Consider the following 72,089-nt stretch of genomic DNA (forward strand, 5'->3'; position numbering starts at 1 on the left):
CAAAGGAGTTAACACATAATGAAGACAAATTTTGGAGTGCTCTCCCATGTAATAATATTACACTTTTGAAAAGATATATTCTAAAGATGTAAGAGAGAGCAAAGAATTTACATGAATTCAAAAGAATACCATAAACTTCACAAAATAATCTTAAGCTAGTAGAAGCAGAAATATTATGATTCTATGGTCAACAGTAATTATATCCTTAAATACATCAAGGTTAACGATAGGAAAGAAATAGGACTCTTGCTTCAGATATATACAGTGATGATATTGAAAGAGTCTAAAAATGTACAATGTTGTACAGTGATTGAAAAAGCTAAAGCTTTAAGAAAACAAGTTGACAGTGCTGTGATCAAGTATGGAAGTGCTCTCATGGAGAGCAATTAAAATCTTTAGTTTGTGTCAGATAGCAGAAAAGAAACTTATGAATAAAATTATTTGAGATACAATTAAGTTCAAAAGAATGAGTGTCTCGGTACTAGAAATATTCAAATAGAAAATGAGCATCCATTTGTAGCAGTTTCTATAGAATGAATAACTGTAACACAGTTTGGAAGCTAGGCTACATAAACCTTCATATTTAATTTGCCTTTGGAACTCCATGGCTCTCTAAAAATATCCATTCTAAAATTTAAATTATTTTGAAGCTGTTCTTACATGTTTATGATTATTTACATAATCCATGATTTGCTCCAATGTCCAAATTATTGGACAGCATGGAAGCATGAATAGGGACGATCTCCATCCATCATTATCAGGCAAAAGGACACATAAAAGCCAAACTAAAAGGAAACCATTGTCCGCATTTTTAACTTGTTTTTTTGTTTTTTTCTCAATCTAAACTGTTTAATGATTTTTTTTCCAACAGCTATAAAAATTGGGCATCAACCACTCTTTAAGTCAGCAAATTGAAGAATATTCATATTGAACTCATACTATGTTCCAGCTCTTGTTCGAGGCTAATCATATATAAAGAGTCCTTACTTCTCACAGAACTTATATTTAGTGAGATATTCAAAGTGCTCTGATAAAAGAAGTACAATGTTATGGGAATCCACAGAAAGAACATCTAATTCTAATTTTGAAATTGAAAGAGTCTTTGCAAATTTCCTAGAAATTGTGAATTTTCTTCAGGAGGTATAAATGGCCTGAAAAAATGAAGCTGAGGCTGCAAAATTGAACACTAAATATCCTCTATATGTATACAGCCAATAAAATATTATTTATTGCCTTCTGTAAATAATACATTATTACTTCAGGTGATTTTTGTAGACAATTTTTTAAAGGTGCTGGACATGTTTTTATTTTAGCTTAAGATCTAGTTGGATAGAAATACCTAAGCACATAGAATGTGTGAGATGCAGAGGATAGTGACAAAGAGGAGGAGTATGATCATGATGTCAGTTTTTAAAACGATATTGTTCAAGCATAAGTGATTATAAAATGCATTCACAAACATTTAAAACATTTATGTTAGATACTAATATGAACTTAATTTAGCTTTAACTTTAAAATACTTTTAAATTAAAATTTGCATTATATATCAATTTACTTTGTTTCATTCAAAAATCATGCAGAGAAAATATTTTGATTAAAATTTGACAATTGATAGATAACATGACTTGTTCAAGATCATATGACTGGTAGGTTGATGCTTCTACATGTAAACTCAGATCTTCTGACTTAAAGGCTATTTTCATTCACATGAAATGAAAATATAATGGTAAAATTCAGAGAGTACATAAATAACTAGAAGGTTCATGTGTAATAAGATCTAGCAGGTTCATATGGAATAGGTAAATATTAACACTGGTCTTAGAAAAGAGGAAGATACTACCAAGTTAGGGTAGGAAATATTTTATCCATTTTGTATTCATTTACAAGGGTGCTCATAATTAATGTACTTTATGTAAAGGAGCTGCTAGCTCATAAAATATTAGATTAGAAGTAGTCCTTATACATCTTCAAGTACAGTTGTACCCAATTCAGGAATTATTTGCAGCTGCCTGCTTATTCCTAACTCATTTGTAAAGTGAAGACCCCGAAAATCTAAAGTGTCCACTATGAGCCTAAAATGTGTCATTCTATATAATAACAATTTTATTATCTTATTCCGTTATCAAAAAAATTATTAGTTTGATCAATTTTGCTTAAATTGACATTTTCTTTCTTTTACTCTCCTTATGAAAAAAGTTAATTTTCAATGTAATAGTAAATGAACAGAACTTTTCACCAAGAGACACAGTCTAGCCCAAAAGAGTTTTGTGGAATTAAGTGTGTCCATTTAAAGAAAAATTGAAATAAAAATATAACCTTGATTCCAAGGTGTAGCCAAAGGCTAAGAAAAGAAAAGTTCAGTGAATGACTCTTATTAATCTAGCTATAAAATGGATGAATAATATGTTACAACCTCTCTGACATATGGTGAGTTTTGCAGCAAGTTTGGCATAATGGTTTCACTTAATAAACACCTGATTAGCATTGTTTAACAGGTTTGGAGTGCATGAAAACAGTCAAATAGCAACATTCTGTCTAGTTAATTTCTCATTAGCAGACTCACAGTCACTGCATTTGACAGATTGTATAACAGTCTTGACACAAGGTGACCTCTTGCTTGGACCTGTTCATCACCTTCAGTCTGTCATAAATGAAGTCAGTATAAATGTCAGAGTGAATGTGACATCACAAGAGACTTCATCTGATGCCTGGAAGGTTATTATTTTCCCAATATTATTATTATAGACACAGTGAAACTATATATGGCTATACAAACAAAATGAGAGTGATAAACCAGAAGAAATTTCATGTATATGAGAGGTCTTGATTAATATATTATTGTAATAAGGCATGTGACCCATAAATAAATTTCAGCAATGTTATTATTTCAATTTCCTGACAGCAAGTATTCTTTTTCTCAAGAATGTGTAAGCTACAGCCCAAATGGGCCATCTGTATAGGTTCTGAAGGATTAATAGTGAAGCTTAACTAATTTATTAGCAATGTTCTCTTTATTTAATATATCCATATCAATGTCCTTCCTTCATGGTTCATTTTTTTTTAAATGAAAGAAAACCAAATATTAAGATAAAGTTGAAGAATTGAATTGAATTAAAAATTGTAAATATGAGGAAAGCTTTGAGGAACATATTTTGTGAGAAAAATCTTTGATCATTTTACCATTGAACATTTGTAAATTCAATATTTCAAGGAGAAAGATCTCCAAATTCCATGGAAATATTCATTTACCAATTTCATCAGCCTTGATAGATTATCTCTACCAAAGATCCCCTTTTGAATCACAAAATCAATTATACAATTGTGCAACATTTATATTCTTCTCTATGACAAGGGGAAATTGAAACAGTTTCAATTTATCCGAATGAAGCCTTGATTAATGCAGTATGTTATTACAAACAAAACAAAATAGATATAATGTATTGTTGCTTTTTGCCATTCCTTTGTAAATTTTTCACAAAGATCTTTTTAAATATTACTTCTAAAACTTATGACCTAAAACAAATAAACAAATACAATTTTGAAATCAGCATGTATATATTACAAAGGAAAAATAATAATCATTTTAAAAAGACCAACTTTTGTGCATGGAAAGGATTAAAAGAAGACTGTTATCCATTGAATCAGAAGATTTTTTTAGTATCAAGAAAAATAATTAAAAATACATCTTAATTTTATTGTAAGAAATACCTTTAAGGTATGGACATAAATAAGACAAATTTTAAAATATTTTAAAGAGGTTATTTTTAATTACATTTACAGAAAGTACCTTCTCTAGCCTTTCTTATTTAAGTTTTATACTTTTAAATAATATTTTAAATGGTTATAACAGTTGTAATTAATTAACCATAATTAAGATAGATGGTTATTGGACTATCTCTCATGTTCCCCTTTTAATATGTATGCACTGTTTAAACCAATATGTTTTCAGATTTTCCTGCATCTATTAAATAACAAGTGGGATTCTAAACTCAGCTCTATGTTACTCTGAAGGTCATGGGTAAAGCACATCTGGTCATTGACACTATGTGTGTGCAACTCCATGACGCACTGCTTTCACATGTTCTTCATAGCTCATTCTATGTTATACATTTTTTCTCTTTGTTCAATATATTTTTTTCTTTCAATAGTAGTTTTTCTATAATTGCTTCCTTGCTGGGCTTAAACATCTATGATAAATGTAAAGTTATTTTCTTAGTTTTATATGTTTTATCTCATTTATAATTTATAAAGATCTTCCATTGAAGCAACATCTTTCATTGTCATCATTAATTAGGTATAGTCCATTTTCCTTTTGCCCCTAAACTAATTGCAAGTGATTCAATACACTGGTGCACAATTTTCTTAATAATCTATGATATATCACAACAGGGGCAGCCGATCTATAAATGCTTATTTTTTCAAGGACAATATTCCTTTATCTGCCTTTATCAAATGTCATTCTCTAATGTTTTTCATTATTTTCTAATTGTCCAAATGTACTTTATTCATTTTTATTGTCAAATGTTTACCTGACGCAAGGACTTATAAGGATACAAGGCAATTTAGATTCATCAATAATTTTATGCACCAGCTTCATTAATTATTTTTGTGTCATTTTAGTAATTATTTCCTAAAGATGAGAAATGGATGCAGAGAAATTTATAAATAAAAATATTTTTTATTTATTTATAAATAAAAATCCTTTTCAACTAATCTTTTAAATATTTCTCCAAATCCTTGTGAAATTGAATAAAAATAAGCAAATTGTCCTTATGTATTCCTCATAAGAAATGAACATATTAAAAATAAGACTTCATGAATCCTACCTCATTTCTCCAATGGTAGCTAGAAGTTTAAGGGAAAAGGTAGCAAGCAAATTGTCTTACTTGTACTAAACAAATTTTCTTAGCTATAATCTGCTGTTTTCTTATTTTTCAACATCACAGTCATTGCCATTTAGCTTCATTTACTTTGGAACTTGGGTGGGAATATTTAAGAAATAAACACAAACATTTGTGGTAAAATGGCTCTTTACTTTCCCTTATTCTGTAGGACAAACTTGAGAGGCTACAGCCAGACATAGAGAAAACATTTAGTCCTGTTCCCTACCTTTATATATGCTCAAGATTACTATTTTTATTTCACAATTTTAAAGGTATTTACTCCCTGCTCAAGAATGATAATAAAATATCAATCTTGCTTTAGACTATAGGTTTGTTCCTTATTTATTCCACTCATCATTTGACTCTGGTGCACTTGGTGTACCTGATCGATGTCTCTCATGCTGATCAAATCAGGGTAGAATTAATCAAACATCTCAGCACATGCTTAGTCTCCTTCTCCACTCTCTGTCTACCTTCCCTCCCTTATTTTCTCTTTCTCTCACTCCTTCCTCTCTCCTCTCTTCTCTGTCTCCTGCTTTTGTTTTATTTCTTATAAAATCAGGAACCACAATGTGTAATTATTTGATTCTGCTCTTGGCTCAGTGATAGGGTCTGAGTATAAACTAAAATACATAAGGTTACCTTTTTCACTAAACAAAATTCTATTTAAAATGCACACTTTGCAATATTAGCTTATTTTTAGTGGTATTATCTAGCTAAAATAGAGGCATAAGACATTTAAATGTGGTCTGTATCTCCTAAACTGATGGAATAAATACCAATCATTGGATTTCTATTTGCTAAGAATTTGTGTAGGACTTCAGTAGTTGCTTCAGGAAAGTTTTACAAAACATTTGTAAAATTTGGATGAGTCAAGTGTTTTAAAAATGCTAAGTTGTTCAAAACTTTTTGGCAGAGAGATATGTGGAAATATCTTTGAAAAGAGTTGAACCATTTCTGAATCTTATAATTGTCAGTACAGACAGAGCCATTTATGGCAGGATATGTATAATACATCATGAGCATTATGAAATATTACTTATTTCTAATTCATTACAAAAATACTTTCTAAACTTGCACGTGTGATGGATGGCAAGAAACCAGGTATTCACATCTAATTATAAGGGTTTTTCTTTGTGCTAAAATGGACTCTATTTATCTATCAGTGCAATCAATTCATGCATTTTTCTTTGTGTCTGTTGCCGTACTACCTAAGCACTTAGTAAAGATATTAAATTAGCCAAAAAGTGTGGAGTGGGATGTTTTCCTTGTCTTTACTACATTTATCTAAGCCAACGCAAAGCCAAGCAGATTGTGACTAATATTGGAAGCCTTATTCTTATCGCAGACAGAGATGTTTTCATTCTTGTTATTATTAATTGGTTGAATGCCAACAATATATTCAGCACGGGACATATTGCACAATATGTTCTTTCTCCTGCAACCTAGAAAGGCATCAACTGTTTTCAACTACTAACATTGGTGCCAGAGTGATGAATGCCTCTTCATAACCCCCAGTTTCCTCTCCTTCCTCCTTTCCTTTATATACTTCCTTCACCAGCTTTATTTAAAAAAAGAGACCCATTAACCGTTATTTCTTAACTTTAGAAAAGGATTTTAGAAAGAAAAGCATAGCTATTGCCTTATAATTGTCAAATGTTGAGCTATAAAAAGGCAAATATATTTATTTATATTTATTTCTCTGAGAATCATAATGAATATACGCTTACAGTTTCTACTGATAATTATGAAAGACATTAATGTAGACATATATGCTTAACTCATAATATACATAAAATTACATATATTACATATTACAGACATAAATTATGTTTGTGATACCCCTATACATACCATGTGATCCTCAGAGACAGATTTTCATACAGTCCCATTCCTCAGAAAAGTTATTTTCCTTTTGTACATCCTGCCTATCTGACTCTAAATGCATCCTCTTAGAAAAAACAAGGGCTAATTCTATTTATCTTGTTTAGTTTTATGGTTCTTTTCTGAAAAGACTTATGGGTTTTTGTTTGTTTTTAAAACTATTAACTCCTTGAGAACTGAACTTATTACATCTAAAATCAAAGCAATATCAGATTTGTTAGATGCAGGGAAAATAAACATATTAAATTATTTTTTGCTAATTCTTTACATACACAAATATTATTTTAAACAGTTTTGTGTTGTTATAAATGGTCCTCATGCTTAGTAAATTGAAATATATTTCCATTTTGCATATTGCATTTAGCCAAGTGGGAATTTAGATCAGACAGACCACAGGGAGCTGGTGGCTGCCAAACCTAGGAAATGGGAACCATGAGTAGTAACAGACCTGCAAACTTTACATTATATAGAAAACTCAGGCCAAGGTAAGCCATGTTAATAGCTGTGGTGCAACCAATCATTACACAGAACTTATCCTTTGTGATTGTTCTGCAATGGTATTCTCAAAGTTTTAGCTCTAATCATATTGTGGTCTGGTAGAGGGATCTGAAAGAGGCCTCATAAAGGAATAAATGTGTTCATTAGCATATACTATTTTATTGAGCAAAGCAAAATTTCTAATTTTAATATGTTGTAAAGGTTTGAAGATAAAGGATGAACAAAGAGTGAAAACATTCAAAGAGTTTCTGTAATATTAATAAAGAGATCTATACAAATTACTATGATATACAGCAGAAAGTATAAAGTAATATTACAAATTGCCATCAAAGTTCAGGAGGACATAACTAGCTAAGTTGGCATAAACATGGAACTAATCTATTCAAACTGGACTGAGAATAAGAAATGCATTTTAGCAAGCAATAATATTTGTAACTTCCTATAAATGCAATAAAATAGATTCCTAGGTGGAATTTCCATAAAATTGCAAAAGGTACTATACAACAACAAAAAATGAGAAATAAAAAACTAATAGAAAAATTTTTAATTTAAAATTTGAGGAAGAAAATCTACTCAATGTGTTATAGAGGTTAAAAAAAATGAGATTCAAATCTAAAGGAAGTCAAATTGTACATCTTTCCATACATCACATTTCCTATTTATTTCAGCATTTCCCCCAAATTCCGAATGGCAAATTCCGAAAGACAAAAATATTTGGCATTTTTAGACTGCTTCAGTACTTGTAACAGTTTTTCTTTATAGTTTCTTTCTTAATTGAAGTAGAAGGTTAATCATCAGATAAAGGCATTATACTTGAGTCCTATTATTTTTATTTAAAAAATTTATTTTCTATCATATTTTTATAGTATTTTTCAACAGAGAAAAACAAGGAACATGGGTATTAGATTAATGCTGAGTGCTTAAAAATTCTGGTTCATGAGTCTTTATTGTTTATAAACATTAGAAGTTCCTTTTGCTCATGGAACATCCTGGGCAGATATAGATAGAGGTCAGAAGAGAGGCTCTTTTCCACAAAACTATGCAGAAACCCAGGATAAGAGATATTCTTTCATCTCTAACTGTGACTTCTAAAACCTAATGGTGATCTACCAATGGTCAGGCTATAAGACAGAAAAAAAGACTATAGGAGAGTATGCCAGGGATGTTTTATGGGCCAGGCCTCGAAGTGGTACACATCACTTCTGTGCATATTCTTTAAGGTAGAAATCAGTCATATGTCTATACCTAACTGCAGGTGTGGCTGAGGAATAAGTCTAATTGGGTGCCCAAGCTGAAGTGGGGAATGCAGATTTTTGTTCCCTTTTTAGCCATTTCTTCTTGTAATATGTTGAAGAAAGCATAAAGTATAAACAATGCATAGTACCATTCTGGCTCTTTCCAACACATTTCTCTAGAGCCACAGACATGGCAAGCACTTGTCTTTCTTTCAGATTGTTGATAGCATCAATTTTGGCAAATATTTTGCAAGAGTATAGCAAACCACTCAAGCTTTCCAGTCTACTATATCTGTTTCCTTGTTATCTGTTGCCTGACTTTCAAGGCATAACACATGTCAACATTCATAATTTTGGATTGTTTTTATAGCAATATCCTATTTAAGGTGGAACATTCTGTATTAGTAAAGATAGTGCTAGCTATTCTTACAAATAATAGGTCAAATATAAATAGCTCAAACATAATGAGTTTATTCCTTGCTGTTATAATTGTTCTGAATGAGCAGAAAAGATAACAGGGCAGGGAAGTTCTCCTTCATGTCATCAATCAGGAATTTAGGAAGGTAAGTATTATGCCATCTTCAACATTTGTCTTTCACTTTTACCTTGGCCATCTTCATTGCAGCCAACTGAAAAGGGAACAGAGCACAGGTAAGTACATAGGGAAATATTTGGTGGCCCAGCCCAGAAATTGGCATATTTTCTATTAGCTAGATCTCAGCCACATTGTCAGTGAGTCTGCACAGTGTAGTGTAACTGTGTCCCCTGGCAGAATTTGAGATCATTTTCAGAGATAACCACATATTTGGTGAATTAAGTGAAACTAAGTTGCTAATCTAGCTACTAACAAGTTACAATAAATCTGTGAATTATAAAACAAATAAATAAAAGCAAAATATTTACATTCTTGTGACCATATTGAGTACTCTTACACTCAGTAGTTTATAGAACTACACAAAAATAGTGTTATTTCAAAAATATTGTATAAAAGTGGTAGTAAGCTCAGCCACCTCCATCAGCACATTATAAAACACAATAAACAGTGATTCGGTGGTGGTTTGCAGTAACTTCTAAACCTACAGCTTAAGGTTTATTACTCACTGAAATAACTACAATTTGCTGAAATAATGTGTATTGGCTTTCTGTTCAAGTATCATCATCAACTTTTGAACATATCCATATTTTCTTGGGAAGAAATCTCTTCCCCCTTAAACTCCTTAGGTGATGTAAGCTAAAGACATTATTTTTAGCATAATGTCCTTTTCTTACAGTGAGAACATTGTCTACAATTTAAACTTAGTTGAATAGATTGCAATTTCAATTTAGATGTTAGAGGAAAACCTTCATTATAGCAATGAACTCCCGTTCTGTTGGTATAAATGATGTTCCTGACAAATTATACATTTTGCTCCAATAAAAATAATTCTGAAAAATTCTAGTCTGGCAGAAAGGACGATTCAGTTGCAGTTGATCTAAAATGGGTAATTTAAAGTGCCATTTTTCTGCTTAACAAAATCAATAGTCTTTATTATATACAATAAGCATAACCTGGTGCCATTTCCCAGATCAATAAAATCTCCTCTTCCTTTTTGATATTCAAGTGCCTTGGAGACAATGTAACCATTTGAATATAAACTCTGCTGGTGAATCCTAAGTCTATTAACTCTTAAGTCAACCACATATGTCTTAATTTTACACAATTTTACTTTCCGTGGAAGTTATGTAGAAAAAGTGTTACCTTATAAAAGTTAAATATTTACCACATTCACTCTATTCAAACAAAGATTTTTTTTCTCTGAGGCCATCATAGAGGTTCTACCTGTTGGTAATCAGAAGTGGTATACCAACTTACCTGCTTTTGACATGATAATCAACTGCCTCCTCATTTAGACTGACTAAATAAAATGCATCCTGGATACAATAGATTTTCCTCTTAAAGATCATTTCTTAGTTACAACTTATACATCACTGTCACAAAGTAGGGTACACTGTGGACAGTAATACATAAACCCAAGACATTCAGTAATACATAAATTCAAGCTAAATTTAGGCCAGAGAGAAATTCCATCTTTTTGGGGTTTTTTCTTTTTTCTTTTTCTTATTTACTTAGCTCACTAGTTTATTTATATTATCTGGATTTTTGAAAGTAGAAAGTATCTTAAAGGAACTAGTTAAATACATTCTGTTAAAATATTAATATAGAATTCACCACTTACATGCAGTCTCAATTATAGAAAAATTGGTTATTACAGCATTTATATATTCTTGCATTCTCGTATGCTGGAATACTTCTTTATTAATGGTATAGTGAGATTCCATATTATTTATTCACCTATTTTGAAATGTATCAAATGAGTACATATGTAACATTTAAAATTAAGTGTGTCATTTGAGAGGTCTATTGAATTGTATAGAATGAATCTAGTAAATTCAATGTGTAGTTGAAAAAAGTGAGGTCCAGAGAGATTAGGTGAAATATTTAAGATCACACAGTTACTTTAGAAGAGAATGGACTAGAAAACAATTCTTCTACATCTCAAGCAGGTGCTCTTTTTAAGCCATCAGGTCTATTTTTAATGAAAATACATTAATCCTGTAGAAAATAACCCTGCTCTAGAAATGTATTGTTGAGCTTTCCTGCCCAAGTTTGGGCAGGAAACAGTGATAATTTTTGAAGTACTCAGCGTTTCAGGCCAGCGAGAGGAAGTCCTCCATTAGGCTTACCCACTCAGGGGCACAGTTCAAAGGAGGATGCTGCCAGTTCTCTGCCGGGTAGATCTAAAACAAATGGGACAGGCAAGAGTGGAACTGAATGTATCTGCCTGTGCCCTCCAAATTCACCAACCAGGTAACTCATGAATATATATTGACGGCAAGCTGTATTCTGTCTTCTCTGGAGAACTGGGAGTTGACTGTCCATATCTATTTTTTTCTTCAGTTTTCATTCACTTCTTCCTCTTTTACTCTTACTTCCTCTTTCTCTCGCCTTTCTTCTCTCTGTTTATCAGTGATGACAAGAGTTGTTCTTATGAAGACTTGCAAAATAAGTAAGCAACCCTAGATTTCTTAATGTTAATTTCAACTATGACTGACACTGACTGCTTTAGCAAGGACTGCTGTCTAGCTAATCAGTATTTATCAGTGATCTAACTAATAGGTATTTCGGATGCCATAGCATTAGAAAATCAAGATTTAAACTATATCATTAAAAAACATAAAAAGAAATTGACAACACTAGAAGGGAAAGAGAAAACTTTTTGAATATCTTTAAATGGCTTAACATTAACTTTGTTATGTGAAAATAAGGGTCATTTTTAAGTTGTGTAATGCATTTAAGTGGGTCACAAAAATGTCTTAATGGCAAATGTGAGTATCAAATAAATGTTAATTGAATGTAGGTGATCATTGCCATGAAATAAGGGAAAGTGTTGATATCTGCTTAGCAGTAAGATTTGGATAAACTAAATTGTACTAGATTTTGTATTATTGTAATAAGTTAGATTGTGAACAATGGATGTCTCTAGTAAAAATAAATATTCTATACCTGGTATTACAATTCTGTTTATTTATCATTTTAAAAACTCACTAGAGCAAAGGTTGTCAAGCATATGATCAGAAAGTTCCCTTCAATGTTACTCCCTGGGCAGAAGCCACCAGGATTTCACCTAACCATATATTATCACCCTCTTAATCATGTTAAGAAGAGTGAGAGAAATCAACATTGAACTTCCCCATAGCTATTCCATTATCCTCCAATTGTGGAAATCTAAGAAATAAAAGTAACTCTTTCCTCTATAAACTCTAATAAATCCTCCTCTAGAAAATCATTAGAGGAGAACATAGTAAAATAAATTTTTTAGAGCATTGCAAAAATTTGAATCTTCTTAATACTGTTATACTTTATAAATATATTAATATTAAGTGATGTATATATATGACCTCATTTAATCTACAGCATATTTGGAGGTAGAGCTATCATCTCCCTTTACAGAGAAGAATCTGAGAATCATAGAGTTTAAATTAGTTTCCCAATGTCATGAAACTAATCAGTGTTGGAGCCAGGAATAAAATCCAGATTTTGGATTCCAAAGCTGGAATTTTTAGCTGTTTTATACTGAAAAATCCTCTAGAACCTAAAACTAAAGTGGCTCTGGTTAATGTTTATTAGGCAGATATGGAAGTGGAAAAGTAAAGCTAATTTTCATAACCATGTTTATGATCTGATGGGAAACAAGACAAAGCACCCAGCAGCACATAACTTGAAACAACTACTCATATCAGTCTGATGTGTAAATCTACTTCCTACCCCCACTCAACCCTCCTTCAGGTAAAACAACATTTCTTTTAAATTATAATCTATAAATTTTCATTAGAAATTAGAGTGAAGACAATATATTTGTTTTTAACTTTATTAATTTCAGTGTTTACATTTATTCATTATTAAAGCTAAATATCATTTGGTGTTAATTTATAATAGTAGTAAGCTATACTAATTCATCTGCATTGAAATTAATATCATTGGTATTTTGTTTTTTGGTTTTGGGGATTTTTTTTGTTCTTGCTTTGGGTTTGATAAATTAAAATTCTTTTCCTTTTATCTCCTCCACCACCACTCTATTTATTTTGGCAATCAGAAGACTTACACAAGTTTGCAACATTGTTTTGTTAAGCTAACAAGTGTTGAGGTGATTGTGAAAAGATAAGAAAGAAGCATACCAATATAAGTTTACTAAACAGATATGTTTAACATTGTGTACATTGACTTGCCAGCAATATATATCCTATACTCTTAAAAATGATATAGCAATTTGCTAATATTTGCTCTTGAGCAGTGGGGAGAAGGAAAAGGAACCAACATGTGTTCCTCCTCGGATCTAGGAAATATATGTATGTGATTTTGTTTAACTCTTGCAATAATTCTATAGAAATAATTGTTCACTTTCTTCAGATGTGGAAACTGAATTAATAGTTAAGTTACCTAAATGGCAAAGGTAGAAAGCATTGGACAAGAATTTGAGTGGAATAAGTCTAAGACATTCAGGCTTTTTCACTATACAACATCAATTCTACCCTTGCTCCCCAACTTCCTCTCCTCCCCAACCTCCATAATTGGGTGTCCCCTGAAATCTGTGTATCTTATTGGGAAAAAATGTGTCCTTTGGAATTAGACAGACTTGAGGGTGAATTATATATATGCCACTTACTAACTGAGTGACTTTTGGAGACATTACTTAATCATTCTTAGTCTCAGTTTCCAAATCAATAAAATGATGGCAATAATAACTGCAAAAGAGGATCATTATGTGTATCAAGGATTATAAATATAAATCACTTGGCAGAGTTTTCTCTACATGGTTTTTATTTAGCAAATTTTGTTGAATACACACTGGCTATCCTTTTAAGTTGATTCTCACTTTCTTCATCTATGTCATATACTCCAGGCAGTTGCTTCTGTTACCACCGGCACTGATGTTGCAATGCTGTTAAATCCATTCTTGACACAACTGCCTTTTTCATGGAGTCTGTTACCCATAATTGGAACAGTCTGACCACTCCTCACCCACCCCTCCATGATGTCATTTTCTAGAACAAATAGCTACAGAAAGACAGCCTCAGCTTTACCACCATCTTCAAATCTAGCTCTAGTACTCTTGTTTAGAGAAATCTAAACGCAGTAGAAGATAAGAAAAAGAAGACACATTAGTGAAGTAGCAGTGACCAAAAAGATAGGTGGCAGGCAGGAGGAAAGTATGATTTTAAGTTATTTTCTTGTTTTATCCAAACCAATCTTAAAAGAAAGCTATTGGCGGTAGTCTCTCATTTTTTATTCTTAATTGTCATTTCTCCAAACTGCTATTATATTTTAGCATGTTGACTACAATGAAAATCTTTAGCAAGATATTTGATAAATGTATCACGTTCATAGTTTTTAAATTTATCATCAAGAGCCTAATTTTCAATGGCTCAGACCTCTGCATTTATTTTCAGTAATTCATACATTATCATATATTGCCAAACTGCAAATCAGATTTGAGGGAATCAAGACTATTTTAGAAATTTTGTACTTTCTATGTAGTTTAATCTGCTTTTTTTCCTAGATCAATCAGAACTACTTTCTGTTTTACATTATGTGATTCATTTTTTTGTTTTATTTTTATGGCAGGTTTTTGATAGGGACAGGTTCTTAATTGTATATCATATAGTTTAAGCTCTTGTACCTCTTTTGCTAGAAGCTCTGATGATATTCATTTCATATGTGATTATATTTTTAAGTCAGGAGTCTTAGAAACTTACAGCAAAACCAAACATTTTGTATTTGCACTTTAGTTGAAGATGATATGACTATTCAGTAATCATATCACTTGACTTTTTCAGTTTTTGTTCTTTTGTTCTTTTATTACTAATGAAGTCAGAGGCATGTTCTGTCTAGATTTTGATTTCTGAGACCTAAGAGGCATACAATCAATGGAGATACTTTTCTTCTATCTAACAAAATGCATTTTATTAAGGTTATAAAATAGATGCTTATACTTTGATGCTATAGATGTGAAACAGGAAGTGAGATACCAATATAAAGCAAATATTTTGAGGAACATAATCCTGAAAGAATTTTTAGATTATTTGACTAATTTTCACAATTTGTCTTTTTAATTATCTGGGGTTTTTTTGGTTTTTGTTTGTTTGTTTGTTTTGGTTGATTGTCTATGTTTACTCTTTCTGGAACCCTAACACACAGGATTCTTTTTTTTTCCTCTTTATTTATTTTCAACATCTTTATTGGAGTATAATTGCTTTACAGTGGTGTGTTAGTTTCTGCTTTGTAACAAAGTGAATCAGCTATACATATATATATATATCCCCATATCTCCTCCGTCTTGCGTCTCCCCCCTACCCTCCAAAGATCAGCACCAAACTGATCTCCCTGTGCTATGTGGCGCTTCCCACTAGCTATCTCTTTTACTTTTGGTAGTATATATAAGTCCATGCCACTCTCTCACTTCGTCCCAGCTTAACACTTCCCCCTCCCTCTGTCCTCAAGTCCATTCTCTATGTCACACAGGATTCTTTTAAGTATCTTTGCAGCCACTTGACATAACTTAAGTCAATTACACCTAATGATTTAGTTTTACTAAAGAGAGGCCTAAGCCTTAAATACCTTAATAATAATGAGACAAAAGCGCTCAACATTGCCAATCTCCCTTGTTTCCCTAGCACATGGATTTCCCACATTGTGAGATGATAGTTCAGCATTCTCTTCTCTTTCCACATCTCAAACACCTTGTTCCCTCATTCAGTAGGGTCTTTGAATCTGAAAATTATGTTTTCATAAAAACAGATACAAGTAAGTGACTACTAACTAAACTTTACATGATCAAATTCATCAAATTGATGATATTTTTACTCATATTTGCCTTCCCTTCTCTTCAGACCAAAATGTATAGTGACAATAAATTGTACTCTCACTTTTATCCAAGGATTTGTGATGGTAATTTCTTCCTTTTTCCACCTCAGATATTCCTTCTCCTCCTTCTTTATCATCATCGTCCTCATTGTCAGCATCAACTTCATAGCTACTGATTATTTACTATAAGCCAGGTAATACACATGCACATGCACAAATTTTACTCAATTCTCACAACAAATCATGATTTTTATTTTCTCCATTTTAATAGTAAAGAAACTGAGTTATGCCTTTTCTTCACTAGTTTTTTTTTTCTTTTTTTCACCCATCTTCATTTAAATGTACCTTAAAATAAATCATCCTTAACAAAAGAAAAACTCCCTCCAACCATGTTTTCCTCTATTTCCTCTGCTTTGTAGCACAATTTACCTCATAAGAGATAACTTTAAAGGATATCCCTTAAAGACATCACTTTTTCCCATCTCAATTTGAATATAAACTAAAAGTCTTACCTTAGAGATAAAGCCTAACAAAATCAGCATGTTAAACATGAAAATCAAGGCTGGCACTTATCAAATGTTCCGTGCAAGTTAAAAGAGCTGTTACTGTTATCATCACTGCTCTTTGAGCCCTGCTTGCCTCTTACCTCATCTTCTTTCTCCTGTTCTCTTCTGGCAACACTGGCCTTCCCTCTGTGCCTCTCCCATACCCAGCTCCTTGCTCTCAGAACCTCTATATCCCAGAGCCCTGTGCCTGGGTTGCCAGTCAGCAGTTTTTACCTGGGTTCGTCTTTGACCATATTCAGCCTTGGCTTCATGGTAACCTCCACGTAGGCCTTCTCTGCCTACCTTTGACACCCATCCTCTACCTTCTTATAAGGTTTTATTTTCACAGTAGCACTTCCTACTACTGAAGTTATCTCACTTACTGATTATTTTATGTGTCAGCTGCCTCCTTTCATGAATTCCATGAAAGCAGAGACTACAAAATGGGTGTGGGATTGGACAAGACTGAGACAGTCCCTGTTCCCATAATAATCATAAGGAATTAAAAAGTTATAATTAACACATTTTATTTATCATTATTTTCATTTCCTCTTTCAAAGAGTTCCCTCTACCAAGTATCTTCATGATCTTCCTTTGAATTTATCTAAGAACTCTTTCTAGTATTGAGACAATATTGATTTCTCTTGGTGGTAAGGTTGTGGATTATGAGCTACTTGATGGGATCCTCTTATATTTATATTGAAAGGAAAGTACTTGAATTTATTTCAAACTCTAGAACCCAGAAATTTTTATTTAAGAAGTCTAATGGAATATTTCACACTTAAGTATAAAATTATCTACTATATAGAAAGTCTTCCTTTTTATTATATGTGATATAATTCAGAAGAAAGTATTATATTTGAAATAATATAAAAAAATACAATGCCATTTTTGTATTACATGTTATACTCAAATGCATTTTTTTTCAAATGCAAGAAACAATGACACCAAGATAATTTATCTTCAAATTTTACCTTAATCCTCTATTGCAACATTCACCACAGGCCACCTTTTGTTTTCCAAAATGTGATGTTCATATTCTACTAAAGATTTTCCCTAAATAACTTTTATATATTGAGCTGATGCATGTGACTATCTAAATTGGTTACAACATAAAATTAGTAAATGATAAGATTAACAAAACAAAAAAGCCCTATAAACTAGTTTAATATTTAAACATGGAATTACAATTGCACTCTCTGTAAATTATATTAACATTAATATATATTAATATTATTACTTTGAAATATAAATTATAACACAATATTTATGTTTTCATTAATTTCAAACAGAAACTTAAAATGCAACTGGAGTTTAATAGATTTTAATACATTACTTGTTAGAGCAGGGACTTTGGGATTCTTTTCTAACTATTTCACTTGAATTTAGAAAAGGAATTACTATCAACATTATAATCCTAATCCAATCAAAATTCCTATTGAGAAACAATTGTTCTTACCCTCATATTTATAAAGCATATTTTCTAAAAAGAATGATAAAACTTTATATACATACTGTTCTATATACCCTTTTGTTATCCCCATAGAGAAAACAAAGTCTTTTATTTTTATTTCCTTTGAATCTTCCATTGAAACTTTCAAAGTATTGTGTTGTAACATGCTACAATTTCTTACAAAATTTTACTGGTGTTATAGAACTGAATGTTTCATAAATATGCAGTATGTAGCATTATCTTGTAACTACTTATATAAGAGATGAATAGCCCCTATTGTATAAAATCAAATTTTGCAGGCACCATTTTTATTGTCAAAGTGGGGAACAAGATTTTCCTATTATGTTGTTCTACATTCTAACCTTGAAGATGCTATTAAGCATAAAAACCAAGACACTGATGAGGCCTTGCAAAATGAAGTAATGCTTTCCCCTTCAAGCCAACCAGCATAGCTATTTTTAACTGTTTGCCAAGGTACAAATGTTCCACAGCAGAAGTAAAATTCTTAGTTATAATCACAAGAATGAGCTCTGCAAATAGCCTGTTAATCAATGGATATAACTTTCTTTAGAGGACAGTCATAATCATGTATTGGGGGTTCCTTTGGAAACCATTCAGTGTATGAATCTTCTACCAACAGTCTAAGCAAATTGCATTTTTCATGGGCTTCATGATCTCTAAATTGATATCTGTATTATAAGATCACTGTAATTTTCCAACTGTTGGGACATTAATTTATAAAATTCCTTAGGTTAATTGATTTTAAACAAACAACCATAAAGCAAATGATTGCATTTCTATAACATCACAGACAGTAATGTTAATTCAAATCTAGGTCATAAAAGTATCTGAATGATTCAAGAAAAATATTACTATATAATGTTTCTTGCCTTGGATTATCTCAATAATTACTAGCATATGAACTTGCCCTTATAGGAGGGAGACAAGGGCTAAAAAGTTGTTTTATCCTCTCAAATAGAAATAAATCAATGTTATTTTAGTAAATGTTATTTTAACTTTAGCCTCAATATGAATGGCTTTGGCATTACATTAAAATTAAATTTAAGTTTTAAGCTAGAAACTTTTTCTGAAAGTCTGTGGTCATCCATCTTGAACTCCAAGCATGTAGGAAGACATAGGTAGAAGTATATTAAATCTGACAAATGACCTCCCATGTGCAAAGGAGGAAATAAAGATTCATTCTCCGTGTTTGCGAGATCATTTTGATGAAGGAAAGGCTAATTGAGGATGACATACATTCTAAATTTAATTCAAATCAGCATTTTTACATGAAGACTCATCACATTTCCAATGGTACATGTTACCATAAAACAGCTTAGTAAAGACATTTTGAATTTGATTCTTGCAATCTTTTAAAATGCTTCATCAGAACTGACATTTTTAGGGGTAATGAGTTTCCAATCTGAGTATTAGCTCAAACTGGATACCTGTGGTATTTTACACCTTTTATTTAAAAAGAAGCATTTTTCTTTAGCATAATTAAGTCTTATGTTACAGAGAAAATTGCAACTAATATGAGATTATGCCTAGGAAACGTGGGGAAAGTGTCAACACAGGGTTTCTCACAGTAAAAGCAAATCACCTTGAAATGATTAAAATGTTAAATTACGAATGACTCATCTTCTGGCATTCAAAAATTGTCATATTCCAAGACCAAGTAGCACTACTATTGTTTTTAAAATGAAAAGGTGATTGCTAACTCTTTCCTCTTGAAATGCTCCAAAATTAGCATTAATATTATCCTATTAACACACAGTTAACAGCTCAACTCTGTAAAAAGACCACCTCATCGTCTATCTAATAGGTAGTTTTGTTAATTCTGCAAATTTCACATAATGGTTATCATTTGTTAAAAGTCAGGGTCATTTATATTTTATACTAAGATAAAATTGTATCTTGACTATAGTTACACAATGACAATTCAAAATATAGAGGTCAGATTTACTAAGAGGTTAGATGGAAACAATATTTAGGAGTTCCTACCTTTAAGACTTTATATTATATGCCAGTCATTCTAATTAAATTTAGAAACAAACATTAGTATGCAAGTCAGTGGTTGTAAACATGTCACATACAAAGATTATCAGCATGTCCTGTTTATGGTACTATATTCCCAGCTACAGCATGGTCATTTGGCTTTCTTCTAAGAATAAAACAAAGCAGAATGCCTACATATCTAAATTTGGATTTGAGAAAATAGTACTTTTTTCATAGGATAATTTATTTATAAAAAATCATATGTCAACTACATTTTCAAGGATGAGACTTTGGAAAGATCTTACCTTACCTAAGGAATGAACAGTGGGCTTCTTCTTATTCTGTGTATCTGAAATATCTCAGGTGTTTCAATGGTCAAGTATAATATAGAGTTAAGCACATGCCTCACCTTAGTTTCCAAAGTTATATTTACCTTTCAAAGCAACTGAGTGTATAACTCATTGCTTATTTCCTAAATAAATCCCTGGGCAATTGTGCTATATATTTCTAAAGATTAATTTGGAGACTATTATGATCATCACCTATGATCATTTACATTGATGGAACACATACAATTAAATCATTTGCTTGTTTAAAGGCTCAAAAATTCAAGAACTATGACTATGAATCTAGAGTATTTTTCTGTAGGCTCACTATACTTCATATGTAGATATAACAATCTGCCCATAAAAGTACTAGAAATTCTCAGATTAAGTTTTAATTAAATTTATTGAAAACATTCTCATTGAATTTTTTTCTGGCATGTTATCACTTGAAGAAATTGGGAGACATTATGAAACATGGAGTCTCTTTCATGAGAGAAAAATCTTAAACTGGAATTTTATAGCACTTGATATATTTTCAAGATATTCTTATTTATCATGGAGTTTTGAATGATACCCCAAATATATGGGCAATAGCTGTATGTAAACATGTAAGTCATTTGTTCTGTAGATAAGAATTTATCAAATTACTAGATCTATTTATTTTTCATTTGGGTGAAAGGTAAGATTTTGAGGACAGCATCACTTTTAGCATCTTCTCTGTTAGCAACAGTATTGAAGATAGTAATGATAATAATAAATACAGAACACTGAATGTGCTAGATCCTTCCAAAAAATATTACAGAAAATTTACAAAACACAACCATGAGCTTATTATTCAGAGTCTATATATAAGGAAACTGAGGCACAGACATGCTGCATAACTTGACAAGGGTCACACATACATTCAATGGCAGAGCTGTGGTCTGCTTCCAGTTATTCTGGTTTCAGCGCCCATAAACTCAAATGGTAAAAATAAAGTAAGGCAATTAAGAAATGCTCTAACATCATGAGAAGATACAAACAGAAAAATGATATGGTATTTTTTTTAACATCTTTATTGGAGTATAATTGCCTTAAAATGTTGTGATAGTTTCCACCGTACAACAAAGTGAATCAGCCACATGTATACATATATACACATATCCCCTCCCTCTTGTGTCTCCCTCCCACTCTCCCTATCCCACAGCTCCAGGTGGTCAAAAAATACCAAGCTGATCTCCCTGTGCCATGCAGCTGCTTCCCACTAGCTATCTATTTAACATTTCGTAGTGTATATATGTCAATGTTACTCTCTCACTTCGCTCCAGCTAACCCTTCTCCCACTCCATGACCTCAAGTCCATTCTCTACCTCTGCGTCATTATTCCTGTCCTGACCCTAGGTTTATCAGAATCAATTTTTTTTTTTTTTTAGATTCCATATATATGTGTTAGCATATGGAATTTCTTTTTCTCTTTCTGACTTACTTCACTCTGTATGACAGACTCTTGGTCCATCCACCTCACTACACATAACTCAGTTTCATTTTTTTATATGGCTGAGTATTATTCCATTGTAAATATCAGCCACAACTTCTTTATCCATTCATCTTTCAATGGACACTTAGGTTGTTTCCATGTCCTGGCTATTGTAAATAATGTGGCAATAAACATTGTGGTACATGACTCTTTCTGAATTATGGTTTTTTCAGGGTATATGCCCAGTAGTGGGATTGCTGGGTCATATGGTAGTTCTATTTTTAGTTTTCTAAGGAACCTCCATACTGTTCTCCATAGTGGCTGTATCAATTTACATTCCCACCAACAGTGCAAGAGGGTTCCCTTTTCTCTACACCTTCTCCAGCATTTATTGTTTGTAGAATTTTTGATGATGTCCATTCTGAATTGTGTGAGGTGATATTTCATTGTAGTTTTGAGTTGCATTTCTCTAATGATTAGTGTTGTTGAGAATCCTTTCATGTGTTTGCTGGCAATCTGTACATCTTCTTTGGAGAAATGTCTATTTAGGGCTTCTGCCCATATTTGGATAGGGTTGTTTGCTTTTTGATATTGAGCTGCATGAGCTGCTTGTATATTTCAGGGATTAATCCTTTATTAGATTCTACATTTGCAAATATTTTCTCCCATTCTGACGGTGGACTTTTCATCTTGTTTCTGGTTTCCTTTGCTGTGCAAAAGCTTTTAAGTTTTGTTAAGTCCAATTTATTTATTTTTGTTTTTATTTCCATTTCTCTAGGAGGTGGGTCAAAAAGGATTTTGCTGTGATTTATGTCATAGAGTGTTCTGTCTGTTTTCCTTGAAGAGTTTTATAGTGTCTGGCCTTACATTTAGGTCTCTAATCAATTTTGAGTTTGTTTTTGTGTATGATGTTAGGAGTGTTCTAATTTCATTCTTTAACATGTAGCTGTCCAGTTTTCCCAGCACCACTTACTGAAGAGGCTGTCTTTTCTCCATTGTATATGCTTGCCTCCTTCATCAAACATAAGGTGACCATATGTGCATGGGTTTATCTCTGAGTTTTCTATCCTGTTCCATTGATCTATATTTCTGTTCTTGTGGCAGTATCATACTGTCTTGATTACTGTAGCTTTGCAGTATAGTCTGAAGTAAGGGAGCCTGATTCCTCCAGCTCTGTTTTTTTCTCAAGATTGTTTTTGCTATTCAGGGCTTTTTGTGTTTCCATACAAATTGTGAAATTTTTTGTTCTAGTTCTGTGAAAAATGCAATTGGTAGTTTCACAGGGATTGCATTGAATCTGTAGATTGCTTTGGGTAATATTTTCATTTTCACAAGGTTGATTTTTCCAACCCAAGAACATGGTATATCTTTCCATCTGTTTGTATTATCTTTAATTTCTTTCATCAGTGTCTTATAGTTTTCTGCATACACGTCTTTATCTCCTTAGGTAGGTTTATTCCTAGGTATTTTATTCTTTTTGTTGCAATGGGAAATGGGAGTGTTTCCTTAATTTCTCTTTCAGATTTTTCATCATTAGTGTATAGGAATGCAAGAGATTTCTGTGCATTAATTTTGTATCCTGATACTTTACCCAATTCATTGATTAGCTCTCGTAGTTTTATGGTAGAATCTTTAGGATTCTTTATGTATAGTATCATGTCATCTGCAAACAGTGACAGTTTTACTTCTTCTTTTCCAATTTGGATTCCTTTATTTCTTTTTCTTCTCTGATTGCTGTAGCTAAAACTTCCAAAACCATGTTGAATAAGAGTGGTGAGAGTGGGCAACCTTGTCTTGTTCCTGATCTTAGTGGAAATGCTTTCAATTTTTCACCATTGAGAACAATGTTGGCTGTGGGTTTGTCATATATGGCTTTTATTATGTTGAGGTTGGTTCCCTCTATGACTACTTTCTAGAGAGTTTTTATTATAAATGGGTGTTTAATTTTGTCCAAAGCTTTTTCTGCATCTATTTAGATGATCATATGGTTTTTACCCTTCAATTTGTTAATATGGTGCATCACATTGATTGATTTGCATATCTTGAAGAATCCTTGCATTTCTGAGATAAACCCCACTTGATCATGGTATATGATCCTTTTAATGTGCTGTTGGATTCTATTTGCTAGTATTTTGTTGAGGATTTTTGCATCTTTGTTCATCAGTAATATTGGCCTGTAGTTTTCTTTTTTTGATATCTTTGTCTGGTTTTGGTATCAGGCTTATGTTGGCCTCGTAGAATGAATTTGGGAGTGTTCCTCCCTCTGCTATATTTTGGAAGAGTTTGAGAAGGATCAGTGTTAGCTCTTCTCTAAATGTTTGATAGAATTCACCTGTGAAGCCATGTGGTCCTGGGCTTTTGTTTGTTGGAAGATTTTCAATCATAGTTTCAATTTCAGTGTTTGTGATTGGTCTGTTTATATTTCCTATTTCTTCCTGGTTCAGTCTCAGGAGGTTGTGCTTTTCTTAGTATTTGCCCATTTCTTCCAGGTTGTCCATTTTATTGGCATACAGTTGCTTGTAGTAATCTCTCATGATCCTTTGTATTTCTGAGTGTCAGTTGTTACTTCTCCTTTTTCATTTTTAATACTATTGATTTGAGTCATCTTTTTTTTCTTGAAGAGTCTAGTTAATGGTTTATCAATTGTTTTTATCTTCTCAAAGAACCAGCTTTTAGTTTTATTGATTTTTGCTATTGTTTCCTTCATTTCTTTTTCAATTATTTCTGATCTGCTCTTTATGATTTCTTTCCTTCTGCTAACTTTGGAATTTTTTTGTTCTTCTTTCTCTAATTGCTTTAGGTATATGGTTAGGTTGCTTATCTGAGATGTTTCGTGTTTTTTGAGGTAGGATTGTATTGCTATAAACTTCCCTCTTAGAACTGCTTTTGCTGCATCCCATAGGTATTGGGTCATCGTGTTTTCATTGTCATTTGTTTCTAGGTATTTTTTGATTTCCTCTTTGATTCCTCCAGTGATCTCTTGGTTATTTCGTAGAATATAGTTTAGTCTCCATGTGTTTGTATTTTTTACAGATTTTTTTTCCTGTATTGATATATAGTCTCATAGCTTTGTGGTTGGAAATGATACTTGATACAATGCCAATTTTCTTAAATTTACCAAGGCTTGATTTGTGACCCAACATATGATCTATCCTGGAGAATGTCCATGAGCAGTTGAGAAGAAAATTTATTCTGTTGTTTTTGGATGGAATGTCCTATAAGTATTAATTAAGTCTATCTTATCTAATGTGACATTTAAAGCTTGTGTTTCCTTATTCATTTGGGATGATCTGTCCATTTGTGGAAGTGAGGTGTTAAAGTTCCCTACTATTATTTTGTTACTGTCATTTTCCTCTTTATGGCTGTTAGCACTTGGCTTATGTTTTGAGGTGCTCCTAGGTTGGGTACATAAATTTTTACAATTGTTATATATTCTTCTTGGATTGATAACTTGATCATTATGTAGTGTCCTTCTTTGTCTCTTGTAATACTCTTTATTTTAAAGTCTATTTTGTCTGATATGAGAATTGCTAATCCAGCTTTCTTTTGATTTCCATTTGCATGGAATATCTTTTTCCATCCCCTCACTTTCAGTCTGTATGTGTCCCTAGGTCTGAAGTGGGTATCTTGTAGACAAGATATATACAAGTCTTGTTTTTGTAACCATTCAGCTAACCTATGTCTTTTGGTTGGCACATTTAATCCATTTACATTTAAAATAATTATCAATATGTATGTTCCTATTACCATTTTCTTAATTGTTTTGGGTTTGTTATTGTAGGTCTTTTCCTTTTCTTGTGTTTCCTGCCTAAAGAAGTTCCTTTAGCATTTGTTGTAAAGTTGGTTTGGTGGTGCTGAATTTTCTTAGCTTTTGCTTGTCTGTAAATGTTTTAATTTCTCTGTTGAGTGTGAATGAGATCCTTGCTAGGTAGAGTAATCCTAGTTGTAGGTTTTCCCCTTTCATTGCTTTAAATATATCCTGCCACTCCCTTCTGGCTTGCCGAGTTTCTGCTGAGTGGTCAGCTGTTAAACTTATGGGGATTTCCTTGTATGTTATTTGTTGCTTTTCCTTTGCTGCTTTTAATATTTTTCTTTGTATTTAATTCTTGATAGTTTGATTAATATGTGTCTTGGTGTGTGTCCTCTTGGATTTTTCTTGTATGGGACTCCCTGCACTTCTTGGACTTTATTGAGTATTTCCTTTCTCATATTAGGGAAGTTTTCAACTATAATCTCTTCAAATATTTTCTCAGACCCTTTCTTTTTCTCTTCTTCTGGGACTCCTATAATTCGAATGTTGGTGGATTTTATGTTGTCCCAGAAGTCTCTCAGACTGTCCTCAATTTTTTTCATTCTTTTTTCTTTATTCCACTCTGTGGTAGTTATTTCCACTGTTTTATCTTCCAGGTCATTTATCCATTCTTCTGCCTCAGTTATTCTGCTATTGATTCCTTCTAGAGAAGTTTTATTTCATTTATTGTTTTTTTTCATCATTGTTTCTTTGCTCTTTAGTTATTCTAGGTCCTTGTTAAACCTTTCTTGCATTTTCTTATTCTATTTCCAAGATTTTGGATCATCCTTACTATCATTACTCTGAAAATCTTTTTCAGGTGGACTGCCAATTTCCTCTTTGTTTGTTTCGTCTGGTGGGTTTTTACCTTGCTCCTTCATCTTCTGCATATTTCTTTGTCTTCTCATTTTGCTTAACTACTGCATTTGGAATTTCCTTTCGCAGGCTGCATTTTCATAGTTCCTGCTGTTTTTGGTGTCTGCCTCCAGTGAGTAAGGTTAGTTCAATGGCTTTTGTAGGCTTTTTGGTAGAGGCGATTAGTATCTTTGTTCTGGTGGGTGGGGCTGGGTATTCTCTTTCTCATGGACTGCTCCACATCCAGTGGTGTGTTTGTGAATTTATTATGTTTTTAGTTATCCTCTCTGCCATTGGCTGAAGTTGTGTTCCTATCTTGCTAGTTGTTTGGTACATGGCATCTAGCACTGGAGCTTGCTGGTCATTGGGTAGAACTGGGTCTTAGCTCTGAGATGGAGATCTGTGGGAGAGCTCTGGCTGATTGGTTTTACGTGGGGCTGGGAGGTCTCTGGTGGTTCAATGTCCTGATCTCGGCTCTCCTACCTCAGAGGCTCAGGCCTGACACCAGACCAGAGCACCAAACACTGTCAGCCACACAGCTCAGAAAAAAAGGGCAAAAAATAGAAAGAAAATAATAGTATAAAAAATAAATTTGTTAAAATAAAAAGTAATAATGATTAAAAAGATAGAGCCATGAAGCAAGAAACAAATCCACCAATGATAACAAGCGCTAAAATCTATACAAAATAAACATAAAATTCAGAAACAAGTCAGTCACAGACAGCAAACCCCAAGTCTACAGTTGCTCCAAAAGTCCACTGTCTCAATTTTGGGATGATTCATTGTCTATTCAGGTGTTCCACAGATGCAGGGTATATCAAGTTGACTGTGGGGATTTAATCCAATGCTCTTGAGGCTTCACAGAGAAATTTCCCTTTCTCTTTTGTGTTTGCACAGCTCCTGGGATTCAGCTTTGCTTTTGGCTCCACCTCTCTGTCTAGGTTGCCCTCAGGCATCTATTCCCCACCCAGACAGGAGGGTGTTAAAGCAGCTGCTGATTAGAGGGCTCTGGCTCACTCAGGCCAGAGGGAGGGAGGGGTACCGTAGTTATACTTGGGATACAGGATGAGCCTGTGGAGGCAGAGGCCAGCATGACGTTGCAACAGCCTGAGACATGCCATGTGGTCTCCCTGGGAAGTTGTCCCTGGATCACAGGACCCTGGCAGTGATGGACTGCACAGGCTTCCTGGCAGTGTGGATAGTGACCTGTGCTTGCACACAGGATTTTTGGGGCTCCAGCAGCAGCGTTAGTGTTTCATGCCCATCTCTGGTGTCTGAGGTGATAGCTGCGGCTCGCACCCATCTCTGGAGCTCAGTTAGGCTGTGCTCTGCCTTCTGTGGGAAGACAGGGAAGGAATCCCCTCTCCTTGCACATCCTGAAACAATGGTCTCTTGCTTCTTAGGCAGGTCCATTTATTTTCCCAGACTCCCTCCTGGCTAGCTGTGACACACTAACCTGCTTTAGGCTGTGTTCACACAGCCAGCCCCGTCCTCTCCCTGGGATCTGACCACTGAAGCCCAAGCCTCAGCTCCCAACTCCCACCTGTCCTGGTGGGTGAGTGGACAAGCCTCTCAGGCTGGTGAGTGCTGGTCGGCACCGATCCTCTGTGTGGGAATCTCTCTGCTTTGCCCTCTGCACCCCTGTTGCTGTGTTCTCCTCCACGGCTCCAAAGCTTCCCTGCCACCCACACCCCATCCCCACCAGTAAAGGGGCTTTCTAGTGTGTGAAACTTTTCCTTCTTCACAGCTTTGTCCCAGAGGTGTAGATCCCATTCCTATTCTTTTGTCTCTGTTTTTTATTTTTCTTTTGCCTTACCCAGGTACATGGGTATTTTCTCACATTTTGGGAAGTCTGAGGTCCTCTGCCAGCGTTCAGTAGGTGTTCTATAGGAGTTTTTCCACGTGTAGATGTATTTTTGATGTATTTGTGGGGAGGAAGGTGATTTCCACATCTTACTCCTCTGCCATCTTGAAGCTTACCCACACTGTACGTTTTTTTTAGAAAAAAATTGGCACATTTGTTGTTTATTCATTAGCTAATTCATTAAAACACACTTTTTATAACTAGTATTTTCCTAGAATGGGAAAACGAACTCAAGATCTAAACATTAAAGATAACATAAGCAAGTAAAGGGAAAAAAAAACCAAACTTCTAAGTAAATACTGGCAGTGTTGAACAATATAACTGTTAAAGAAACACAGTAATTTTAATCTTAACCAAAATGAGGATGAATCAGGGAAGGTGACATTTGATTTGAGTTATAAATCAGTGGAAGTAGAGTGTGAGAGTATAAATATTCTAGTCAGAAAAACAGAAGCTTAAGAGTCTACACTGTGATCTGGAAACTGCACATATTTCAGTATGGCTAGAGATAACATTAAGGTTTAGAGGAATGAAGTTTTAAAGTTAGGCAAAAAGTAAGATTTCAAAGGGCTTCGTTTAGAATGTTAAGAAGCAGCACTAGTTTTAGAAAAGTAATGTGTAGCCAATCAAGTGTTTTAGAAATATGATTCTGGCAGCATGAAATAAAGTAGATGGTTGAAGGATACTGCTGGAAGAAGCAAATCAGACAGGAGTCTGATTAGGATAGCCTAATTTATGAGGGGTTTGAAGGTACAATAAGCAACAAGTCAATGACATTGGATTGGAAATACATATGAACATTGGCTTTGTAGGACAAGATGACTGATTAGACTTGAGTTTAATCAGTTAAATAAATTTAAGATATGTTTCAGGTTTCTGGTTTGGGCAACTTCAAGGGAAATGGGAAATAAGTGTGCAATTAGGTGAGACCTATATCCAGAAAGGTGAGTCAGTTTGAGGAAATCTGTGAGCTATGATTTGTCTATCTACCCAGATGAAAATGTCAAAACTGCAACTGGATATACACATCTGGAATCCATAAGGGTTCTGGGTTAAGGGTGGGCTGGATTTAGTAGTAAGACAAATCCTTCCTTGAATGCCCACTAGGTGCCATTTTAGGTTCTCAGAAAATCCATACAAGGATTTTACTATATTCATATACTATAATGTGATATATATTTTATTAATGAAAAAATTGATACCTAGAGATATGAAAAAAACTTTTAGGAAGTAGTAGTACTGGAATTTATACCATAACACCAAACTTAAGTGCCTTTCATTATACCACTGTCCCCCTCATCTCTATGCTGTCATTCGTATACAGGAAACTCTTGAACATACTGGAATGAATTAGATCACCAATGAAGAGAGTTAAGGGAGGAGAGTACCACAGAAAAATCACTGAACATTTATAATTTTTAAGAAGCCAGAGGAAGAGCATCCAGGGAAGGAGAACTTAAGAAACAGAGGAAAGAGAAAATAGCGGTACAAAAGCACAAGTAGAATATAATTTTTCAAAGAGGAAAAGATCAACAGAATCAAGTAATGAAAAGAGGTTAGAAAAATATGCTTTTTTCATTTAGAAAGCATTTATCTACTACCTTCCACTGATATTTCCTAGGCATTAAAAATCCACGCTTTAGGCATCATTTGTGACTATAAATTCTGAGAGGATAAATAAAAACTATAGGTGATGCAGACATTTTTAGGTGCTTGTGTTTGTATGAGTATGAGGAAAGGTGTGCATCATGTCTGAGATAAAAGTCTTCAGTTTGGATTCCTTTTGTGGGGCTGGGGTGTGAGGAGAGGATAATGATGAAATTTTTAATCTAGTATGAGATTTTTCTGGAGGAGAGATGGGAATTTTTCACAGAAGTTGCCATGAGACTATTGGAATAGCTGGCTGAGGGACATAGGGACTTCAAGGTGTTATCTCTCTAGCTCTCTGGCTTGATATAAATTACAGTCATCAATTATTAAATTTTCAAGCAAACATTTACCCAAGGCTGACCTTTGAAATTTTAAGAAGCTACTTTTACTTTCCCATCTCCTGTTTCCTAAGAAATCAAGTGGTTTCAGCAAGCCCCACCCAACCCTTTTTATGCAACATTCAGAGCGCCCTCTATTTTATTCCATGACACCTAATTAAATTTTACACATATATTTCCCAATACTTATTTTACATAATAGAGTGAAAACTTTATGAGGTCAGGGTTCCCAGTGGTTTTTTTTAATTGAATAAGGTAAGGAATTAATAACAGATAATCCACAGATTTTTCTGAAAAATATAATTTATATATATATACATATATGTATATATAATATGTTTATAATTAATGACATAGAAATGTATTCGAGACCCAGAACTTTTTTTATTGAGGTATAATTGCTTTACAATGAAGTATCAGTTTATGCTGTACAAAGAAGTGAATCAGCTATATGTATACATATATCCCATCTCATGGATCTCCCTCCCAACGTCCCACCCACCTAGGCCACCACAGAACACCGAGCTGAGCTCCCTACACTATACACCAGGTTCCCACTAGCTATCTGTTTTCCACATGGTAGTGTATATATATCAATTCCAATCTCCCAATCCATCCCATCCCCCCTTCCCCACCCCGCCATGTCCACATGTCCCTTCTCTATGCAGGGATAGAGACGCAGACGTAGAGACACAGAAATTTTTAAGTTTGGTCTCTTTCCTGTTTTAGAGTACATAGAGTTGTAAAATGCCTTCAAGAGTGATAAATTTTGATGATCTCTGAATCTCACCTCTGCAGGAGCAGTGCCATGCGTTACTGGGTTAATTAATTAAATGTCTCAGGTTTATACTTGCATGTAAGCTATCTTACGCATTTTTCATTCAACACATTTAAATCTAAGAGGAGGATATATAAGTACACTTTGCAAACCAGATATTCTAAGGTAAAGCTCAATGATGGGAAGGAACCACTTCTTTTATCAGTGCAAAATACACATTACTTGGTATTAAAAATATGGATGTTGCCTCCACATTCTATTCTACCCCTGCACCATCAACATGTTTTCACTCGGGCTGAACAAATTAACTGCAAACAAATATTGCTTTTACTAGGTTTTCACTGAGCAACAAGAGTGTTTTTAAAATTACCCATGAATAGCTCAGGCACTCAGATATCTGTTTTTGGGGCCTGAAGATGCATGCTTTAAGAATCTTTAGTCATTAATATCAAGCCAGAAAACACTAAGGTAAAAGGCCCAGTGTAATATATATCCTAAGATGCTCTACTTATAACGACTGCATTGCTCTTTTAAGGCTTCATTTATTCTTGACAGAAACAATTATGTGAAGTAATTATATCTAAAGTCAGGCAGTGTACAGCGTTCAATTTGGAAGGTAAAGAGCATTGTTTGACTGTTGTTACCAGGCACATTCCTGATAGGGAACAAATACTTACATCAATAGGAATCATGCACTTCATAATTTATTATTTTATTTGCATATGCTGTTATCATAATAAGTGCCAGGTTAACCATCTTAAACACAGAGACAAAATTACTAGTATAACATCAGTGGGAGAATGCAATATAGAAGCAGCTCATCAGTATTTCCTTTGCATGGCTTGTTATTTTATAGGGCTCTTTTTCCTTGCATGACCAAATGTTGCATAATTGACTGGACAGAATTATTTCAGAAGACATCCAAAGATTGAAAGGCCAACATCCTTAGTGAATAAACTGGATGACACATAGAATTTAAAACAGTTAATTTGACCAGATACTGCAAATTAAGTGAGTTACTCCTTCTTATGAGTATTTTCTCAGAAACAAATTATCCTTTTTTAAAAAATATATAATTGGACACAAATTATCTACATTAATACATACTTCCTTCATAGTTTGAAAAAGATCATAAATTCTCCGAAGTTTTCTAATTTGCAACTAGCCAAACTGCCATACTGACCCCTTGAATACATCTGGATAACTCTGCATTCAATGTAAATTTATTAATTTATGATAAGGGAGAAAATATGACTATTGAAGCATCACCCTGAATCTATAAGTTGTGTTTATTTTCCTTCTGTTTTATTTACACTATTAATCTGTTAAATCATTAAGTAATTTATTTTTATTTCAAGAGGAAACTCATTTTACTATGAAATATTGAAAGGTATGTGTATATTTCAAGGTGCCCTATATTTATCTAAAGCATTATTCTGTTAGAAAGAAACATTTCTGCATAATTATGATCTCCAGACTAGCAGGCGTTTCCAGGCATTGTCTTAAATATACCACTTTATCTTGGCAAAAAGATAATTGTTTTATTTCCATCAGATACATTAAAAATAACTATGTGCCACATATATCTTATTCCATAAAAGTATAATCATACATAATAAGGCCACTTACCAAGAGAACTGGCTAAAATAGTCAGGTTGAAATGATTGTACCCTTGAGTATGCATTTCATCTTTACTCTAAGAGAAAGTTAAGAATTTTTTGTGTGTTTACTTTCTTTTCACTCCCTCCACCATGTTTGAAGAGTGATATAGGAAATGAATTGATTCCTATAATCTGATATTTTTGCATATACAACTCAGTTTCCCTTAGTTTGAGAGTTGCTGAAATATTTTTTTTTCTGTATCTATCTTGTTATTGTATCCCTTTTTTGAAAAAAATAGAGGGTTCATTTTGTGATTTTATATCTACATCACCAATCTTTCTTCAAGAATATTGGCTTAAATGATATTTAATAGTAGGTCAGTTATTGTTCTGGTGATTCCAAGTAAATAAACACAATTTCAGAGAAGAAATTGATGGGTTTTATGTAATTTGATGTCAGGTATTCTATAGGAACTCATAAAACTGGATCCATTGTTTCAAATATCATTAGGACTCTATTTTTTCTTTTCTGATGCTCTTGTATATGCCCTTCAAATTTTGTCTCTCGACAAGCCCACTTCCTCTGTTTTTCCACACTACATTTAAATAAATCTGGTCTCTTGTAGCTTCAAAATTTATAATTCAGCTAGAGAGACTGTTATATGTTCCAATTTCATCTGTACACTTCCCAGTAGGAACTAGCTAAGCCTGGGTCGTGTGCTCACCACTATACTCTTAATATATCAGTTTCAACAGTAACTATGTGGATGGTATCTGAGTGAAGAATGTTAGTTCCAGATGGATAGATGGATGAAACGTCTACACAATTAGGGGCTTCCCTGGTGGCGCAGTTGTTGAGAGTCCGCCTGCCGATGCAGGGGACACGGGTTCGTGCCCCGGTCCGGGAAGATCCCACATGCCGCGGAGCGGCTGGGCCCGTGAGCCATGGCCGCTGGGCCTGCACGTCCGGAGCCTGTGCTCTGCAACGGAAAAGGCCACAACAGTGAGAGGCCCGTGTACAGCAAAAAAAAAAAAAAAAAGACTACACAATTAAAGTAATAATTAACCACTATAGTTAATGGAATCATAGACTCATTGCCTATATATATATATTTTTTTTTTCACCTACATATATATGAATGACTTATGTGTGAGACACAGCCAACTACTGTGGCAACAAGAGCCCTGCAAGCAGCAAGCATCACAGTTATGGAACATAAGCATAACCTGTTCAGTCGTGTCCATTCTCAAATCTCTGCCATGCGTTCTACCATGGACAAACAATGGAAATGCACAATAACTGAATATCTATCTCATTAAATGCCAGACCCTAGAAAATACTGAGTTCTTTCTGTTACCTTATACCAGTGGGTTTTTCATTTTTCTCCTAATCTAACTATAGAGAGATAAATTGTCTGTGACTTTCAAACTAACAAATACCTATTTCAGAATCTGAGGACAAAAGATGAAATATAACAAATGATACTCCCATAGCTCTTATCATTTAGGAAAATAGAAGCTCTGTGCCAGGAATGGGAAGAGGATCAAATATATATTTCTTATTATAAATCACAATATCACACATAAAAACTGACAAAGATTCAACAAAAATAGAAAATCATAGAAAATTAAATGTAAAGTTCTTAAGTAAAATAACAGGAAATAAAATTCAGCAATACCTTAATAAATAAACAAATATGCCACAACTCTATTCCAGAATAGATTCCAGAGTAGACTCTGGAAGTTTATGAATGATGCAAAGTTGCCAAATAAATGTTCATTTTTAAAACTTATAATTCTAATAACTACTAAAAGTGACACATTTCAAACTATATGCTTAATTCAAAAACACTCAGGAAAATAGGAATAATTGGGATTTTTCTTGACATAATATAAAATAAAATGTCATTAACATTTACCATGGAAAAACTCAGAACATGTTCTGAATTATTAACAGAACATTCTGATTATTAACAGATTTATTATTTGCAAATATTTCTAGAATTTTATCAAAAGAAGTCATGTGTTATATAATTGACTTTTTCTTTCACTAAGCACAATGATTTTGAGATTCATCCATTTGGTAGCATGTATCATTAGTTCATTCCATTTTCTTGTCGAGTAATATTTCATTGTGTGGATAGATCACAATTTGTTCATTTTCACCTATTGGTGGACTTTTGGGCTGTTTTCAGTTTTTTCTTTATTTAGCTTGTTAACATGGTAAATTACATTGATGGGTTTTTATACAGATTTTTTTTAAAGTTCAAACAAAATGAGTATACACTGTGTGACACTATTTTTATGAAACTCTGGAAAATGCAAATTAATTTACAGTACCAGAAAGTAGTTCAAGGGTTATAAAGAACTGTTGGTGGGAAGAAGATGGAAGAAGAATTATTAAGGGACACAAAGAAACTTTTGGGAACAATGGGTATGTTCATTATCTTTATCCTGACAATGGTTCCACAGATGTGTACCTTTGTCAAAATGTACAACTGTATGGTTTCAATACATGCAGTTAATTGTACAAGCTTATTTCTCAATAATGTTATTTGAAAAGAAAATATAAAACCTATTTTTCAACCCAGGATTGATGACATCATCTGAAATTCTTCTAAAACACATTTACATTGATGAGAATGCCTAGGATCATCCTCATTTTATGTCTTCCCCATCAATAACTACACCAAGTCCTTGGTGACATCTGCCAAAGTCTCTGAGTTCTGTAATCTGTCAGAGCTGATGCCTGGGTCCTCTGAATCCTGAAGGTAGTGGTTAAATTATAGTCCATGGTTTGGCAATAAATTGATTTTAACTTAATTCATTTTAAGAGGTAAACAATTTTATCTCATTGATTTTCAAATCTTTTTGCACTCACCTGTTTATTAAAGATTGCTTTTTCTCCCTTTGGTTCATTTTTTTCTGCAATAAATATTAATTGTTGATAACAAAGATTTGATGTATATCATGTTTTCTATTCAGGGGGATACAATTTTTAATGCAGATTTTCACTTAATAAATATTATCTCCAATGTGTAAACACTGAACATTCATTTTATAGACAAAGAAAAGTATTGATAGCTACTAAGTGTTTTTTTAAAAATCATAGTTACTGTAAAACTGGGATTCATGATAAACTATATGGATTTGGAAACATCTGTGTTCTATCACACCTCCTTCTGCATAAGAAACTTATCATCAGTATTCTTCAGTAGTGCCAAGATGGTTTTATATATATATATATGTATATATTTATATGTATATATATATATATTTAATTATATATATAATTAAACGAATGATCATTTCTCAGTTACAGCTGTCTAAAAATTTACACCATTTTAAAGAATTTTTGTGACATAAATGTGTTTTCAGTCAATCCAGTGAAAAAGTAGGGCCTTTTCTTGTTGAAAAAGTTTGAATATATGTAGTTAAATGAAATAAACTGTGTATAAAATGATTAAAAAATACAAAGGAGAGGAGGTGATTGATATAGTAAAGAGAGAGGTCGAGTCACAGGAAGAGCTAATATCTAGAAATCCCTGGCATCTAGCTGATATTCTACACAAGTCCTGCTGTCATCCGGAGTGAAGTCAGGGACCAATGGATGGACAACCTTTCTACACCCGGTCTTACATTTATTTGATTTTATTATCCACTCTACTCTTTCCTTCTACTTATGACCATACAGGAACCGATTCATCAACCAGATTTCTTTAATCTCAAAAACGCTATATTCAGACATTTCAGTACTTAACCATATCCTATTATCCTTCTAGTTTTTTCGTTTAACTACTCTTTGACCTCAACAAGATCTTGATTCCATCTTCAGCTTATATTCAAATCTTCTCTAAATGTCAACAATTTGTTCCATTACTTTTGCAGTCTTATTTTCTCACATCTCCTCAACTTTGAAGAGATCCAAATTTCTGCCTTGTGTTGGCCTATACTCAGGAGTTGAAGCCTTGCTAGAGAAAATTGAAGATCCCCACACATCAGCATCTTCTCCAGTGCATGCTGGACCATCCCACAGAACCAACTATTATAGTCTTTAGTCTGCTCTCTCTTCCATCTGCTACAGCTGTTTCAGACACTTTCTCCATTTCTTAGATTCCTCTGCCTTACCTTCCCACCTTACTCTTGCTCTCAGTGAATGGTTTCAACAGCCACAGCACTGAAAAAATATGACATACAAAGAAGCACACCTTAAAAATCCTATAAGTAATTCCACAGATTCAGTCATCTGCATTTGCATTCTGCCTTCCCTCGTTTATTTCCAGATGAAGTAGAAAAATCTGTGTTCTCCTCAGCCTGATCTTGTTATCTGTACTCCAGTTGTGTTAGAACATGGATCTATTCTCTCTCTCCACCATGCCTTCAACCTCTTCTTTTCTTCTGATAAAGTTTTATTATCCATATTACTTAAGACACTTTTCTTCATTACAGACAGATCCCTTCCTCTTCTATCCTCATTCTGCATATAATTATCTTCACTTTTTATTATCGTTTTTTTTTTACTTCAGCCTACTATAAAATCTCTTCTGTTCCCATTACTCCACAGAAACTCTTTTCACCTAGATTCTCACTGAGAACTACATCTTAATCAAATTTTAATATTTCAGGCCTGATCATACTTGAGCTCTAACAACACTAAATATTGTTCACCTGTTTCTCTTTTTGAAATTCTCTTTCTTTCACATCCAAGATATTAGACTTGTCTAAATTTTTCCTGCTACTCTAGCTGCCTCTTCTTGGTCACTCTTTTGCAGAGTTCTCTGCCTCTTCTTTCATATTTGTTGGTGTTCCTCTGGATTATAACCTCTCCTCTGTCTACACAATCCCCCAGATGGATGAAATACAAGCCCTTGTATCTATTATCATCTATATGCTGATAACTAACCTCTAACTCAGAGGACTTACCTCTCTCCTGAACCACATACATAGCTATTGAACTGCTCCATAATCACAAAACAAAAATTATTATCTTCATTAACCATTCATCATTCCCTTCACTGTCATTTTCAATAATAAGAAAAAATAAAGGATAATATCACCATATACCCTGTTACCCCAGCCTGAAACCAATTCAGTTATGAATTTTCCTATTCCCTCACCCTCATATTCATTTTTCTCTTAAATCCATCTGATGCTCTCATTCCCTGGATTCATATTCCCAATACCTCTCAATCTGCCCCAGCCCTAGACTGTTACACAGAATTACTATCTCATCTTGCCTGTCTCATTCTTTCTCAGGTTCAGCTCTTTAGTGGTAAGAGCACTAAATATGGAATCAGACTAGTCTTGGGATTGAATCCTGCCTACCCTACTTCAAAGCTTGTGTGACCCTGAATAAATAGGTTCAACTATTGCTTTTTTTTTAATCTGTAAATGTGAATAGTTATATTCACTTTGCCATGGAATTATTGGAATGTTATATGATATACCTGCTTTTTCAAAATACCCAAATTCTGAATCTTGAAATATAATCAATAACTGTTATTTCTTAGAAATATTATTGTTATATCAAAACAGAAATTTCTTTATGCTATCCCCCTGCTTACATTTGATCCCTGGTTTCCATTATCCTTATGTAAAACTCCCAACTCTTTACCATACCTAATAATGTCCTGAATTAATGCTCTAGACTCATACTTGAGCCCTGGTCCATTCATGTTATTTGTGTAGGCACCACAGTGCACTTCTTTCCATCTGAAATGGGACAGGAGAAACTGTTCTAGGCAGCAATAATGACCAAAGCCCAGAAGGTAGGAAAAAGCATAGCAATATAGAGAACCAGAAAGGAGGCTGGTGTGGCTTAAGTGGACTAAGTGAGTGAGCAGAACAGTAAAGACTCTGATTGATAGGAAGGCTCCAAGTCACTGGAGACTTTTTAGGCCAGAAGATCTCAACCTTACCACTATAGTCATGTTGGACCAGATAATGATTTGTTGTGAGTTATGGCCATGTGTATTTTAGGATGTTTAGCAGCATCCCTGGGCTCAACCCATTGGATAGATAGTGTCACTCTTCCAGTTGTGACAGTCAAAAATGTCTCCAGGTCTTGCTAAATATTCCCTGGGGGCAAAATTACCCAGTTGAAAATGAATGTTACAGACTACAGAGTATACAGGGTTTTTTTGTGTGTTTTTTTTTATTTTTTTATTTTTCAGAGTATACAGTTTTTAATGTAGGAGGGAAAAATAAGGAGTAGTGTAATATGTTCTGATTTATGTTTGATAAAGATCACTTTGACCATGAGGTTGGAGAAGCTGTTCACATAAACATTGGACCCTTCCAGATTGGTAATAAGATTTGATGATTTACTATGAAATATGTATCATATCCTCAATTAATAAGGATACCAACTGAAAAAAAATGTACAACATGAGAGTTGTGAGTTAAGTTTTATTTGGGGTAAAATTAGGACTATAGCCAGGAGACAGTATTTAAGAGAGCTCTGAGAAACTGCTCCAAAGAGGTGGAGGGAAGGTCAATGTTATACATGACTTTAGTGAAGTGGGGAGGTGCAGTCAAGCACACATTTTGGCAGAGGCTGGCTGCTAGTCATGAGGAGCAGATGTCACCATTAATGATTTTAGTGCTTTTCTAGACATGAAGAGATGCAAGAATTGGACTCATAAAGTCTTCTCATGAAAATAGATAACTATCTAAAGGCCTGTTCTGCCAGTTTTTCCCAGAGCACAGAGTTCCTCATTCCTGATCTCCACCCTGAAGCCCTTTCAGGAGGTGTTGAAAGTTAGCAGCTTCAGCAGCTCATGATTTAATCCCTGTAGAGGTATGTGGCAAGTGCCAATTTTTAGTTGGCAAGGAAGATATCAAGAATGTTGCTCTGAAATTAATAAACAGCAGCATGAAGACAAAGGGAAGAACACTGTGGAAGGCTGCAGGATGCTCACAGGAAAAGAGAAGAGGGTTTTTAGCAGAGGGAAGAGGAGAAACAGCAGTGGGGAGGTTGGAGAATATCATCCCTGCTCCCTACAGTGATACCGAGGGAAGGAAAAGCCTGCACTAGAGAAGGCTAATAAGGAAACCTTGTCTAAGGGAAGGAGCTGGTGTCTAAACCCAAAGTTATGATGTGCAGGTTGCTGTGTGCATTTTTGTTTACAATAAAATGGAATTGCTGTGAGTATAGTGAAAAAACAGGGAGTTCAAAAGTGGGACAAATGCCAGTAGTTTAGAGTGATACAAACACAGATCTGATCATGCTGTTCTTCCCAAAGAACTCTTCTCTGGCTTCTATTATCCTTAAGAAAAGCTCTAACTCCCTCACAGAGTCTGGAAGGCCTGCATATGCTTCAGCCTCCTTACTTCTCCAGCTTCTGGTTATTTCATGGGGACCCTAGAACCACTGCACTTTTTCTAATTTCCCCAGGGATTCCTTCCCTCCCTCCCTTCCTACCTTCCTTCCTTCCTTCCTTCCTTTCTTTCGTTCTTTCTTTTTTCCTCATTCTCTTGGTTTCCAATCATCATCCACTTTTTACTGAATATGTAGCAGAGAAGGGGCAAACATCAGAGGAAGAAAGTCAACAGGAATAAAGAGGAAAGGAAATTGATAAAAAGAGAAGAGGGAAAATATATGCAAGTTATAAATTTTTTTTCTTTTATTTTTCTTAGTTTTGTTACCATCTTTGGTTTTGGTTTACATTCATATCTAGTCTTTATTCACTGATTACAAAATATGTATTAAACACTTAGTAGGCTCTAGTATGATCCTAGTATGTGTCAGTACTTGGGATAGCACAGCAAAATAAATAAATTAGAGAGAGAAAATCCTTGTGGAGCTTTCATTGTAGTTGGGGGGAGGATATTAAAAAGTAAATTATGTTAAATGATAAAAAGGCAAAAAAGGAAGGACAGTGAGTTGCAAATACCACAATTTTCAAATGTCAAAAGTTTCAATATCAAGTGATACTTGAGAATGGGGACATGGACCATGTACCCTCAAGACACCAGTGTCCCAGCCTTGTGGAGAAAAAAGATTGTGTGGGAGATTGAGGAGGTGGCTATCATAAAAATGGATTATTCTATAAAGATCAAAGAATCAGAACCTGTAAGAAAGCAGGTGACAGAAAAAGAAAGAGCATGACTTTAAAAACTAAACTCATATAAAGATTTTTCAGAGTCAACAGAAGCTCAAAGTTTATTTATTTATTTGAGTTGTTTATTTAATTGAGTTGTTGTTATCCTTGTTGCTGTAATTTTAAGTTTGACTCCACCACTAAGCCAAATTCCTATTAGCTTAAATCTTGATCTCTTTACCTAACTATTGCATTCCCAGTGCCCAGCAGAGTACTTGGAACTAAGCAGTTTCTTCACTAAAATTCATTACTGAACAGCAGTTCTTAAGATGATAGGAAGGTCTATGATTAATTTAAATGATTTATTTTTTACAAAACTACAATGATATAGTACTTATTATAATTTAGACAGTTTACATACAATACAGTAAGTTGCCTACATATGAACCTTCAAGTTGCAAACTTTCAAAGGTGGGAACGTGCTACTGTCCAGACATCACTGGATAGTTTTTTCAAGAGGGTAGATAGAGTTGAATCCAGCAAGGAACCAGAACCTGTGCCATCAATGTCAGTAGTGAGTAAAATTGCAGCTTGCCCTCCATATCTTATTGCTGACGATCCTTCACTCTACCATCTCCCACCTCTCTCCCTCCTCCAGTCAGTAACTCTTCTTGCCTGGTCACTCGATGTCAGCCCCTGTATGCTAGCTGTTGTACTGTATTACTGTACTTTTCAAGGTACTATACTATAAGATTAAAAATGTTTTCTTTATTTTTTGTGATTTTTTAATGTATTATTTGTGTAAAAAGTATTTTAAACCTATTACAGTACAGTACTACATAGCCAATTGTGTTAGTTGGGTACCTAGGCTAACTTTGTTGGACTTACAAAAAAATTGGACTTAAGAAAGCTCTCTAGGAATGGAACTCGTTCATATGTAGGGGACTTACTGTACTCACAAAAACTGAGAAGAATGTATTACAACTCCTTTTATATGGATGACACACTGAAGATATAAAAATTAAGCAGATTGCTAATGGTTATGTATCTAGAATATTAGAAGGGCCGAAATTTAACCAAGGTTTCATGGGTTCAATATGTACAAGCATAACTTTATATCCCAGTGCCCCTCAACGGAGATGGAGATGGTGAAATTTAATATTGTGTGACACATTGTTTTCACATATTTTCTCTCAAGAGTTCTCTACTTTGCTTAGAATCTTTAAAGTTCACTGGGGCACATAAGAATTAAAGCTAAAAGTATGAACTAAAAGTACCTGTTATAGTAAGACAGAAATACAGCACCACACATCAAAAAAAAAAAAAAAGAAAAGAAAAATGAAATGACCCAAGAATATGTTACAGACGAAGGAGCAAGGTAAAAACCTACAAGACCAAATAAATGAAGACAAAATAGGCAGCTTGCCTTAAAAAGAATTCAGAGTAATGATAGTAAAGGTGATCCCAAATCTCAGAAACAGAATGGAGAAAATATAAGAAACGTTTAGCAATGATCTAGAAGAACTAAAGCACAAACAAACAGTGATGAAAAACAATTTACTGAAATTAAAAATACTCTAGAAGGAATCAATAGCAGAATAACTGAGGCAGAAGAACGGATAAGTTAGTTGGAAGATAAAATGTGGAAATAACTCCCAGGCAGCAGAATAAAGAAAAAAGAATGAAAAGATATGAGGAGAGTCTCCAAGACTTCTGGGAAAACATTAAACACACAAGCATTTGAATTATAGGAGTCCAGGAAAAAGAAGAAAAAAAGAAAGGTATTGAGAAAATATTTGAAGAGATTATGGTAAAAACTTCCCTAATATGGGAAAGGAAATAGTCAATCAAGTCCAGGAAGCGCAGAGAATACCATACAGGAAAAAACCCAAAGAGAAACAGGCTGGGACATATATTAATGGAACTATCAAAAATTAAATACAAAGAAAAATATTAAAACCAGCAAGGGAAAAGCAGCAAATAACATACAATGGAATCCCCATAAGGTTAACAGCTGATCTTTCGGCAGAAACTCTGCAAGCAGAAGGTACTGGCAGGACATATTCAAAGTGGTGAAAGGGAAAAAAAAAACTACAACCAAGATTACTCTACCCAGAAAGGATCTCATTCAGATTTGACAGAGAAATTAAAAACTTTAGAGAGAAGCAAAAGCTAAGAGAATTCAACACCACCAAACCAGCTTAACAACAAATGCTAAAGGAACTTCTCTAGGAAGGAGACACAAGAGAAGGAATAGACCTACAATAACAAAGCCCCCAAAATTAAAAAAATGGTAATAGAAACATACCTATCTATAATTACCTTAGATGCAAATGGATTAAATGCTCCAACCACAAACAAATTGGACTTAAGAAAGTTCTCTAGGAATGGAACTCATTCCACAAGACATATACTGGCTGAATAGATACAAAAACAAGACCTGTATATATGCTGTCTACAAGAGACATACTTCAGACTTAGAGACACATACAGACTGAAAGTGAGGGGATGGAAAAATTTATTACATGCAAATGGAAATTAAAAGACAGCAGGAGTAGCAATTCTCATATCAGACAAAACAGACTTTAAAATAAAGACTATTACAAGAGACAAAGAAGGACGCTACATAACGATCAAGGGAGCAATCCAAGGAGAAGATATAACAATTGTAAATATTTACGCACTCAACATTGGAGAACCTCAATACAAAAGGCAAATTCTAACAGCCATAAAAGTGGAAATTGATGATAACACAATAATAGTAAGGGACTTTAACACCCCAATTTCACCAATGGGCAGATCCAAAATGAAAATAAATAAGGAAACACAAGCTTTAAATGACACATTAAATAAGATGGACTTAATTTATATTTATAGGACATTGAATACAAAAACAAAAGTATACATTTTCTTCACAAGTGCTCATGGAACATTCCCCAGGACAGACCATATATTGGGTCACAAATCAAGCCTTGGCAGATTTAAGAAAATTGAAATCATATCAAGTTTCTTTCCCGACCACAACGCTATGAGACTAGGTATCATTTACAGGAAAAAAAGAAACTGTAAAAAATACAGACACATGGGGGCTAAACAATACACTACTAAATAACCCAGAGATCACTGAAGAAATCAAAGAGGTAATCAAAAAATACGTAGAAACAAATGACAATGAAAACACAATGACCCAAAACCTATGGGATGCAACAAGAGCAGTTCTAAGAGGAAAGTTTATAGCAATACAATCCTACCTCAGGAAACTAGAAACATCTCAAATAAACAACCTAACATTACACCTAAAGCAACTATAGAAAGAAGAGCAAAAAAACCCAAAGTTAGCAGACGGAAAGAAATCATAAATATAAGATCAGAAATAAATGAAAAAGAAATGAAGGAAACAATAGTAAAGATCAATACAAGTAAAATCTGGTTATTTGAGAAGATAAAGAAAATTGATAAACTTTTAACCAGACTCCTCAAGATAAAAAGGGAGAAGACTCAAATCAATAGAATTAGAAATGAAAAAGGAGAAGTAACAAGAGACACTGCAGAAATACAAAGGATCATGAGAGATTAATACAATCAACTATAGGCCAATAAAATGACAACCTGGAATAAATGCACAAATTCTTAGAAAAGCACAACCTTATGAGACTAAACTGGGAAGAAAGAGAAATAAAAAAGACCAATCAAAAGCACTAAAACTGAAACTGTGACTAAAAGTTTTCCAAGAAATGGAAGGCCATGACCAGATGGCTTAGGCAAATTCTACCAAATATTTAGAGAAGAGCTAACACCTATCCTTCTTAAATTCTTCTAAAATGTATCAGAGGGAGGAACACTCCCAAACTCATTCTATGAGGCCACCATCACCCTGACACTAAAACCAGACAAAGATGCCACAAAAAAAGAAAACTACAGGCCAATATCACTAATATCTCTGATGAAAATAGATGCAAAAATTCTCAACAAAATGCTAGCAAACAGAATCCAACAGCACATTAAAAGGATCATACACCATGATCAAGTGAGGTTTATCCCAGGAATGCAAGGTTTTTCAGTATATGTAAATCAATGAATGGATACACCATATTAAGAAACTGAAGGATAAAACCAATATGATCATCTCAATAGGTGCAGAAGAAACTTTCAACAAAATTCAACACTGATTTATGAAAAAACTGTCCAGAAAGTAGTCATAGAGTGAACCTACCTCAACATAATAAAGGCCATATATGACAAACCCACAGCCAACATCATTCTCAATGGTGAAAAACTGAAACCATTTCCTCTAAGACCAAGAACAAGACAAGGTTGCCCACCCTCACCACTATTATTCAACAGAATTTTGGAGGGTTTAGCCACAGCAATCAGAGAAGAAAAAGAAATAAAAGGAATCCAAATCAGAAAAGAAGTAAAACTGTCACTGTTTGCAGATGACATGATACTATACATAAAGAATCCTAAAGATCCTACCATAAAACTACGAGAGCTAATCAATGAATTGGGTAAAGTATCAGGATACAAAATTAATGCACAGAAATCTCTTGCATTCCTATACACTAATGATGAAAAATCTGAAAGATAAATTAAGGAAACACTCCCATTTCCCATTGCAACAAAAAGAATAAAATACCTAGGAATAAGCCTACCTAAGGAGAAAAAGACCTATATGCAAAAAACTGTAAGACACTGATGAAAGAAATTAAAGATGATACAAACAAATGGAAAGATATACCATGTTCTTGGGTTGGAAGAATCAACCTTGTGAAAATGACTATACTACCTAAAGCAATCTACAGATTCAATGCAATCCCTATGAAACTACCAATTGCATTTTTCACAGAAGTAGAACAAAAAATTTCACAATTTGTATGGAAACTCAAAAGACCCCAAATAGCCAAAGCAATCTTGAGAAAGAAAAATGGAGGTGGAAGAATCAGGCACCTGGGCTTCAGACTATATGACAAAGCTACAGTAATCAAGATAGTATGGTACTGGCACACAAACAGAAATATAGACTAATGAAACAGGATAGAAATCCCAGAGATAAACCCATGCACCTAGGGTCACCTTATGTTTGATAAAGGAGGCAAGAGTATACAATGGAGAAAAAACAGCTTCTTCAGTAAGTGGTGCTGTGAAAACTGGACAGGTACATGTAAAAAATGAAATTAGAACACTCCCTAACACCATACACAAAAACAAACTGAAAATGAACCAAAGACCTAAGTGTAAGTCCAGATACTATAAAACTCTTCAAGGAAAACATAGGCAGAACACTCTATGACATAAATCACAGCAAGATCCTTTTTGACCCACCTGCTGGAGAAATGGAAATAAAAACAAAATTAAACACATGGGACCTAACAAAACTTAAAAGCTTTTAGACAGCAAAGGAAACCATAAACAAGTTGAAAAGACCACCGTCAGAATGGGAGAAAATATTTGCAAATGAAGAATCTGACAAAGGATTTAACTCCAAAATATACAAGCAGCTTATGCAGCTCAATATCAAAAAACAAACAACCCTATCCAAAAATGGGCAGAAAACCTAAATAGATAGTTCTCCAAAGAAGATATACAGATTGCCATCAAACACATGAAATGATGCTCAACATCACTAATCATTAGAGAAATGCAAATCAAAACTACGATCTGGTATCACCTCACACTAGTCAGAATGGCCATCATTAGAAAATCTACAAACAATAAATACTGGAGAGGTGTGGAGAAAAGGGAACCCTATTTCACTGTTGGTGGGAATGTAAATTGATACAACCACTATGGAGAACAGTATGGAGGTTCCTTAAAAAACTAAAAATAGGGCTTCCCTTGTGGTGCAGTGGTTGAGAGTCCGCCTGTTGATGAAGGGGACACGGGTTCATGCCCCGGTCCGGGAAGATCCCACATGCCGCGGAGCGGCTGGGCCCGTGAGCATGGCCGCTGAGCCTGCACGTCCGGAGCCTGTGCTCCGCAACGGGAGAGCCCACCACAGTGAGAGGTCCGTGTACCACAAAAAAAAGAAACAAAAAAACTAAAAATAAAACTATCATATGACACAGCAATCCCACTACTGGGCATATACCCTGAGAAAATCATAATTTAAAAAGAATCATGTACCACAATGGTCATTGCAGCAGTATTTACAATAGCCAGGACATGGAAGCAGCCTATGTCGAGCATCCCTCGACAGATGAATGGATAAAGAAGATATGGCATATATATACAGTGGAATAATACTCAGCCATAAAAATAAATGAAATTGAGTTATTTGTAGTGAGGTAAATGGACCTAGAGTCTGTCATACAGTGTGAAGTAAGTCAGAAAAGGAAAATCTAATTCTGTATGCTAACATATATATATGGAATCAAAAAGAAAATGTTCTGATGAACCTAGAGACAGGACAGGAATAAAGAGACACATGTAGAAAATGGACTTGAGGACACTGGGATGGGGAAGGGTAAGCTGGGATGAAGTGAGAGAGTAACATTGACGTATATACACTACCAAACGTAAAATAGATAGCTAGTGAGAAGCAGCTGCATAGCACAGGGAGATCAGCTCGGTGCTTTGCAACCAACTACAGGGGTGAGATAAGGAAGGTGAGAGGGAGACGCAAAGGGAGTGTGTATGGTGATATATGTATGCTTATAGCTAATTCACTTTGTTACACAGCAGAAACTAACACAACATTGCCAAGCAATTATACTCCAATAAAGATGTTAAAAAAACAAAAACAAAAAAAGGGGCTCAGGTTTGATATCTGGCTGGGGAAGATCCTGAATGCCCCATGGTGTGACCAAAAACAAAAAAAACAAACAAAAAAAAAACAACCAAAACCCAACAAACAAATACCTGATGTTGCACACACACTACTTTCCTTACAGGGAAGTACACTTTTCACAAACTCTTGGAGATGAAAAAAAGAATGATGCTGCAAAATGGTTAACTTGATGAAACAAAGACTTTACATGAGCATGTTTAAAAAACTGACTGGGCTTCCCTGGTGGCAAGTGGTTAAGAATCCACCTGCCAATGCAGGGGACACGGGTTTGAGCCCTCTTCCAGGAAGATTCCACATGCCGTGGAGCAACAAACCCCATGCACTACAACTACTGAGCCTGCACTCTAGAACCTGTGAGCCACAGCAACTGAGCCCGCGTGCCACAACTACTGAAGTCTGTGCACCTAGAGCCCGTGCTCTGCAAAAAGAGTAGCCACCACAATGAGAAGCCTGTGCACCGCAACTAAGAGTAGCCCCCACTTGCCACAACTAGAGAAAGCCCACACACAGCAATGAAGACCCAACACAGTCCAAACCAATTTTTTTTTTTAATTTAAGAAAACAAAACAAAAAAACTGTGATTATGGGGAATTCCCTGGCAGTCCAGTGGTTAAGCCTCCACACTATCCCTGCTGAGGGCATGGGTTCAATCCCTGGTCAGGGAACTAAATCCTGCAAGCTATGTGGTGTGGTGTTGCAAGGCCAAAATGCCCCCCCCCAAACCAAAAATGCCCTGTGATTATGATCCAGCAAGTCCACTTCTGGGTATGCACCAAAAGAATTGAAAGCAGGGACTCAAACAGGTATTCGTACACCTCAGTGTATAACAGAATTATCCACAACAGTCAAGAGGTGGAAACAACCCAAATGTCCATGGACAGATCTAGAGATAAACAAAATGTGGTCCATAGGTAAAATGGAATATTATTCAGCCTTAAAAGGAAGGAACTACTGACAACATACAACATGGATAAAACCTGAAGACACTATGCTAAATGAAATAAGCCAGACACAGAAGAACAAATATCATAGGCTTCGACTTGTATGAGGTACCCAGAATAGGCACATTATAGATTCAGAAGGTTAAACAGTGGTTACCAGAGGCTGTGGGAAGAGGATGATGGAAAGTTATTGTTTAACAGGTACAGAGTTTCAGTTTGGGATGATGAAAGATTCTGGAGATGGACCGTGGTGAGGGTTACACAACACTGTGCGTGTACTCAGTGCCCCTGAATTGTACATTAAAAATGGTTAAATTGTACATTAAAAATGACAAATTTTATGTTAATGAATATTTTCCCACAATAAATTTTTTCTTAATAAAAAAAAGTACTGGTTAGTATAAGAATAAGTGTACTTGAATATGACTTTGAGAATACTTAATAAAATCATCAGTCTTTCTAGACCTCATTTATTAACAGAATTGTATGCACATACACAGTGTGTTTTCTTTCTTCTACTTGCTAGTTTTTTTCCAATTCTATTGGGAATTAATATTGATAACCTATCATAATTTTCACCTGAAGAGTCATCTTTTTTATTGTTCTTGATTTTATTGCCTCTGGACTTAACATTTCCTCTCTGAATGTCTGCTTCATTTTTTTTTTATTAAGTATTGATGTCATTCTCTCAAGTTATTTGAGGTTACTCTTTCTAACTTTTAAAAATAATCAATATAGCATTTGTTTCCCTCCAATGATCTTTGTCTCCCCAGATCCCAAGATTTTTAAAAAATATTTTAAGTGGTTTAGTAAGAGGTTAGCTAATACTTTTAAAAACCTAGTACATCATCCATCCATCATTTATATTTGCTATGCATGACACACTTCATGCAAATATCTTAGAATGCTTTCCTGTTTTTACTATATAACAGAAATACAATTAAATGTGAAGTTGCAATCAATAAGTCTAGACCTGATTTAAACTTAGCCAACTTTTTGTATCAATAAATGTGAAAGGGGAAAGATAACAAAAAGTAAAAGCAAAGGTAAGCACATGCCTATCATCCAAATCCAGAGAAGCCCAAGATTTGGACCCAGCAAAAAGTTTGCTGTGTGTCTTTTTTTTCCTTCAACCATAGTTGGAAAAACCATGTGAGAGAAGTGATTATTTTCTTTATTGCAGGATCCATTAGGAAAAATGAAAGTTGTTTTATTCCATTGTTTTAATCAGATTACTGAAAATCTGAAATCCCTAAATTAATGTAGCTTCCAAGTCTTCTATCTTATCCAAAGGCTTAAAGGGCTTGCCTCTGTTGGATAGGGAAAGATAATCCCTAGACATTCTTTTAGAAATGGATTGGAAGTTTTCAGAGACCCTTCTGTGTACATTCATACAATTATATTATTCTCAAAGATCTTACAGATGAAAGGTTTCAGAGAAGTATGCAGGCATTTCAAAGACACTCACCAACTTCATGCTAGTGAATTTTTATCCAAATGATTTATAAGGTAGAAAATGTGTAACTCTAGAATAGGCAGACTGTTTTGTTTTTGTTTTTCCTTTTTTTCTCCCTTCAAATTGATTAATCATTCTTTCTTACCTGTCAATAGTGAACAGGTACAACATAAAGCATTACTTGCTAAAAGATCCATAAAACATATTTAACTTTTCATATGTTTTTCTTTCTTGAAAGCTAATAATGCTGACTTAATTTGATCCCCTAAAGTATACTTTTAAAATAGGATTCATTATTTGTAGTAACACAGGCATCAACAAGGACAACAACTTTAAAGCAATTTGTTTTTGACCATAAATGCAAGTGGACTAGGGGACTGAAAAACTGGACTTTGACATGGTATCCAGCTTAGGGCACCAGAAATATTGAATATCTTATTATCTAATCTAACAGTAGTCAATGATAACATGACAAGATACACTGACAAGAAAGCTTGACATAAGTTCTTTGCTATTCTAAAATCCTCTCTTCTCAAGTCTCTCTGTTCTCTTAATCCCTCATATTTCTTTTTCTTTATAGATCTTTATTGTGAATTCATCTTTGTCCTTAGAGATGTTGATCCTATTGCTATACTGTTTCCCAATTCCCAAATTTGGCCAGTTTTCCCTCTAATATGATCTCATGACACTTACCACAAGTGTGAAATTAATCAATGTATGTCTTATTTAGAATTACATTTCCATCATAGGGAGGAGAAAGACCACATCTGTCTTACTCACCTCTGCAAATCCAGGGCCTAGAACAATGACCTGTATATAATAGTTCCTCAGTAAACATTGGTGGTATGGATAGCATTCAGTTTAGCCATCTGAAATACTCTCCAGATTCTCCTCATGAATAGACCACAGAAAATAGAATTTACTGGGGTTTTGTTCAATGTTCTGGCCCAGTTATTTCTCCTGCTGTAATTAGGCCCTGATTGGGAATTCTCTGGTGGCGCAGTGGTTAAGAATCCACTTGCTGGGCTTCCCTGGTGGCGCAGTGGTTGGGAGTCTGCCTGCCGATGCAGGGGACACAGTTTTGTGCCCCTGTCTGAGAGGATCTCGCATGCCGTGAAGCGGCTGGGCCCGTGAGTCATGGACGCTAAGCCTGCGCATCCGGAGCCTGTGCTCCGTGTCGGGAGAGGCCAAGGCAGTGAGAGGCCCGCGTAGCACAAAAAAAAAAAAAAAGAATCCACTTGCCAATGCAGGGGACACGGGGTTCAATCCCTGGTCTGGGAAGGTCCCACATGCCACAGAGCAGCTAAGCCCGTGCACCACAACTACTGAGCCTGCACTCTAGAGCCCACGAGCCACAACTACTGAGCCCACGTGCAACAACTACGGAAACCTGCGTGCCTAGAGCCCATGCTCTGCAACAAGAGAAGCCATCGCAATAAGAAGCTCATGCACCTAAACGAAGAGTAGCCTCCGCTCACCGCAACTAGAGAAAAGCCCACGCACAGCAAAGAAGACCCAAATCAGCCTAAATAAAATAAATATATATTTTTTAAAAAGAAATAAGCCCTGATTGTTTTGTTTTGGTTTGTTAAATCAGATGCTTTTCCAGCTCTTTCTTTATGTAAAAAATATATCAGACCAATAATTTGAAGTTGTAGAGAAAGTTAGAAAATGAGGGGTTGCTGCTATTATCTCCATCTCGAGTAGAACACCTCTTTTCTTCAATGTATGTAGAGAAGTTGTAGACTAGAGAAGAATATACAACATTACCGTAGGAGAGATCACTGATGAAAATGAGATTTGGGCTAATATTCCAACCAGCTGGACATTGATAACAAACTTTAAGACAGGGGAAATGTATCAACTATCTAATTCACAAAGATGTTTTCCCTTGAAAGCACATTGAGATTTGAAGGTATTTAGTTGTGCACATATTGTATTTAAAAATCATTATTTCAGTTGGAAGTATAACTATCCATTTCTCTTTTGTACACACTCTATACATCCTGCTTTATTCTTCTACCCTTTCATATTAATTTTCTGTCATTTTCTCACTACCAAATTTTATTCTCATTTCTAATTACTTTTCCTTCTCTTTCCTTTAAATGTTATTTCTGCATGTAAAACTTTCATATAGAGATATCCTAATTAAATATGAACCTAGTGTCAATAATATTCATAGGATATAAAACACAAAACAAAACTAGTTTCAAAATTTACAGGTGAAAATTTATTGTTTTCATAGTATAGTCATGGTTTATGCATTATTTAATTATAACAAAAGAGAACAACAAAAGGGAATTGAATGAATTGCCAATGAAAAATAAATGATCTTTTCTCTTGAATGATATTGGCTTAGTAATTTGATAATATGATAAAGAATATGAGTTCTTAGATCTAGTTCCTATGGCATTATGACTTTTTTTTTTTGAGGGGTATATTTTTCGCATTTTAAAATGACACAATTGGCTGATAATATTACTGAAGTCACACCCACAAGTAAATGTCTATAAGCTTTCTATTCTCCATTTTTATTATAACACAGTCTGTTTTTATTATTATTTGTTTCGGGTCATTTGGATAATATTTTGTCTGCATAATTTCAAAGATATATAACTTGCACTTAAGAAATAAAAATATGGTTTACACATATAATATGGTAATGCCATTAAACATTATGGATTTCATCTTACCGCCATTTTATTTCCAGAACTCAATTACTTGGTGTCAGATTTTGCTTTATTACTTGATTATATGCTTTCTATCACAAAGCTGGACTAATTATCTTTGAAATAGTACTATTGAAAGGATAAAACAATAATCAAAGCCTATTTTATCTTTTTTTTTCAAAACTGGTATATTACTTATTATTCAGAAAAACTATATATATTTATTAGTAATTCCCTTATTCCATTTTTCTATGTCTCTGAAATTCATAGCAATGGCAATAAGGAATCACTGAAGTTGAAAGCTAACTAAAGGGTAAGAGTATACGTACATTATGTTTTGAATTAATTTTATGTAATAGGGCATTGTGACATTTGTATAAAAGTTCAAAGAGAAATGTGAGCTATGACTTCATTGAGAATTTATTTTTAAGACTCTTAGATAGTTCAGAAGAGAATTCAGACATGGAATTCAAAGGGCAGAACAAGACCTATTAAGTAATTCAGTCCATTCTATAAAGCTGAAGAGAAAGGGTATGAAGATGTAATCACTCATTTTCTGAAAGCTGAGATGTAAGAATTAACTTAAGGATGTCTAGAATATTAGTGACAGACAGAAAGATTCAATGGCTGCTTTAAGTTGACAGCTATTGTCTGGCTTCTGCTATGAACCAAGTTTACTTAACAATGTTATGCTTACTCAGAGAAATCATAACCAACATCATTGAAACTGAAAACTACAATGCAATTTATTTTTTGCATTAAGGTAATAACACACAAAGAACTCTGTGATATATTATTTTTCTGTCATTAACTTCCATCTATAAGTTGATTTAGGCTGATTATGAACTCAATTATATCATCATTTTTTCAACAGTACAAAAGGGACAAGACAAAGAGAAGATGATACTTAAGTTAATGGATACCCAAGGCTTGGTTTTATTTCAGCATATGAAGGCATACGATCCTATGAACATGGTTTCAATTTAAAAGTAGTTAATCATCCAAGAAATAAAGTTTCATAGATAGGAGACAAAAATGGGAAAATATCCTAGATCATGGTCTCTAAAATGCAGAAATTAACTACATAATTTATGAAATTCTTCTGAAAGAGAAAAATTGAAAACAGTGATTTATATTTCCCCAACTGTTCATATTGTAAGTAAGTATGATATACCTTGAGGAGTATGACCTTGTCTTACACGTACATTTATTAGCTGTTCTTTGATTATTATTAAACTATGGAAGTATGATGAGCTATTAAAGAAGATTCTAATTTTCTTAAAAGGATTATTGGTTAATATTCATTTTTATATCCCATTATGTGCCCCTTCTGTGTGTGTATGTACGTATAAATCAAAAAGTGTTTATAAATTGAATGAATGAAAAAACACATGAGTTAAAACCTTGATAATGTGCTAAATTATAATTTGGAAGATTAATGAACAACTTCAATGGTCAGCCTATATTTATACTTCTTTGGGAACTTTTAAATGGCATGTATTTGACAAATATTTCTTTAGATTTGGTATACATTAATAAATGTTAATATACATTAATTTCACAAATATATATCTTTGAGAACAGGAATTAATAATACACTCTATTGGCCTGTTAAAGTAACTAGCCTTATTTGGTTGAATTTAAAACCTTCTCTCAAAATGAATTTCATTCATTTTGTATTTTACAGTAAAACTTATGTTCTGATTCTATAACTTTCCATTTTCCCACACAAATAATTCTTACCATGCTTATCTTACTTAAGCTTACTTAAACTCAATTTGTTTAACCATATTCAGACATTAAGGAACAATCATAGAATTTATCTGCATCCAAAATAAGAAATCGAGACTCACATAACATGATTTTCAATAAGTTTTGCTACACATCAATTTGGGTCAAGTGAAGCTGGTTAAAAAATATTTCTAATATCCTATTGACTAAATTTTTCATCAGTATATTTTGAAGTCATTTGAAAAATATAAATTAAGTTTGATTCCTACCCAGAACCATGAAAAAATAAATTTCAGATATATTAAAGTTTATATCTTTAAAATATAAGAGAAGTTATACAGACTATTTTCATAATCTTGGATCATTAAAGGCTTTTCTTAGCATGATACTATATAGAAAAAAATTTTCTAATGATAAAACATAAATTTATAAAAACTTAGCAAAATTTGGAATACATAGAACCCTTACCCATGAATTTTTCTGATCATTTTTCATCTAGAAAAATAATCACACATGACAAATACATTTCTGTAAGAATATTAAATGCGGTATTATTTGTAATAACAAAATCCTAAAAATGAATTAGGTTGCCATTAGAGATTAAAAAATTTTTAAAATAACCCTGTATATATTTTGGGTGAAATAAGAGCAGATTTTTTCATTTTTGTTTATCATGATTTGTACATGAAATTATGTCCACTTTCAAAGACCCTAGTGGCAAGTTGGCCAGGCAGGATGACGGAAAACAATATGATTGAACATTTAAATACTCAATTTGTTTTTCTATAAACAATGAACATAATTTAATTCTAAAACTCTGTACATTATTTTCATTCAGTTAACTTAATGATAATATATCCTAGCCATTAAAGTAAAAATATGATGACACAACTATATTTAAAAATATATTTTTAAGAATTTGAAAAAAATAGATACATGTATATGTATAACTGAATCATTTTGCTGTACATCTGAAACTAACACAATATTGTTAATCAACTATACTCCAATATAAAATAAAAATTTAAATATATGTATATATTTAAAAAGTGTAGCTTTTCCTCAGAAAGTTAAACATAGAGTTCCCATGTAACTCAGCAATTCCACTTCTAGATATGTATCAAAAATAATTGAAATCTGGGAATTAAATGGATACTTGTACACCAAAATTTAGAGCAGCCAATCCCATTACTCAAAAGGTACAAACAGCCTAAATGCCCATCAACAGGCTAATAGATAAACAAAAGGCTGTATATAGATATAAGAAATACTATTCAGCTTTTAAAATGGAATGAAATTCTGATACATGCTACAACATGGATGACCTATGAAACTGTTATGCTAAATGAAAAAGGCCAGACACAAAAGTTAAAAATTATATGATTCTACACATAGAATATGCAAATTCATAGAGACAGAAAGTAAAACGGTAGTTCCCAGGGACTGAGGGACAGAGATAACGTGTAGTTATCATTCAATGGGCAGAGAGTTTCAGTTAGGGATGATGAAAAAGTTCTGGAGGTGGATGATGATGGTTACATAACACAATGAATGCACTTAATCCCTCTGAACTGTACACTTAAAAATGGTTAAAATGGTAATTGTCTGTTATGTGTATTTTATACAATAAAAACTTTCAAAATATTTTATTTTACTTTTAATATTTTATTTTTAAAACAAAAGTGATTGTTAAAATTACACACAATTTGAAGTTTAAAAGACATTATAGTATTTTTAGTTAAAATTACTTTAGCTCAGGTTCATTTACAGAATTATGCTAAATATATGTATGTATATATATATATATATATATATATATATATACACACACATACAGATATACATATATTTTTTTCTTTACAAATGCTGGCTTGATTTATTATCAGTTGAATGAATGATTCTGGCAATGTTTTACCTGAGGCAACTGTATGGACTGTGCAACTTTAACATTTGTTTAGCCTATAATAAATGGTATGCAAATCAATCTTCTTGATATGGTATTATGAACAGTAATGCTCTTTTTTTTTAACATCTTTATTGGACTATAATTGCTTTACAATGTTGTGTTAGTTACTGCTGTATAATGAAGAGAATCAACTATACATATACATATATCCCCATATATCCCCTCCTTCTTGTGGCTCACTCCCAACTTCCCTATCCCACTGCTCTAGGTGATCACAAAGCACTGAGCTGATCTCCCTGTGCTATCTTCCCACTAGTCATCTATTTTATATTTGGCAGAGTATATATATCCAGGCCACTCTCTCACTTTGTCCCAGCTTACCCTTCCCCCTCGTCTCATCCTCAAGTCCATTCTCTACATTTGTGTCGCTCTTACTGTTCTGCCCCTAGGTTCATCAAAATCATTTTTTTTTTTAGATTCCATATATATGTGTTAGCATACAGTACTTGCTTTTCTCTTTCTGACTTACTTCACTCTGTATGACAGACTCTAGATCCATCCGCCTCACTACAAATAACTCAATTTCATTTCTTTTTATGGCTGAGCAGTATTCCATTGTATATAAGTGCCACATCTTCTTTATCCATTCATCTGTTGACGGACACTTAGGTTGCTTCCGTGTCCTGGCTATTGTAAATAGTACTGCAATGAACATTGTGGTACATGACTCCTTTTGAATTATGGTTTTCTCAGTATATGCCCAGTAGTGGGATTGCTGTATCATATGGTAATTCTATTTTTTAGATTTTTAAGGAACGTTCATACAGTTCTCATAGTGGCTCTATCAATTTATATTCCCACCAAAAGTGCAAGAGTGTTCCCTTTTCTCCACACCTTCTCCAGCATTGTTTGTAGATTTTTGATGATGCCCATTCTGACTGGTGTGAGGTGATACCTCATTGTACTTTTGATTTGCATTTCTCTAATGATTAGTGATGCTGAGCATCCTTTCATGAGTTTGTTGGCAATCTGTATATCTTCTTTGGAGAAATGTCTATTTCAGTTTTCTGCCCATTTTTGAATTGGGTTGTTTATTTTTTGATATTGAGCTGCATGAGCTGTTTGTATATTTTGGAGATTAATCCTTTGTCAGTTGCTTCATTTACAAATACTTTCTCCCATTCTGAGGGTGGCCTTTTGGTCTTGTTTTGGTTCCCTTTGCTGTACAAGACTTTTAAGTTTTGCTAGGTCCCATTTGTTTATTTTTATTTTCATTTCTCTAGGAGGTGGGTCAAAAAGGATCTTGCTGTGATTTATGTCATAGAGTGTTCTGCCTATGTTTTCCTTGAAGAGTTTTATAGTGTCTGGCCTTACATTTAGGTCTCTAATCAATTTTGAGTTTGTTTTTGTTTATGGTGTTAGGGAGGGTTCTAATTTCATTCTTTTACATGTAGCTACCCAGTTTTCCCAGCACCACTTATTGAAGATACTGTTTTTTCTCCATTGCATACTCTTGCCTCCTTTATCAAAGATAAAGTGACCACATGTGCATGGGTTTATCTCTGGGCATTCTATCCTGTTCCATTGATCTGTATTTCTGTTTTTGTGGCAGTACCGTACTGTCTTGATTACTGTAGCTTTGTAGTATAGTCTGAAGTCAGAAACCCTGATTCCTCCAGCTCCGTTTTTCATTCTCAAGATTGCTTTGGCTATTCGGGGTCTTTGGTGTTTCCCCACAAATTGTGAAAATTTTTGTTGTCCTTCTGTAAAAAATGCAGTTGGTAGTTTAATACAGATTGGATTGAATCTGTAGATTGCTTTGGGTAATATAGTCATTTTCACAAAGTTGATTCTTCCCACCCAAAAACATGGTATATCTCTCCATCTATTTGTGTCATCTTTCATTTCTTTCATCAGTGTCTTATAGTTTTCTGCGTACAGGTCTTTTATTTCCTTAGGTAGGTTTTTTCCTAAGTATCTTATTCTTTTTGTTGCAATGGTAAAAGAGATTGTTTACTTAATTTCTCTTTCAGATTTTTCATCATTAGTGTATAGGAATGCAAAAGGTATCTGTGCATTAATTTTGTATCCTGCTACTCTATCAAATTCATTGATTAGCTCTAGTAGTTATCTCATAGAATCTTGAGGATTCTGTATGTATCGTATCATGCCATCTGAAAACAGTGACAGTTTAATTTCTTTTCCAACTTGGATTCCTTTATTTCTTTTCCTTCTCTGAATGCTATGGCTAAAAGTTCTAAAACTATGTTGAATAACATTGGTGAGAGTGAGCACCTTGTCTTGTTTCTAATCTTAGAGAAAATGGTTTCGGTTTTTCACCATTGAGAATGATGTTGGCTGTTGGTTTGTCATATATGGCCTTTACTATGTTGAGGTAGCTTCCCTCTATGCCTATTTTCTGGAGAGTTTTTTTTATCATAAATCGGTGATGAATTTTGTTAAAAGCTTTTTCTAAATCTATTGAGATGATCATATAGTTTTTTGGTTTTGTTTTTAGTTTTTTTTTTTTTTTTTTTTTCGGTACACGGGCCTCTCACTGTTGTGGCCTCTCCCGTTGCCGAGCACAGGCTCCAGACGCGCCGGCTCAGCGGCCATGGCTCACGGGCCCAGCCACTCCGCGGCATGTGGGACCTTCCTGGACCAGGGCACGAACCCGCGTCCCCTGCATCGGCAGGCGGACTCTCAATCAATGCGCCACTAGGGAAGCCCATGTTTTTTGGGTTTTTTTTATAAATTTATTTATTGATTGATTTTTGGCTGCATTGGGTTTTCATTGCTGCGTGCGGGCTTTCTGTAGTTGCAGCGAGCAGGGGCTACTCTTCATTGTGGTGCACAAGCTTCTCACCGTGGTGGCTTCTCTTGTTGCAGAGCACAGGTTCTAGGAGCACAGGCTTCAGTAGTCGTGGCATGCACGCTCAGTAATTGCGGTGCACGGGCCTAGTTGCTCCGCGGCATGTGTGATCCTCCCAGACCAGGTATCGAGCCCATGTCCCCTGCACTGGCAGGTGGACCCCCAACCACTGCGCCACGAGGGAAGTCCCAGATCATATAGTTTTTATCCTTCTATTTGTTAATACAGTGTATCACACTGATTCATTTTTGTATATTGAAGAATCCATGCATTCCTGGGATAAACCCCACTTGATCAGGGTATATGATCCTTTTAATATGCTGTTGGATTCTGTTTGCTAGTATTTTATTGAGGATTTTTGCATCTATGTTCATCAGTGATATTGCCCTGTAGTTTTCTGTTGTTGTGACATCTTTGGTTTTGGTATCAGGGTGATGGTGGCCTCGTAGAATGAGTTTGGATGTGTTCCTCCCTCTGCTATATTTTGGAAGAGTTTGAGAAGGATAGATGTTAGCTCTTCTCTAAATGTTTGATAGAATTTGCCTGTGAAGCCGTCTGGTTCTGGGCTTTTGTTTGTTGGAAAATTTTTAATCACAGTTTTAATTTCCGTGTTTGTGATTGGTCTGTTTATATTTTCTAGTTTTTCCTGGTTCAATCTGAGAAGGTTGTGCTTTTCTAAGAATTTGTCCATTTCTTCCAGGTTGTCCATTTTATTGGCATAAAGTTGCTTGTAGTAATCTCTCATGATCCTTTCTATTTCTGCAGTGTCAATTGTTACTTCTCCTTTTTCATTTTTAATTCTGTTCATTTGTGTCTTCTCCATGTTTTCTGTTTCTTTTTTAACACCTTTATTGGAGTATAGTTGCTTTACAATGGTGTATTAATTTCTGCTTTATAACAAAGTGGATCAGCTATATATATATATACATGTATCACCATATCTCCTCCCTCTTGCATCTGCCTCCCACCCTCCCTATGCCACCCCTCTAGGTAATTACAAAGCACCGAGCTGATCTCCCTCTGCCATGCAGCTGCTTCCCACTAACTATCGATTTTACATTTTGTACTGTATATATGTCCATGTCACTCCTTCACTTTGTCCCAAATTACCCTTCCCCCTCCCCGTGTCCCTTTTTTTTTTTATAAGTCTGGCTAATGGTTTATCAATTTTGTTAATCTTCTCAAAGAACCAACTTTTAGTTTTATTGATCTTTGCTATTGTTTCCTTTGTTTCCTTTTCATTTATTTCTGATCTGATTTTTATGATTTCTTTCCTCCTGCTAACTTGTTTTTTTTTTCTTCTTCTTCTTTCTCTAATTGCTCTATGTATAATATTAGGTTGTTTATTTGAGATTTTTCTTGTTTCTTGAGGTACCATTGTATTGCTATAAACTTCCCTCTTAGAACTGCTTTTGTTGCACCTCATAGGTTTTGGGCCATTGTGTTTCATTGTCATTTGTTTCTAGGTATTTTTTGATTTCCTCTTTGATTTCTTCAGTGATCTCTTTGTGATTAAGTACTGTATTGTTTAGCCCCTATGTGTTTGTATTTTTTACAGACTTTTTTCCTGTAATTGATATCTATTCTCATAGCGTTGTGGTAGGAAACACAGATTTGTAGATTTGTGACCCAAGATATGATCTATCCTTCAGAATGTTCCATGAGCACTTGAGAAGAAAGTATATTCTGTTGTTTTTGGATGGAATGTCCTATAAATATCAATTAAGTCCATCTTGTTATATGTCATTTAAAGCTTGTGTTTCCTTATTTATTTTCATTTGGGATGATCTGTCTATTGGTGAAAGTCAGGTGTTAAATCCCCCTACTATTATATTGTTGCTGTAGATTTCCCTATTTATGGCTGTTAGCATTTTCCTTATGCATTGAGGTGCTCCTATGTTGGGTGCATAAATATTTATAATTGTTATATTTTCTTTTTGAATTGATCCCTTGATCTTTATGTAGTGTCATTTTTTGTCTCTTGTAAGAGTCTTTATTTTAAAGTCTATTTTATCTGATATGAGAATTGATACTCCAGCTTTCTTTTGATTTCCATTTGCATGGAATATCTTTTTCCATCCCCTCACTTTCTGTATGTATCCCTAGATCTGAAGTGGGTCTCTTGTAGACAGCATATATACAGGTCTTGTTTTTGTACCCATTCACTCATTCTATGTCTTTTGGTTGGAGCATTCAATCCATTTACATTTAAGGTAATTATCAATATGTATGCTCCTATTACCATTTTCTTAATTGTTTTCGGTTTGTTGTTGTAGGTATTTTCCTTCTCTTGTGTTTCCTACCTAGAGAAGTTCCTTTGGCATTTGTTGTAAAGCTGTTTTGGTGGTGCTGAATAATCTTAGCTTTTGCATGTCTGTAAAGTTTTTAATTTCTCTATCGTATCTGAATGAGACCCTTGCTGGGTAGAGTAATCTTGGTTTGATGTTTTACTTTCATCACTTTAAATGTCCTTCCACTCCCTTTTGGCTTGCAGAGTTTTTGCTGAAAGATCAGCTGTTAACCTTATGGGGATTCTCTTCTATGTTATTTGTTGCTTTTCCCTTGCTGCTTTTAATATTTTTTCTTTGTATTCAATTTTTGATAGTTTGATTAATATGTGTCTTAGTGTTTTTCTCTTTGGATTTATCCTGTATAGTACTCTGTGTGCTTCCTGGACTGATTGACTCTTTCCTTTCCCATATTAGGGAAGTTTTTGACCATAATCACTTGAAATATTTTCTCAGTCCCTTTCATTTTCGTTTCTTCTTCTGGGACCCCTATAATTCGAAGGTTGGTATGTTTAAAGTTTTCCAAAGGTCTCTGAGACTGTCCTCAATTCTTTTCATTTTTTTTCGTTATTCTGCTTTGTGGTATTTATTTCCACTATTTTATCTTCCAGGTCACTTATCCATTCTTCTGCCTCAGTTATTCTGCTATTGATTTCTTCTAGAGAATTTTAATTTCATTTATTGTGTTGTTCATCATTGTTTGTTTGCTCTTTAGTTCTTCTAGGTCCATGGTAAATGTTTCTTGTATTTTCTCCATTGTATTTCTAAGATTTTGGATCATCTTTACTATCATTATTCTGAATTCTTTTTCAAGTAGACTGCCTATTTCCTCTTCATTTGTTTAATCTGGTGGGTTTTTACCTTGCTCCTTCATCTGCTGTGTATTTCTCTGTCTTTTGTTTTTGCTTAACTTACTCTATTAGGGATCTTCTTTTCTCAGTCTGAAGGTTCATAGTTCCTATTGTTTTTGGTGTCTCTTGCCAGTGTATAAGGTTTGTTCAGGGGGTTGTGTAGGCTTCCTGGTGGGGGGGACTTGTCCCTGTGTTCTGGTAGATGAGGCTGGATCTTGTCTTTCTGGTATGCAGTATCACCTATGGTGCTGTGTTTTGGGGTGTCTGTGAAATTTTTATGATTTTAGTCAGCCTTTCTGTTAATGGGCGGGGTTTTGTTCCTGTCTTGCTAGTTTTTGGTATGGGGTGTCCAGCACAGGAGCTTGCTGGTTGTTCAGTGGAACTTGGTCTTAGCATTGAAATGGAGATCTTTGGGAGCACTCTTGGTGATTGATAATATGTGGGGCTGGGAAGTCTCTGGTGTACAATGTCCTGAACTCGGCTCTCCCTCCTGAGGCTCAGGCCTAATACCTGGCCAGAACACCAAGACCCTGCCAGCCACATCGCTCAGAAGAAAAGCAAGAAAAAAATAAATAAAATAAAATAAAGTTATTAAAATAATAAGTAAATAAATATTATTAAAATTAAAGAAAGTAATAAAAAGAAAGATAGCAAGAAAACCAATAAACAAATGCACCAATTATAACAAGTGCTAAAAACTAAACAAAGATAAAGATAAAAAACTAGCCCATCACATACAGCAAACCCCAAGTGTACAGTTGCTCCCAAAGTCCACTCTCTCAATTTTGGGATGATTCATTGTCTATTCAGGGATTCCACAGATGCAGGGTACATCAAGTTGAATGCGGAGATTTAATCCGCTGTCTTGAGGCTGCATGGGGAAATTTCCCTTTCTCTTCTTTATTCACACATCTCTTGGGGTTCAGCTTTGGGTTTGGCCCCGTCTCTGCATGTAGGTTGCTCTCTGATGTCTATTCTTCACCCAGACAGGAGGAGGTTAAAGCAGCAGCTGATTAGGGAGCTCTGGCTCATCAGTCCTGGGGGGAGGGAGGGGTACGTACTGCAGGGCGAGCCTGTGGCAGCAGACGCTGACGTGATGTTGCAACAACATCACGTGCAATGTGAGGTGTGCAATGTGTTCTCCCTAGGAACTTGTTCCTTTGTCACAGGATCCTGGCAGTGGCAGGCTGCACAGGCTCCCGGCAGGGGAGGTGTGGATAGTGACCTGTGGCTGCACACATGATTCTTGGTGGCTGCAGCAGCAGCATTAGCATTTCATGCCCATATCTGGGGTCTTTGCTGATAGCCACAGCTCACACCCATTTCTGAAGCTTGTTTAGGCAGTGTTCTGAATCTCCTCTCCTCGAGCACCCTGAAACAATGGTCTCTTGACTCTTAGGCAGTTCCAGACCTTTTCCTGGACTCCCTCCTGGCTGGCTGTGGTGCACTAGCTCCCTTCAGGCTGTGTTCATGCAGCAAACCCCAGTCCTCTCCCTGTGATATGAACTCTGAAACTCAGCTCCCAGCCCCCACCTGCCCTGGCAGGTGAGCAGACAAGCCTCTCAGGCTGGTGAGTGCCAGTAGGCACCAAACCTCTGTTCAGGAATCTCTCCACTTTGCCATCTGCACCCCTGTTGCTGCGCTGTACTCCATGGCTCTGAAGCTCCCCCACGCTGACCCCCCATCCCTGCCAGTGAAGGGGTGTCCTAGTGTGTGGAAACTTTTACTCCTTGACAGCTCCTTCCCAGAGGTGCAGATCCCATCCCTATTCTTTTGACTCTGTTTTTCCTTTTTTCTTTTCCCTACCCTAGTACGTGGGGAGCTTCTTGCCTTTTGGGAAGTCTGAGATCTTCTGCCAGCATTTAGTAGGTGTCTGTAGGAGTTGTTCCACATGTAGATATATTTCTGATGTATTTGTGGGAAGGAAGGTGATCTCCACACCTTGCTCCTCCACAATCTTGAAGGTCCCCCCAATGCTCTTTTTTTAAATGAATTTTCTTGCCAATTTGGCAAGAATCCAAGGGAAAATTAGTTCTAAGTTACCGATCTGGGGAAAAAAAAAATCAGACAGCAAAAACTATAGTCTAAAATAATCTTAATTCATGTTGGGATAGAATTTTTTATTACTCTACTTTGTTAATTCTTTATTAAATATAAACTTTCGAGGTTTCGAATGATCTATTTTTTTCAATGCAAGAATCTTTCTTCTTCCATTCTATTTCATATTATGAATGCATAATATGTTGGAAATTAAAACTGAGGAATTATGTGCTACCTTTTTTTTCTGTAGTTAAGTGCTTACTATACATCCTCAAAGTTTGGCTTTTGTTAAAAATATATGTGTGTGTATTTGTATTAAAATATTTTATATATTAAAATAAGCATAATTTATTGCTCTCTTTTGAAATATTTATACTCTTAATATTTAAAGCATTATGCCTAGATAATTGCCTTAACTATATAATTGCTGTTTGCAACAATGAATAAATTATCTTACAATTTACTAACAAAAGTTGAGAAAGGAGGACATTATTATAGTCTACTTAGGTGTGCTGTTAGATGAGCTGAAGCCAAAAGTGTATATACTAGCACATGTGTATTGTAGTTAATCCTGAAGGTGATTTCTGAGAACATCCTGCTAACAACCCCTTAAAAATAACTCTTCATACTACTATCACAGACGTGGATGGAAACACAGAATACATATTTACCTAAATCTAGCCTGATGAAGATTGCAGGCTAAATCATAGAAATATACATCCTCATAAGGGTAAAAAAAAAACATGTAATTGCTACATTAAAAGTTACAAAGTTTGCAAAATCTTGTTTATTCTGCCACAGAATAATATTCACATTCTTGTTCTCACAAAATTAGGAAATAAAAAAAACTACCTCTGACAATTCCAAAGTATCATAATTGGCAAATTGTGAGCAAGGAGAACAGATCATAGGTACCCACAAAGAAGCCATAGGAAGATGAGGCCTGAGACATTGAGGGCTACTATAATTCCCATTCAGGAAGAGAGAGAGTAAACTTAAGTAAAAACTGCTGAACACAGTATGCAAATGAGGCAAAGAAGCAACATTGGACCTAAAGTATAGAGATATTCAGATAATGAAGAAGGTGTGTCCACTGATGTCAGATCTTAGAATCTTATTTTCCAAATTGTAAACAATAAGCAGCAAATTACATAGGAGGGAGGACTTGAAGAGTTAAATTGGGAAGATTACAGGGGCCCAACCCAAAGGTATGTAGAAATGTTTACCTAAAAGTACAGAAAAAACAATCTCATTTCAAGATAGGCACCTAAAAATACTATGATGAAACTTCATGCAAGGATATGTTAAGGAAATACACGTAAATGAACTGGGTCCTTAAATCAATAAATACATGAGAGAAAAATATAAATATAAAGCATGAGTCCATAATAAGCTAAAAGAAATTAAGAAAATTATTAAGCTACAAGAGAATTTTGATCAATCAAAAAGACAAAAGCTCAAAAAATAAGATGGATAAACAATGATAGGATATGTAAAAGACAGATTAATAACAAAATGAAAGTAAAATTATTTCATAAGGATTAAACTAGATAGAATACAAAAGTGAATAGACATTATGGCAAATATAAAGGAAACAAAACATAAAGAACAAGAATAAAAAAACAACAGAATAATAAATGAATAAATTAAGATGAACAATTTGAAAGAAAGAGCATAGAATTCATGTAAAGAAAGAAAATGTAAAGCAACTAAAAAGAAAACAATAAAATGTGTGTGTGTGTCTGTTTGTGTATGTTAGTATATTTACCTGGAGGGGGAGGAGGAGAGGGAGGAGAAGGAGAGGGAGGAGGAGGAGAGGGAGGAGGGGGGTGAATAGACTGTTCAAATTGATAGGGCATACCGTGTACAGGAAAATTGTCCTAGAGCAGAACTTAAACTGCTTAGATTTTATATATCAACTAAGGCAAACATCTACATCTCAAATAAAGAAAAAAAAATCCTTACAACAATACTTCATTTCAAAACATAATGGAGTAACATATTCAAAGTAGTCAAGAAATGGAAATGTGAGCTAAGACTTTTATTTTAGCCAAATAGACTTTAAGTATAAAGGCCAGAGACCAATAATCAGTAAGTTATGAACATGTCAAAACTAAAGGATTTTTCTCTTGAGTGCTTCTTGAGCTACCCCCTAGGAATGAACTTCAGACAACCAAGAAAAAACCTAGAGCAAACTTCAACAAAATATCTGGCAGGATTGTTGAATTGTATGTAAGCCAAATTACAGGGATAAAAGTAGCAGAGTTTTGGAATTTTTAAATACACATTTTTTATTTGTCAATTATACTTCAGTAAAGCTGAAAAAAGACTGCCGATTGTCTCATAGGAATTAGCTTGGGAGTAAAATATTACTTTAAATTTAAAATAAATGAGGAAAAAGAGAAAGTGAATGGGGAATAAATTGATAACAGGTTTAATTATTGTACATAGTGTGGGTATATGAAATATTAAAAGCACTATCTATAATGCTAATTAGTAGAATTATAATTTTGAAAAAAAAAACTATAAATACAAATAGATACAATGACAACCAAAAAGAGGGACAGTTAATTCAAGCCAACAAATTGGTCTTATTAATGAATATAAATGGTCTTTTCTTACCAATAAAGAAAAAATATTTATAGGTTGCTAACAAACAAAATCCAACTCCATCTTATACTTCATATTACATAATAAGACATACATAAAGTGAAAAAAATCTCAAAATCCATGAGTAAAGAAATAAAAGGATGTGCAAGGATACTCAGGAAATGAAAATTAAAATAAAATAAGATAATGATCTTGACATAGGATAAAATACAACTCTCTCAAAAAATAATTAAATAAGACAAAGAAAGATATTTTATAGTGGTAAAAGCTACGATGAAAACATACCAATATATTTCATGTAACAGAAAGTACCAGATAGGCAAAGAGAAATACACAAACACAATAATTATATGAGGTGTTAACTCACCTCTCACAGAACAAAATGGATTGAGTTGTCAACATATTAATAAGGATGTAAAGGACCTAACAGCATAATCAATATGGTAGATATCAATAGTGATACTTATCTAACTCTGAACCCAAGCTCTATAAACATGTCTTTTCAATTGCACATAGAATATTCACAAAAATTGAAAGTATATTAAGTAACAGAGAAACTATAATCCCTTAGATATAAATTTTACAACCAGCACTATTTAATCACAATGTAATAAAAATTAAAATTCATTTCTAAAACTACTGATTGACAGTCTCAACAACAAAAATCTCCTTTGAATTGGAAATTTTAAAAATACTAGTAAAAAACTATTGTTACAAAAATGAAATTTGAAAATATCTAGAAAAAAATAATAAAAATGCCATATGGGGGAGAATCTATGGGACATTGCTAAATCAATGCCTAGAAATTATTCGCAGTAATCTATACTTCTACAACTCAAAAGGAGAAAAAAATGGTTAAACAAAAAACTCAATTTATAAAAGATCAGTAGAGGAAAATAAAAGAAGGAAGAAATTATAAATTAATAAAAAATCGAAACTAATGATTTGAAAACAATGCTAACTAAAACAATTATAAAGCACTTTTGGAAAACTATTGAATAAACAGTCAAAATCCTAGCCAACTTCATTGAAAACTTCAAGGGAGAATGCGAAAACAGCAAAACAAAAATTTTAAATAACAAAGGAAAAATTGTCATCAAAAGATAAACATTTAAAAAATGACAATATTAAAGACCTCTATGCATATAAACTTGAAAGCCTTGAAAATATCCAAGAAAATATATTTTACCACAATACTACCTCAGTAATGTTAGAGTGTCTCAACAGAAAACTTCCAGAGAAGAACTGGAAATACATAAAAGATTACCAAGCAGAAACAAAAACAAAAGCAGAAAAACCATAAAACAGGAAGTTTCCCAGGGTATTTTAATGATCTATAATAGATCAGGTAATTCCACTGCTACTTAAACTATTCTGGAGTATAAAAAAATAAAGAAAATTTACACATTTTATAAACAACAATAGCAATGATAACAAATCCTGAAAATTATGGCACAGCAAAAGAAAACTTGAGATATATATTCTAAAGGAAAAGCAAATTTAGTGAGAAGAATGATACTGTTTTACTTTTTTTTTTTTTTTTTTGCGATACGCGGGCCTCTCACTGTTGTGGCCTCTCCCATTGCGGAGCAAGCCTCTGGACACACAGGATCAGCGGCCTTGGCTCACGGGGCCAGCCGCTCTGCGGCATGTGGGATCCTCCCAGACCGGGGCATGAACCCATGTCTCCTGCATCAGCAGGCAGACTCTCAACCACTGCGCCACCAAGGAAGCCCACTGTTTTACTTTTTGTTTCCCTCTCTCCCTTCCTTCCTTCCTTCCTTCTTTCCTTCCTTCCTTTCTTCTTCCTTTTCTTCCTTTCTCCTCTCTTTTCTCTTATTCTATCTTGTTAACTGTTTACCTATTAATGAACACTGAGATTCTTTTCATTTATTGGATTTTACAGTCAATCTAGCAATGAAGATCATTGCATATGTCTTTGGGCACATGTTCAACTTCTTGTGAGAAATATACATCTAGAAATAATGAATCAATAAATTATGTGCATTTTAAAACTCGAAGGAAACTGCAGATTTGGTCTTTAAAGAAATTGCAAAAAAAAAAAAAAAATTTTCAACCACTAAGATGTGTGTTCATTTTTTCCACACTCTTTTCAACACTGTTATGTCTCCATTTTTTTCACTTTGTGATCTAGTCAGGTAAAAGATGTATCTTTTTAATACATTGAAGCATATATCTCTAATATCTAGAAATAATGAGCATCATCTCATGTATTTATTGGGTCAAGTCTCAGCATGTTCTACTAAGAAAAGGAAGAATGTTCATAGAGGAGCTACAGAAATCTGGATAATGTGTACTGGCAGGAACTCAGAGTATGCTTTCAAATAGATCTTGAGATTGTTAGTCTGGAGGGCCAAAATTTAAACCTGGATGAAGGACAGTTTGTTGATATAAGAGCATGCTCCCATGGCTCAGGATTCAAGGGCACCTGGAGCTAGTCCTAATATATTCTTGGGTTGCCTCCTGAAAGTTTGGGAAAAATTATTGACCCACATTAAATGAAACAGAGATGTCATGTCTCCCTTGGTACAGGATTGAGGAAGGGACCAAAAAGCAGTGTTAAGTATGCATGTTAGAATGAATCTATTAAGACCCAGGAAAATAGCAGGTGTCTGTGTCCTTCGGGTGATCACAGGGCTTACTCCTCTCACTAAAGTGCTAAGAAATGTACTAGTGAGAGGACTCTAGCATTATCATTGAGCTCCGTAGTAGTTGTGCTCTATAGGATGAGGCTGAGAGCAGAGTATACTGTCTTGGAACTGGGTTTCCTACTGTTAACATAGAATTCTGGAATAGCAAAGGCTGGGTGGCAGCACCACTATCTTCAGAGTGTACTGGGTATAATCATCATAATGGCCTTAATGAGCAAGGGCAAGGATGGAATGGAGGGAGGTTGACTTGTAAGAATCTATGATGATGGCTAATAGTAAATGGAGTTCTTAAGGTTAAGGTAGATGCCTAGGTTAAGATGGTTAGCTGGAAAGGACTTTATATTTGTAATAAAAGATGTGAAGAGTGAGCAGGCACATGACATGACTTCTGATCTTCAAGTACCAAAACTCGACCTCTCTTGTTTTGGGTCCTATTATTCTCATTGTTACTAATGAACCCAGTCCTATATCAGCATCTCTTCTGGTCAACCATAGCCTAGACAGGGAAGACTTTACTGAGCTTCCTAGTGATAGTGTTGCCCTTCTCATCAATATGTTGCTTTTGCTTCAGTAAGCAGTATGTCCTGTAAGCACTCTCATGGAACAAAGGCATTTCATGAGTTTCGCAGCCTTACATGAAATCCACTTTAACATAATAACTTCTCTCAGCCTTTTAATACCTTGTTCCACCATATTCCAAAGTGCAATGTCAACCTAGGTGTCCTCATCCTATTACTTAGCCCCATTCTTCCTAAGCAGGACCTGACTTTGGCATAACCAATCTGCCTAGGTCGAGATTTTAACTTTCTTTGGAGTTTTTCTACACCAATGATTAAGTCTTGGGCTTGGCCCTCAGGTTCCTCTTCCCTTGACTGAAGACAATAAGCATCTTTTTATTTACTACTAATGAGGCTCTCTGGCTATCATACTTGGCTTTTAATTGCCAATTAATCACTTACAGCCTTTCTTAAAGTATTTTTCCAAAGCATCAATGGCCAACGCTATCCTATCCCATTGTCCTTATAATTACAATTCTTCCTTTGTTTAATGAAGACTTGATACATTGTCCTGATTAGCACAGTTCTTTCCACTGCTATACTACTCTACTTCACCATCAGTGAAGGTTCTATGGTACATTTGGAAATTGTCCTAGGGGATATCCATCTCCCTCCTATAACAAAGAATGAAGTCCTCATTAACAGGTGGCTGGGAGCTAATCAGTTGCAAAATCCCATCTCAGCATCTTCTCTCTCAGACTACTCTTGTCTCCAAATTTAGAGAATGCCTGTTCTGGAAAGGAGGCCCTGAGTGGACATTGATATGCAGGAAATTAAAGAAAGAGTAATATTATCATCCTTTAGATTTTTCCTGACTTGAGGGTAAGGGAATGAGTCTTCAATGTCTGTATTTTCTACTACTGGATACAGTTGCCACAAAGAAGGGATTAACATTGAGAGAAGCACCAGTCTTTATCCAAGGACGAATTCTCCAGATGACTGACAGCTGAGGATTTCCAGCTGACAAATGTCCAAGCGAATGGAGGAATAAGTCCTGTGTTCTTTTGTTTGTTTGTTTAATTATTTATTTATTATTCTTGGCTGTGTTGGGTCTTCATTGCTGCATATGGGCTTTCTTTAGTTGTGGCAGTGGGGGCTACTCTTCCTTATGGTTCTTGGGCTTCTCATTGCAGTGGTTTCTCTTGTTCCAGAGCATGGGCTCTGGGTGCATGGGCTTCATTAGTTGCAGCACATGGGCTCAAGTTGCTCCGTGGCATGTGGGATGTTCCAGGTGCAGAGCTCGAACCCGTGTCCCCTGCATTGGTAGGTGGATTCTTAACCACTGTGCCACCAGGGAAGCCCCAGTCCTGTGTTCTTGAAAGGGACTCTTAGCTTAGAATACTGTTCATTATCAAGATGTTTATTATTGTAGCTAGCTAAAAAAAATCATACTGATGGACTCTGGGAGTCACTGTAGAATATATCTTTGAGAGTTATTCCACTTAAGGTGCAAGAAAGCTGTGTATTTATAGAGCAAATCCCCTTAGTCATTGCATGAGGGTTGTTCTGGGGAAAGCCAAGAAGGGGAGTGGTGCTGATGAATCTCTGGCCATTCACAGAGTGAAATCCAGATGCCAGAGAACACTTACAGGTATGGAAGTCTACTGTGTATTGTATAAATCTATAGATTTGTAGTAATGTATTGAAATTGGCAATTTGCACAAATTATGCATAGGGAATAGAACAAAAGCCATTAAAATTTATGATGGGATGTGGATTTTACCTTACATAATATCTCAAAACAAGAAATAACATTTCTCTTTCTCCTTAGGGAATGATATCCTCTTGAGAATGGATGGAAAATGAATTTATATAGTAACATAAACACATCAAAAACACATTCTAACTATACATATATTCAAACTATATAAATATGTATATAAGTATATACATATGTATATGCTAATATATTCCAATCTAACATTGGAAAAAATCTAAAATTGATTACATACATAGTTATTTACTTATTAATTTATTTGAATCTTTGTCATGATTGTCCATGAGAATATAAAGTATTCTAGCTGCGATTTTGTGTCAATAAAGGAGGAGCTATGAGACCTTCAAGATGGCAGAGGAGTAAGATGTGGAGATCACCTTCCTCCCCACAAATA

This window comes from Grampus griseus (assembly GCF_964374135.1).
Source record: "Grampus griseus genome assembly, chromosome: 18".
Lineage (NCBI taxonomy): Eukaryota > Metazoa > Chordata > Mammalia > Artiodactyla > Delphinidae > Grampus > Grampus griseus.